The 72089-nt window shown below is 42.8% G+C and overlaps 1 protein-coding gene and 1 pseudogene across 1 annotated transcript; one reads left to right on the top strand and one right to left on the bottom strand.

Annotated features, from left to right (window-relative positions):
* Window positions 1–8733: 8733 nt before the first annotated feature.
* LOC147895300 (protein NRT1/ PTR FAMILY 8.3 pseudogene) lies at window positions 8734–10495 on the bottom strand (annotated as a pseudogene).
* A 30328-nt stretch (window positions 10496–40823) lies between these two features.
* Window positions 40824–71241, top strand: GCD1 (ribosomal protein L20). Its single transcript, XM_087384100.1, has 3 exons — window positions 40824–42478; window positions 70089–70299; window positions 70480–71241. Exons 1-3 carry the CDS (start codon window positions 41190–41192, stop codon window positions 70693–70695), a joined length of 1716 nt encoding a protein of 571 aa, XP_087240226.1. The 5' UTR covers window positions 40824–41189; the 3' UTR covers window positions 70696–71241.
* The last annotated feature ends 848 nt before the right edge of the window (window positions 71242–72089 follow it).

Genomic DNA, 72089 nt, shown 5'->3' with positions numbered 1-72089 from the left:
TTTGGTGCCATTCTTTAGATGTCAAGGATGTCACAAATGATGGATATAGAATGGCATTGGTGCCATTTTCTACAACACAATCTGATTTTATTGAGAATGGCACGAGTGCCATTAATCACATGGATTGAGGAGAATGGTAGTAGTGCCATTCTCCATTCTCCATGTGATGGATGGCATTGGTGTCATTCTCCAAATATTCATATAATATTGTGGTCCAAAACTTCCAATGATCTGGTGAAGAATATCCCAACAAAAAATTCAACAAAGGCTTCATGAGTAGGTAGAGAAAACACCCTCATGAGTAGGTAAAGAGGACACCCTCATGAGTAGGTAAAGAAGACACCTATGGTCAAAACCATAGGTATATTGTCAAAATATTGAGCCATAATGTCAAATCATAGACATATAGCCAAAAGATTGATCCATAAGGTCAAATCCCTTGCAAATGGTCAAAACTTTAGCCATATGGTGATAACTAGTGAAGAGCTTCCTGGCCAATCTTTTGCATATGGTAAAAACCAATTGCATATGGTCAAAAGATTGAGCCATGCAGTCAAATCTTTGGCAAATGGGGGAAAGATCATGCATATGGTCTTAATAGTAGGACAAATGCTCAAAACTTTAGCCATATGGTGATTAACAACACCATATGATTATATAGAGAATGGCACTGGTGCCATTGTTAACAACACCATATGATTATATTGAGAATGGCCAGCATTGATGCCATTTTCAAAAACACCATATCATTATATTGAGAATGGTAGCACTGCCATTAATCACATGGATTGAGGAGAATGGCATCAGTGCCATTCTCCATTCTGCATCTTATGAATGGCATTGGTGCCATTCTCCAAATATTTATATAATGTTCTCTCTCTCTCTCTCTCTCTCTCTCTCTCTCTCTCTCTCTCTCTCTCTCTCTCTCTCTCTCTCTCTCTCTCTCTCTCTCTCTCTCTCTATCTATCTATCTATCTATCTATCTATCTATCTATCTATCTATCTCTATCTCTATTTCTCTCAATTGCTCAAAATTCTAGCCATATGGTGATAGCCTATAAGAGTTTAATGGCCAAATCTTTTGCATATGGTGAAAATCAATTGCATGAGGTCAAAGGATTGAGCCATGGGGGCAAATGGTCAAAACAATAATGCCATATGGTTAAAGTATTTTGGCCCTATGGTTAAAATATTAGGTCATAAGGTCAAAATATCAAGCTAGATGGTGAAAACTTTAACAATATAGTGATTAATCTCCTGGATTGCACAAAATGGTTCTGGTGCCATTCTCTAGATGTCAATGTTGTCACAGATGATGGTGGTTAAAGAATGGCATTGGTGCCATTGTCCACAACACCATATGATTATATTGAGACTGGAACCTATGCCATTAATCACAAGGATTGAGGAGAATGGCACCAGCCATTCTCCATGTGATGAATGGCATTGGTACCATTCTTCAAATATTTATATGATGTTGTGCCATTCTCCAAACTTCAACTCGTCTTGTGAAAATTTTTAAATTTAGGCAGGAAATTTGAATTTAGAATTCAAAATTTTCTTCAAATTTTAAATTTAAGTTTAAAAAACGAACATTTCAAATTTGAATTTAAATTTGAAGTTGAGAGAGAGAGAGAGAGAGAGAGAGAGAGAGAGAGGGAGAGAGAGTAGGAGAAGGTTTGTGAGTGTGAGGAAGAGAGTTCATGAGAATGAGGGTAGGAGAAGATTTTGTGAGCGTGGGAGAAGAGCCGCACCTTGTGAGTGTAAGAGAAGAGCTGCAAGCACCCTCGGTTCGTGAGCTACAAGCACCCTTGATTCATGAGCGTAGGAGAAGAGCCGCACCCTCGTGAGCATAGGAGAAGAGATGCAAGCAAGAGAGAATTTGATTTGTGAGCTGACGAGACAATCCAATGGATGAGATGATTTGTGAGCACGATTTTGAGCAAGCTGTAGCAATTCGTGAGAGTAGGCCACATGTTCTGAGCACAGACGAGATGATTTGGAAGCAGGTCACACAGACGAAGCGATTCATGCAGTTGCGGTCCATTTGTGAGCAAGCCATGACTATTGCGACCTTAGAGGGCGAGAACTTAGAAGCAGCTAAGGCCTTTTCATTTTTTTAGGGTTTTTGGCTTTTTTTTAAAACAATGTTGCTTTTTTTTAATTGCTTTTGTTTTGTTTTTTAAAAACATTTCTTTTAGTCAAAATTGAAAATAAAAAATAAAATATTTTAACAATTTATATCTTAGATGTATACACTTGTGATACACCCTATGGTATCATTGTTAATATCCCTTAACAAAATTTGGAAAATTTTATGTAGATTGATTAAATTAGATTGGATGTCAAGAGGAGCCAAACATGTATACTTACACAAATTGGAAAACATGAGATGCATTCCCCGTAAGGTTTTTCTAGTGCCAATCTCCATCTGGTTTAGGGAGAATGGCACCGATTCCATGCTCCGCAATCCAACATGGAGATTGGCACTGGTGCCATTCTCCATAAACCCACATGGAGATCGGCACTAGTGCCATTGTCCATAGGAAAGCTAGACTTACAGCGAGAATGGCACCGATGCCATTCTCTAGAATCCCACATGAAGAATGGCAATGGTGACATTATCCCCCACTAACAGGACATCTTTGTTGGTCTTATGAAATTTTGGACAATCCCACATGGAGAATGGCACTGGTGCCATTCTCCATAGGAAAGCTAGACTCTCATGGAGAATGGAACCAATGCCATTCTCCACAATCCCACATGGAGAATGGCACTATTGCCATTCTTCCCCACTACAAGGACATCTTTGTTGGTCTTATGAAATTATTTGGTTGTAGTTTGTTCACAATTAATTTGGTTGTAGTTTGTTCATAATTAATTTTTCGTAATTGTAATGATAGGGGATGGCTATTAGAAGCAGGGACAAGGTCATGATGATGGTGGGGAATCAAGTGGTTGGAATTAGTGTAGTGTGTGCAATAGATCTATAGGCCTACTGTAGTGGTGTAAAGATTGGGGTAGAAAATGTATCGGTGATAGTAGAGAAATCTATCAATAGTGACATGCTCTTGCCATTTCCCCCTACGGATGCAATTCTTATTGGTGAGGCACTTTAGAGCATTATCAAGTGGCCTAAGGGCTCTCTGAAACATGCTCGAAACATGTTGGTGATTCTTTAGATGATTCGGTAACTCAAGAAGCCACACCAAGTGAGCCTGAGCAACCCTTATGTTGAGGCAATGCCACCTTCTTCACTGGAAACTGACAATTTCATTCATGAATCTTGGAAAGAGAAAAAGGTTGTCTTGTGGGATGAGAGAAAAACAAAGATTGTGGGGAAAGGTGTGATCTTGTATGTTTTCCTAAGTGACTCTATAAACTTTGACTTATTGGGTAATGATTAGTGTGGGTATTGAAAAGAAAGAACAAATTACAGTAAGTAACTTAGGATCTTCTAGGCAAGATAGGGGCAAGATGTTGGCTCTCTTAGCCTAGTTAAGTGGCCCATGAAGTAGATTGCCTTACTTGATGGAAGCCCATTGCAACAATATGTGCCCATAGACCACATTGCTAGCATAGATGAGGTGGTCAACGATCAAATGTTGAAAAGGGATGATCCAACTTCAAACAAAATAAGGTACACTTACATTATCAGAGTGCCTAAACAAAGAGAGCCTCCAATGCTAGTGTACAAAATGTCAGGTTTCTTCCAGCGATTGTTGTGGGAGTAGGTGTTGCCAGCATGCTGGGCGAGACCTCTTAAGTCATAAGGAAGAACTTTTGGGGTAGGTCCTTGGAGTCTCATACAAACTTTATACATGATGTGTTGTCAACGGTTTGGCATTGTGACTACACTGGGAGAATATGCTACAACTTTAGGGTATACGATCGAGATGTGTGTTGCAGAGCATGGTATGAGATGCATGGAATTTCAAGGACATCATTCGATTAATACACGAAGCAATTCGAGAGTGGTGTGCAATGATATGTGCATGGGAATTTAGGGATTGTGAGGAGGAAGAGAGCACACAAGTATGGGAAGGGATATCATTCAACAATTTGAGGATAATAGCACAGAGCATATGCCTCACAAGAGTAGAACCATGTAGGATGGTTCTAGAAAGACATAGCAAGTGATACTTGAAGTGTATAAGAAGGTAGACATCATACGTAAGGTTAACACTTTCAACGTGGTTATCAGAGCCTATCCACATCCACATTTGGCAAGATTTGGAAAGAAGATTTAAAAAATGTAGCCCTTGCTAAGACGAATGAATTCTCTAAATGTAGCTTGTGCAGTCGGGGATCAAGGCTCAATTGGTAGCCACAAAAAGTCAAGATGAGCACAATTTGATGATGGAGGAGAGAAAGATGCATATGATACAGCAATAAAGTTGTAGAAACTTATACTATGCATGGTGTAGGTACTCTAAGATGGATCCAAAAAACTATGTATGCATAATCCATTATAAGATGGACCAAAAAAAGATGGCAATTCCAAGACTTCGGGTGGGGTCCAAGGACATCGATTTTGCATGGCAATTACAAGTTTCACTCATTGGAATGATTACCCATGGGCATGGACATGGTCATTATGGACACTTCACCCTTAATGGTTTGTGGCCATCTGATCCCAACCTAATAATTGGATCGCTCTCAATTTGTTTCCACAACCTCAAGAGGAAATGCTTGGGATTCCAAGAAGCAATGCTCACCTTCTAAATCCTCTATGCTCAAGAAATGCTTGGGACTCCCATTATAATTTTGAAGGTTCATATTTCCATAAGTGAAGTTGGCTTGTCTGAAATTGTAGATGTCAAAATCACAAATGAAAAACTAGAAACTGTATCAGAGAATGACCCGAATTCTACCACAGATGCCATGACAACTTCCATTGTAAGGGCTACAGACACTTGTACAAATTTGTTGCCGTAAAATACACACACAAAAACTCACCCTCTTCATAGGGCAGTGTTACTGTTGAGCCACCATACCAAAAGCTTCCAAAGAACTTGCTACTCCAAGTAGATCATTGTGGGTCCGAGAACAAAAATAGATACTTCTTTGCATACCTTGCTCTTCTTGTAGCAAGGGGCATTTTCAAGACAGTTCAATTGGGCTTCTTGATGATAGGGAGCACACATGAGGACATTGATGCAATGTTCAGCAGGTTCTCTGAGAGCTCACGAGTGAGACACACATTCACTTTCCATCATCTGATGGATACATTCAAAAAATATACATCATCTTCACCTTCACCATTCCTTCTTACACGAGTTCCTAACTTCAAGGATTATGTGGATGGCTACCTATGTGATGGGCAAGAAATGCTAGTTGGTCATGCAAAGCCATTACAATTTTGATTTTACATGCAAGGTGACAGACCTATGATGCAGTGGTGCATCCAAAATCACTAAATTGGATGCCCATTGAAGGGGGAATTGATCTATGGAAGAAAGATAATGATGGTCGACCATTGTTGCCAACAGGTTGTCCGGAGATATGGCCAATGGTTGCATTTATGAGAGATCACTTGCAAGTAATATCAAGGATAAAGGATTACATTAAGTTTTGGGAGAGATGTGCAAGTGGAAAGAATGCATCATATGAGTCCTGCATTAGTCCAGTGATAGACTACTGGAAAACCATGATCAGTGAGCTCAAACAAGAAAACATCTCAGAGATAGGAGTGTACAGAGATTTTTGGCCAAGAACATAATTGCCTAATGAGGAGGATGATATAGATGCTTGCATTTATGAGTTCTAAGGCTATCAAGAATGGAATGATCACTATTACGGCCTCTAAAAGGTAAGCCAAGGGAATTGTTTAGACCAATTGTGAATGTTAAGCAAGGTGACTTCATCTTGGTGAGGCCATCAAACGCTATATACCCCATATGGCTTGGGGTTGCCGTATCAACTGCCGAGATGGATGATGCATCTCTTATTAATTCAATATTGAGCATCATCAATTAAGAGAAAGGGGCTCAGTGATGCAGATGTCTGTTGACTATTGGAACAAGTATTGGGCAGAGTATAGGTTGGATTCACAGGTATAGGAGTGTATTGATGCGGTCATCTGGTCGTGGATATCAAAAGCCATAAATAGACCCAAGAAGATTAAGATTCCACAGAGTGTGTGTATCAAAGCATAGGAGTGCTTGCTTGGTATCTGATCATAGAAAATGGTGATGATTTTCTCCCTCTTAATCTCCCAAACTTACATTGTAATATGTGTTCTCATGTGACGTTTCTCAATTATTGTTATCTTATCAATGGATATTTGCATATTATTAGTATGACAATTTTTAGAAGCTGTCTTTCACCACCAACTACTTTGTTTCTAGTGGTTCACTTTGCACGGTGTTTGTTAACACCACCAACTGGTGTTTATTAACACCTCAAGTAAAATATACATGTTGTGCCCAAACGTTGTTTACTAACACCACCAAATACATGATTCTGCCACAAATTCTTTGTTCTGGTTGTTATTCCCATTGAAATGTTTCACAATCAATGAAGTTTTTCATAATCATTGGAATTTCCACTGTATCCACATATTCCATATTGGCAAAAATCCTACAATCAATGAAAATTCTCCCAAATTTAATCAAACATTTCCCAATGTTAATGAAATCCACCCAATTTCAAAATTTCCAAAATGCAACTTTTGTCCCACTTTATCTAATACGGCGTTATATTGAGCAGAGGTGACCAGTTCAAAAATAAAGTCCAAATGAAGCGAGAAAGTCCAAATTATTTGAATAGTGTGTTTTTATTCAAAAGTGAAACAAATCTCCAAATTGATGAAATTTATGTGATATTATAGTTTGACACATTATAGCTAGGATTAACCTAAGGAGTAGAACAAATTACTTGCCACCATTAACTTCGAACAAATTATAGTTGGGATTAAGCTAAAGTTCATTAATGAAACACAATAGTTTAACAAAATTGATCATGCTCGCTTGCGTGTCCATATGTATTGGTATAGTTGCAACCTATAAGTGTGTCTAGACCTATGCCATGTTTGAAGATAGTGTAGTTTATGATGGATGCTATATCTTGGGAAGGTAGACTATTAGCTTATTTTTTGCATGTGGATTTTGGCCCATTAGATGATGTAGGCGATTTAGTGCAAGTGCCCACATGCATTTACTAATTCTATTTACAATGGGAAGGCTATATATGTGCCATACTTATGTCTTAGTATGAGTCAGGGAGCTTATAACATAAGAAGCATTAAGTTTTAAGGCATATGCTCTTTAAAGTACATCCAAAAATATGACAAAGGAAAAATTTGAAATCCAGGAATTCAATTCAATAGCCTAATAAATTCATAGTCCAGGAGTATTTATGGCAATTTACAACAATGATGAAACTAGTTGCTTGTATTTTCAAAATGTAGTTTCTAATGCACTAAGGTGTATTGTATATTAAATATTTTCAAGCTAAAACTAATATATAGGGATAGCATTAAAATATGTGCTGCATGATACATTTTTGAATAGTTCTCTTGTCATGTTTGCAAAAAATAATAACTTTCAAAAAAGGTCTTTATAGTAGCTACATACAATTGCACTATTATGATTTATTGTAGTAATTCTTGGACCTAAGTAATAATTTTATTGTTATTTCAACCAAATCATACATAATAATCAAGATCTTCTTCCATGTATACGTGTTTCCCTTATCAAATAATTATACAAGATCATTATTGAGTTTTTCATTTTAGCTTGTGAAAGCACTATTGTATTACTTCATTAATGGACTTTTCAATCTAATAAATGTTCTTATTTTTAGTAGGTGTTACTTCTTTTTTTAACAAAAGGATAATTGCAAGCTTGGCATACTATTGCTTGAAATCAATTATAAGGGCATGGCCACAAACATAAGTAGAGGCAAAGCGATGGGTCAAATGTTTTCAAAATATGATACCTAAGGGTACATGACGTAAAATGGAGAATAATCAAATTGATTGATCTCCTAATTTGCAAAAAAAATCATAGCCACTCAGACACACCTCACCCACACAACAAACCCTAACCGTAAACACAAACCCAATAAATAAATAAATATAAATATAAATATATATGTATCTCTCTCTCTCTCTCTCTCACACACACACACACACACACAATGAAATCTAACATAAACTACTCTAACTACCCATCGCTCTCTCTTTCTCTCTTATTGTTGTGAAAACCCAAGATAGACACACTTATAGCAAAACCCTCACACTAAAGAGAGAGAGAGACACACACTCACAAGAAATGGGAAATACAACAATAGGAAATAAAGGAGAGGGAGACGGGGAGAGAGAGAGAGAGATTCCAAGCCCACCCTCCCTTATTGTCACCATACCCACTATTAATGGAATGGAAAACTCTAAGACACTCTGGCCATCACATGGAAGAGGATGATAAAAGTAGATTGTCATCATACCTATCATGCCCTCTTCCTTTTCACGTGGAAGAGATAATAAAAAGGTGTTATTGGGCAATATCTGCCCTCTACTGAGTCTACTCTCTCTCTCTCTCTCTCTCACTCTCACTACCCGCACACACACATACACAATACTAATACCTATCTCATACGCACAATTAATACCTACTCAGTAATACCTACTCGCGCACACACAATATTATACTAGTAGGACACACTTTACACACACTCACACCAGAGATCCTCGTGACCTTTCTTACATGTGTTATTGTATCCTCATTCTCTCTACTGATTTTTGATCGTCTCAGTGGCCATGAGAAGGTCCACTGGTCTATCAATGCTGTTCTCATCAATGCCCACATTGTCTGTTGATTCGTCACCCTCGCTGATCAGCTGTTTTGTCTGCTTGGCGATCAAAGGATCCATTGTGATCAGAAGATCTACTGAACTACCTAAAAGGTTCTTCTCATCTCTGCCCACGTTCTGTATCACTAGTTCTTTAGCCTCGGTGACTGCATGTTTTATCTGCTTGGTGATGAGAGGAGGATCCACGCCTGTGCCCCCTTTGAGCGTCTGCTTGTACTTATACCAGTGTGCGCACAGCAGGAATAGCCCCAAGTTGAGTAGATTCAACACAGCCAGCAGCCAGTAGAAGTAATCCAGATGACTGCGATTCAAATTCTTAGGCAACCAGCCGCCCTCTCCATGGTGACTCTCCGTAATATTCTTCACTAGATTTACGAGCGCGCTGCTTAGAAAATAACCCGCTGCTAATGTGCTTTGCGAAATCCCCATGCCCAGACTCCTCATGCTCTCTGGAGCCTGGTTGTAGAAAAACTCCAGCACCCCCACATATGTGAACAGATCTGCGAATCCCAAGGCCATATACTGAGGTGCTAGCCACACAACGCTGATTGGTATGGATGCTTTCCCTTGGAGTACCTCCGCATTGTCTAGCAGCCCGTGTTCCTTGGCAACTTTGGTCCTTCCCGTCTCCACCGCCCCAGCGATCAGCATGGACGTGATTGCCATCGCTAGACCGACTCCTATGCGCTGCAAGTTCGTGATTCCTGTGGGGATTCCCGTGATTCTACGTGCCAACGGAACAAATAGAAGCTCGTACAAGGGGGAGAGGATGAGCAGCATCGCCACGGGGAAGCACAGCAATGACGCAGCAGGAATCTGGAATTTGTGCTTCGCGAGCTGCCTATTCAACGTGGTACCCTGCTCTATGGAGAAAGTTTGCAGTTGGGCGAGACATACGTTCAGCATGATCGTCGTAGCCCAAATGGGCATCATGCGAGTGAGGGCTTTTACTTCTTCCACTTGAGTAACGGGGCACAATTTCCAGGGACTCACCCTCGCGGGATCGACGTCTATCGAATCAAGAACAGCAGCCTTGTCCAGAAACCTGCCAGCACGATCACGTACGGGAATCATATACGATTTTCCATACAATAACTAACCTACAATCTCATCAAAATCGGCATACGAGCTCACATTTTATAAACGGTTTCCAAACTATTAAGCTTAGCTTTCCTTTCAAATACCTGAACTGGTTAGTGTGGGCGATATGAACTCTATACTGCCTTGTCCTGCTATCTTTCTCGTTAACCTCATACAGCTCGGACTCGAGAATTGGAAGAGTTACTTTGCGCTTCCGAATGGCTGCCATTACCACTTGTGCGATTCGCGTCAGAGGACTGCCCCTGGGCACCTCGTATCTATAGAAAGGCACACCCGCTACAGCCGACGCAAGACCAACGAAGAGAAGCCCAAGACTGACACCGTATCCCACGCCAAAGCTTACGAACTCTTGGAGATACACAAACAAGGTGCAACTAATTCCTGCTCCCAGTATTAAGAAGAAGAAAAACCAGTTGAAGAAGCTGGACATTTGTATACTTTCTTTAGAGTCGGTATCGTCGAACTGGTCAGCACCGTGTGCTGACACGTTCACTCTTACTCCACCTGATCCGATGGCGAGGAGATACATTCCAGCCATGAGCACCGAATACTGTCTTCCTCGCATTGGAGGGCAATAACCAGAAAAGAAACAGGGGGGTGTCGTCTCAAGTGCAGGAACGGATGCCGAGAGCATCATCAGCGCGAAGCCCTGTAAAATAATTTCATAAATCCAGTCCAACCATAAACGATCTTCCCTAAGTTTCTAATGGATTGTTCACATCAACACTAAGTTTCTAATGGATTGTTCACATCAACACTCACAAAACATACCCAGATTTCGATCACCCCAAAAAATACAATTGTGCGAAAACGCCCAAGGTAAGCATCTGCGAGAAATCCAGCGATCAAAGGAACCATAAAAGAGGTGCCCACAAAGTTGGTGGTCATGACCGCCGCATCCGAATATGAGAAGTGACCTCTTTCAATCAGATATGACACGAGATTGAGCGACATGGAAGTAAAAGCCGCCACTTCACAAACTTCGAGCACTGCATCCGATTGCCAAATTAACGAAAACTGGTTGAATCATATAATTGAGAAACATGCAAAGGCTTCTTACTAGTTAGTATTCCATTTACATTAATAGGCGAAGCAAACTTAAGCTTGAGAGTTTCCTAACACTCGAAATTTAGGAGGAAAAATCTTATGGAGACAGTTTTGTTCACGTTTGTTTTGAAAGTTCCAGGAAATTTCTTGAACTTTGCCGTGAATAAAGGGTACGTAGCTACATACCGAGAAGGAAGGGAACGGCTTTCCACCTGCCTGTCCTGCTTTTAAGAGCCAGCCGACCTCTGTAGTCAACAGCACCAATCTGCGCGGTGCTCTCCATTCTGTTTTGGCTGAAAATATCACCAGAATTTAATGATGAATGCCCTACTGCCTAAGCAAACATCACATAGAGGAAAACTTACAAAAACTTACAGAGACGACCACACTGCTGCGTTCTCGTGTACTGTGTGTGTATGTGTGTGTGTGTGCTTGGCTATGTACAGGGCCGCACCAGAAGGGAGTAGTAGAATAATTGTCTTTTGGTAGGTGGAGGGTTGCAGCCTGCAGCAGATACAGATGCTGCAAGCACCTCGGGAAGGAGAGAAATAGCTTGAGGCCGGGAGGATTGGGCTAAAAGTTAGCTCATTTCCAACACGACATTTGTTTCTTTCGTATTAACAATCGTTCCTATAGTACGGAAGTCCTGGTTGACAAAGTTACTCATGTTTCAGTGCTTACAAACCCCCCATTGAATGTGTTTTTGACAAATACTCGATTGGAATTTTGCTTTACGTTGCTATATTTCGTTTTAAAAACCAACAACTTGCAGATTTTATGCATCGAATACAGACCTGTTTCAAGGGTCATCTTGACTCTCTTTGGTTAGACAGATAGTTATTTTCTAGCATTGCTCATGTGTTTCTTGTCTTCTTCTTTTTTGTATTCTGGTGCTACAAGGGCGTAGCTAGGGTTTGAACTCACGCATCGCCTTACCCGCCGCCAAGCTAGGACTCCATTGGCATGTGTTTCTTTTCTTGCTTCGAAGTTTTAAAACTGTCATATGATGACAAGCTTCAAAGCTATGCAATGAGGACAAGCTTGGTAGGTTTTAGTCGGCCTTTCTAAATCATGAGCGCAAGCTCTCTAGAAGACATTGAACCAATAAGAAGTTCACTTTTTATTCGTTTCTATGTATGATTGATCCTGCTTCCCTCTTCCTGCTTCTCTTCTTCATCAATATAAATATAATATAAAAAGAGGACCAAGGAATAAGAGATCCTTTCATGCAATGATTTTCTAAATTCCTAATGACTTGTGCTTTGTTTGTTGGATATGGCCCATATCAGGCACTTCTATAAGAGTAGGGATAGAATTCTGGTGGATTTAGCCAAGGTCAAATTCATAAGGGAGTGGCCATAGCCACAGAATCCCACCCAACTGAGAGGCCCACTAGTGGATTCATGGGATCAAGGAACAATATATGCATAATTCAAAGGCAGCTCCCATATTGTTGGAGTTACAAGAGCCTTCAAGCCAAGGGCATGCTGAATTTAAGCTGTAGAATGGGCCATTGTACTGCAAGGACAGAATCTTGTGCCGGACTCCAAGTATAGATTGCTGGTTTTGCACAAAATGCACTCATCTCCTATGGCAGGGCATGTGGATATCACTAAGACATATGAAAAGCTCTAACAGAGCTTCATCTGGGATGGCATGTGGTGGGATGTGGTTCAATATGTCATTGAATGCTTGCCTTGCCAACAGAACAAGGTGGACAGCCAGTTACCCATAGGTCTTTTACAACCACTACCTATTCTAGAGGGCAAATGGACTTCACATAGGTATGGCTTTCATCACAGGGTTGCCTTCTACAAAGAGGGGATGGGATAGCATTTATGTGGTGGTGGAAAGAATGACAATACAGGCTCAATTCATAGTTCTTGTTTGCTATCTCTTACTTTATTGAGTTCCTGTTTCTGCTCCTACTTTTGAATAGCAATCTCTTCTTTCTCACTCTGTGTCAATGGTTCTCATTCTCTCTTTCACTCGTCTTGATGTTTAGTTCTAAGCATCCAATCTAAATTACTACTTATTGCTTGCTTCACTTGAGATATTATTGTGAAAAGATCCATCTATTATTGGCAGAAAACATGAGAAGACAAAGCGCACAATTATAAGGCAAGAGGGAAGTAGGAGAGGAGAAGAGAAAGAATTGCTTTCGAGGAGATGTGAAAGATTTGAAATAAAGTTATGTGGTTAGGATTGATATAAGTATTATATTCTGATGATGACACATTTAATATGATTTGAAATAAAGTTCTTGGAGATAGGATTGATATAATGACTATATTCTCATCATGAGACTTTTTAACTGGTGTAGTAGCAATTGAAGAAGAAGGAAGGCCTCTAGAGCTATGTCCTTCATTGGTGCAGTAGTGAACAAAGTAGCAAGGATTGATTTTGGAGCTATGGCCTTCATTCGTATAAAAGTGATGGAAGAAATAAATTGGATTCCTTCTAGAGCTAAAGGTGAATCATTTGATTCAGAACCTGTAATAGGGTCTAAAGTAACTGCATGAGGTTTGATGTAATGCTCCAAATGGTGGATCTCCTAAGATAAGAAAATTACATGAGCATAGTTATTTTTCTATTAGATCTAAGTAGGGTATTACAAGGAGAAAAAATCATAGCATAAGTGAAGTCAAAACAATTTTGAACCTATGTTAGTGTCTATACAAAGGCATTGCTTAGTACTTCAATGTTAACCACTTTATTTTGGTGCTTTGGAAGTAGCACGAAATTCAGCATAGATCCAGATTGAATGTAACCTTGGATCTTGTTATAATTAAGTGACAAATAAGTATGTACCAGTTGTAATCAACCAGTTTGAGATGGAAATCTCTTTTTTGCACTTGTTCAGTGTAATCGTTTCCGCCTCCTCTTATAAACGAATAGGGAAGATTATGACATATAAAAATTTTTATCAATTCTCTTTAAATAAAATTCTTTATTAGTGAAATAGTAGAATTAAAGCGAGAATTTCATATCGGTAGTTTTTATGAGGGTCCTCATCTTAATCCTCACTCTCCTTCACCTCCTCAAATGTGGCCATCTCACTACAAGGCACAGGCCCTTTTCCGATGGAAATACTGATCTTTTTTACATCAAAAAGTTTTTTTTGTTAGGTGCAAAGGTCGGTATTTATGTTGCTATTAGCGTCGAAAAGAAACGGTCGCTATATAAGTGTTGCTATATAGTGACATTAGTAATCGTCGCTATATAGTGACACTGGTAAACGTTGCTATATAGTGACGATTAACAGAAGCTTTAAAAAAACATTAGTGGGGCTAAATAGGGCCATAGCAAGCCCTGTTTTGCCCCACCAATGTTTTTTTTTAGTAATTACAAAAAAATGTTTTTTGTTACAAAATTTCCCTTATGAAAAGGGTGATACAAAATCGCTCAAACGAGCCGAGCGACAGAAGCATATACATGTTGCAGATATACAACATTGTTTGTTACAAAATTACACTTTCGAAAAGGGTGATACAAAATCGCTCAAACGAGCCGACATACAGAAGCATATACATGGCAAAGGATATGCAAACTACTACTACTACTACTCATCCAAATTGTCATCCTCGTCCTCGTTGCGCTGGCTTGATCTCTGGCCCTCGTGAGCTGCGCCTGATCCCTGGCCCTAGTGAGTTGTGCTTGATCCCTGGCCCTCGTCAAAGCCGTGTAAGCCTAATCCCTTGTCATCACTACTCACGTCCGCTGATGGGACATTCGAGCTTTGATTCTAAGAGTGAAACCATATTAATTGGAAATTAGATTGGAACTTAAAGAATAAATTAGTTTAAAAAGTGAGACTACAAGTAGGAGTAGACTTATACCATGCGAGCAGCCACCTCAACCCAATCGACCGTTGCTCTCAGTGCCACCTGCTCAATAAACCACAACTCTGTTCTTATGTAAAACCCGCATCTCATCTCTATGTCTGTGGGAAGGCGACCCATCGTAGCTTATTGTGGGCCCAATTTATGAGAGTTAAATAAAGTGCATGCAATATGTAGTAAAACAAAATAGAACAATACATTAAATGAGAAGAAGTAGACTTACCATGGTTGCCTCGAATGCCAACCATCCGCCTGTACCAAAGGCTTAAGTACCTACAGAGTCTAGCCCTCCTTTGACCCTCGAACAGTCTGGGATGGTCCCTGTATTGCTTCTTAAAAAACTTTCAGTCAGCTTTGTCTACCCAGCTAGGTTTGCCCTTCCCCTTTGTGATGAAAGTACGCAAGGTTGACCTACGATGCTTCAAGAGGATCCCCATGTGCTCTTTCATGTAATCCGAATTGAACTCCCAATTTGGGGGGTTAGGATATTGTCTTTTCAATTCATCAATGACTGGATGCTTCTTTTGGTCATCTTGGTAGCGCTAATCAGTAGAGCTATGCCACTCCTGAAGTGGTAGGTCATTAACTACCTCATGGTGGCCATCACTACTGAGCCTTTTTTATTTTCTATTATCTCTCCAGCAACTGTGATTTCATAGGACAGGTCCTCGATCGAGTAAGGAGGACTCATGGTAGTGGTAGAGTCAGATTGAGTGGTGTTACTGTTGCGAGCGCTTACGGAGCGAGGAGTAGCAGTGGGAGTAAGAGAGGGCAAGGGACCTGATCGGTACTGGGTCTCGAGACCAAGTGGAGACCTGTAGGGATGTGAGTGTGCTGACTCGTCTACATCTCCCGAGTCAGCACAACATAAGCGACCCTTCCTACTCTTCCTTTCCTTACGATGGGCACGCCCAGGTGATGACCCCTCAGTCGAAGGGGCTAGAGGGGACGGCTGGACAATAGGTCCAGCTGTCGGTGTAGGAGATGGATTTGCTAAGGTCCTCCGGGATAGCAGAGAGAAGAATCTCACTGCCTCCACATTGGTCATCTGTGCGACAAACTCGTCGGGCATTCCAACAAAGCCATGGGCTGCTAGCAAAGGAGTTCTCCGAGGGGTAGTCATAGTGCTATGTCCGAGAGGAGTTGGGCCAGGGGTAGTCGCAGGGGTAGGCCCCCGAGGTGTCACCTGAGTGGAATCAAAGTCATCTAGAGAGTAGAGATCATGATGGTTTCCGTACTCATCGGACGTGCGACGTGATCCCATGTCTAATTTGGGGGGATTGGAAAGAGGGAAAAAGAAGAGAAGGAAGAGGGGAAAAGAGATCGAAAGAGGGGAATAGTATGAGAGGAAAATAGCATAAGCATAAGAGAAGGAAGAGGGAAAAAGAGCATAAGCGTAAGAGAAGCTAGAGGGGAAAAGAGATTGAAAGAGGGGAAAAAGAGATTGAAAAGAAGGAAAAAAGACGAGCAGAAAAGAGCATAAGAGAAAAAGAAAGAAAGCATATACTTATGCTTATGCATGAGAATATGAGCATAAGAGAAAAAGAGAGAAAGCATATGCTTATGCTTATGCATGAGCATATGAGCTAGAGGGGAAAAGAGATTGAAAGAGGGGAAAAAGAGATTGAAAAGAGGGGAAAAAGAAGAGCGAAAAAGAGCATAAGAGAAAAAGAAAGAAAGCATATACTTATGCTTATGCATGAGAATATGAGCATAAGAGAAAAAGAGAGAAAGCATATGCTTGTGCTTATGCATGAGCATATGAGCATATGCTCATGCATAAGCATAGACAAATACATATTTTTATGAAAGGAGGAGAAAAAGAGATTGAAGGAGAGGGGAAAAGAAGAGAAAGAAAGGAGCAGGAGAAGGAGAAGGAGAATAAGAGCATAAGAGAAAAAGAAAGAAAGCATATACTTATGCTTATGCATGAGAATATGAGCATAAGAGAAAAAGAGAGAAAGCATATACTTATGCTTATGCATGAGAATATGAGCATAAGAGAAAAAGAGAGAAAGCATATGCTTATGCTTATGCATGAGCATATGAGCTAGAGGGGAAAAGAGATTGAAAGAGGGGAAAAAGAGATTGAAAAGAGGGGAAAAAGAAGAGCGGAAAAGAGCATGAGAGAAAAAGAAAGAAAGCATATACTTATGCTTATGCATGAGAATATGAGCATAAGAGAAAAAGAGAGAAAGCATATGCTTGTGCTTATGCATGAGCATATGAGCATATGCTCATGCATAAGCATAGACAAATACATATTTTTATGAAAGGAGGAGAAAAAGAGATTGAAGGAGAGGGGAAAAGAAGAGAAAGAAAGGAGCAGGAGAAGGAGAAGGAGACATATGCTTATGCATAAGCATAGGAATAGGCATATGCTTATGGAAAGAAGATAAGAAAGAGGGGAAAAGAGAAGAGAGGGAAGAAAAAGAAAGGGGAAAAGAGCATAAGCATAAGAGAAGGAAAAGCATATGCATAAGAGAAAAAGAGAGAAAGTATATGCTTATGCTTATGCATGAGCATATGAGGGAAAGAGGGAGGAAAAGAGGGAGGAAAAGAGGAAAAGAGGGGAAGAAGAGGGAATAAGAGAAGAGAGGGAATAAGAGAAGAGAGGGAAAGAGAGGATTCCTATGCCCATCATTGTAGCTAGCACTTAAGGCATTAGCTGCAGGCCAATGCAAATAACGAAAATAACAAAAGGAAAAAAGAGGAAGCACTTTCTTACCTGGAAAAGTCTTGCTCGATGTTTCATGGACTGGCCCTATAAAAAAGAGGAAACATACCATTTTTTCAGATAACTAGTTAGAGGAAGGAGGAGTTTGGAGAAGCAACTTTTTAAAGGGATTGGATTGAGGAGACAAGCATAAGCCTACAAACAAGGAGAAAGCATAAGCCTACAAATAAGGAGAAAGAGGAGGAAGAGAAATACCAAAAAGAGAAGAGGTGATTCTTCTTTCTTTCACCAAATCTCGTTTTTTGTCCTTAACCTCTGAAAATCAAGCATGAAAATTAGCACATAGGCTTATCAATACAAGGAGAAACATGCTTCAACACTCACAAAATCAAATCTCACAAAAAATGAACCTATATTGCTGAAAGAGCCACACCTTCTTGAAAAACTCCCTTTTACACAAGCAGAGAGGGAGAAGGGTGGAGAGGGAGCACAAGTGTTGGGAGAGGGGCTGGGTAGGAGTGAGGAGTGTAGGGAATAGAGAGGAGGAAAGTGAGATCATCGAATATAAGGTGGAAGGAGAGATTTCTTCTTTTCCCACAATAGAGATGTGAAAGACGACATCGTGCGAGGTTTCGGGTTTTAGCCTCCCAACATCGCTATATAGCGACGGTGGTCAGTCGCTATATAGCGACGTTTATATTCTGAAAGCATCGCTATATAGTGACAAAACATGATAAAGCGTCGCTATATAGTGATGGTTCAGGGCATTTATTGTTAAAAGAGAGGAAAGGAGCTCATGGGTGGCTATTTTTTCGATCTTAATATATTTCCTTGCAGCTCATGTTGTGATTTTGGAGTTGTGCAAATGGAAGGGATGAGTGGAAGCTCGTCAAATGATGCGCCAACACCCGGGAGCATAGAGTGGCTTACGGAGAAGTTATATTGTCATTGCACTCATTGCAAACGAGAAGTACGACATCAACGTTGTATTGTCATGTGCCACTTGCGGATGTATGGGGAGGGGCTTGAACCAGTACCCATCATTGGTGTTGCACATGGTGATGGATCATTAGTAAGTCAATGCTATTTGAGTTCGTGATTAATATTGCATACCATTATGACACGAAACCTTGAGACAAGATCCTATATTTACACGAAATCTTAAGGTAGGATGAGAAGGATGGCGAGGGTGCACATATACCTTCACACTTTGAGCAAGACTATAGTCTCTCGGATGTGCCAGATGATGACGAGGGTATGGTGGACATGATGGATTCTATTTTTAGGGGCACTATATCACATGTACACATGATGTCTGAGTTTGAGGTCAATATGCGAGAGTTGCAATCAACACAGTTGTACGAGGGTGCTAGGATGTCTAAACTACGGGCTTGTTTCTCAATCTTAAATCTGCAAGCAAAGTATGGGTGGTCAGATACAAGTGTCTAGGCCTTAATGAGGTTGCTCCAGAAGATGTTGCCTACACCAAATACCATGCCCGCATCAAGAGATGAAGCAAAGAAGATGCTAACAATGGTGGGTATGAATTATGATACCATCCATGCTTGCCGTAATGACTGTATTCTCTTTCATCATGAGCATGGAGATTTGGCTAGTTGTCCAAAGTGTGGGAAACAATGATATAGAGATGACTTGCAAGGTGAGCGGATACCAGTAAAGGTCTTCAAACACTTTCCCATCATTGCAAGAGTATAGTTCATGTTTCGATGCAAATCCATAGCAGAGTTGATGACTTGGCATGCATCTCATCAGTCCAGTGATGACACATTGAGGATTCCCATAGATTGTGTGACTTGGAAGCACATAGACAATCAGTGGCCAAACTTTGCGAGGGAGCCATGCAACTTGGAAGCACATAGACAATCAGTGGCCGGACTTTGCAAGGGAGCCATGCAACTTACATCTTAGTCTCTCACCATGGACAGCGTGAATCCTTTCAGGTTACGCTCGACATGGCCCAAAGTCTTGGTGAAAAACAATATCCCACCATGGCTAACAATAAAGAAGGGACACCTCATGCTTGCACTACTTGTGCTAGGGAAGTAGAAGGCCAAAAAAATGGATATGTACATGGCACTTTTGATAGAGGAGTTATAGATCTTATGGAGAGGAGTGCGGGTCTTTGATATTTCTAGAGCTCGTAGACATACCAATGATATTTTGGTCAGGGGTATCTTGATGTGGACCATGGATGACTACCTAGGATATGGAGAGTGCGCAGGTACGTGGTTGTGTCTTTACATGTATAATATAGGATTATGCTTTATGACTCTCTTTCGCATGCATATCCTATACTAACACATTCATGCACGCTTGCAGGACTTGTTACAAGTGGGTACTATGCTTGTCCTATTTGTGGACTGGGTTTGAAACCACTTGCATGATACTCCAAACGTATGGGAAAAAATGTTTATGAAGGTCATGCTCGATAGCTTCCGCTAGACCATCTCGCGCGTGGAGGTCAGCTTGATCCACCATCACCATATTTGAAGGCAAGTGACTGGATTTAGGCTTGGAAGGTGAATGGAGAGGAACCTCCTCATGGTATGAAGAGGCTATCCATCTTTCATGAGCTTCCTTATTGGGGTCAGTTACAAATCAATCATCTCTTGGATCCCATGCATATCTTCAAGAATGTTGGGGCTACTATTTAGGCACACTTGGTTGGTTCCAAAGACTCGAGAGGAGTGTATTCCAATGTTTTATAGAAGATAGCACTTAAGCGAAGGAAGCAATCAATGTTGCCGTGCATTATTTGCTCATGCTGTTGAAGTGCTCGGATCATTATTCCTTGGATAGTCCATTCTACACCAGAGTATGGTTTGATCATTGGCAAATTAATGGTGCGATCTTCACCCAAAGTATGTATGTTGGCTTCCCATCTGTGACGTCGTGGAACTGCATAGAACTTGGGATGGGTTCTAAGACATGGAGGTGCATGTAGGTACTCTTTCAAGAAGATTACATCAAAGAACCTAGGACAGCGCCAACAGGTTGTGGATCCAACTTGTTTATCTAATCTTCACTAATTTGACACTGACGAAGGTTGGTAGGGAAGTTGCCATTCACCTTGAGTTTTCATATCAGGATATTTGCTCCAAAATTCCTTGATGGGGTTATTGGGAAGTGGTATCTCATCAAAATCATACCCATCATGGGAATTTGGATGGGAGTATGAATTAAATTATCTGGATCTTGATATTCAAAATCAAAGACTGTGCCATTTTTTGCTAATGGCAGCACAAGTAGTGTTAGAGGTGATGACAGGGCAAATGCTCTTTTGAATGTTTGAAACCTTTTTGTACAAAAACGAAAGGATAGATACACATGTTGTTGTATTCAACATATTCAAATGCTATACTTGAAGGAAGCTATCACCCAATGTGACAAGTCAATATTGGGTTTCACGGGAAAACCTTTTATTGCACATGCGATACATGCAAAAGTAATGGTGAACAGCCTGGTTGCTTTGTGTCACAAAAACTAAAACTAAGTGTTTCAACATTATGTGAATCTATGTTATGTGAGAAGCATAGGTGAACCACATACAATAATTTGAAATGCATCTTTGGACAGTGCCACAATTGTGGACTAGACAGAGTGCAATGCTTTCCACATGAAGTGGTAGAAGAAGGTCATTATCTTACAAGAAAGGTATTTGAAGACATTCTAGTGGAGTTGAAGGGAAAATTCCAAAAGAAGACTACCCAAGAAAAGAGATTCCCAAAGTAGAAACAAAGAAAAGGAATCAAGAAGATGAGCTACAGCACATTGTTACAGTTATTGACTATCCATCTTTGGAAATTCATACGACACAATTTCATTTACACATGGCAGGCTAATCATTTTAAAGAGTGTGTGTTACGATTCCCTGAGGGCATGGTTGTATCAGTGGTCGACTTTGTAGAGAACTATACATTCAAAGAGCAGAATGAAATTCGATCCATGCATTGGCAATCACACCAAGTTACTATTTTTGTTTACATCACATATACTCGGCATGGAGTAGATGTGTAGAAGACCTTGCGTTTCTTCATCTGACATGATAGAGTGCATGATACTCTTTTTGTTCAACATTACTTTGTGTTGCATTATGGATGGCTACAAGAGCAAGAACTCTCATTATCAGAGCACTCCCAGTTTGGTGTGATGGTGTTGCCTCTCAGTTCGAGGCTTAAATTCCATTCTACTTTGTTGCTAGATACGCATGACTCACGGACATGAAGATGACCTGGAATTTCTTTGGATCCAAATATGGCAAGCGTGAGCATGATGGGGAAGGTGTAGTAGTGAAGAGAGCTTTAACATATGAGCAACTAAATATAAATGGGAAAAAATTACAATATGCTACTAATGTTGAGGACTTCTTGAGAGCTAACTTGTCCCATGGTGCAAAATCTAGCCATATCTCAAAAGGGAGGGATGTGGCAAGGGTGTTTTGGGAGATCAAGGATGGCAAGATTTGTAGAGATGATAAATGGGACTATAAACCCATTCAAAAGACTCACTCCTTGCACAATTAAAATTAAGAATCATGTCATGTTATTGCAATGCTTGCATGCAAGGTAACCACAACACATGCATCGACAAATCATATGTGAAGCCATGGATCTATCACAAATCATACGCATTCTAGATGAAAGCGAGGATGGTGAAGTAGAGGAGATCATTGTATATGACAAACCCTCTGACAGCTTGAGCAATGCTTTTTGCATGGATGACAATTTCGCTATGAATGCAAAGCTAAAAAATAAAGAAGGTGTTGACTTCTATGTTATTAAATGCACTGGAATAAAGAGTCAAATCATTAACAAAACTAAAGATGGATGGAGTAGCACTATTGCAACAAATTCCCATGTGGTCAAGGGATTGTACTATGAAAAAATTGGTGACTATAGTTATTGCCTTTTCATACATAATCATGATGTCCTAATGTACTCACATCTAGTGCGAAGCATCAAAATTCACATGTAGATTATTGGAGGGGGAAATCTTTTGGCGAGCTTTTTAATGTGAGCTTTTTTACCATTTCCTTTGTTTTTGTGAGCTTTTTTTAGAAATCCATACATGTTTTTGTTATAAGAAAGATGGGGAGGTTAGAAAGAGGGGGAGAGAATATAGGATATGTTCATTTTCATAGCATGTGGGAGGGGTGGAAGAGTGTATACTATGCATAAGGGGGGGGCCGGATATGAGTGGAAGCAGGAGGCAAAAAATTATGTAAGATATGTCCATATTCAAAGTAGAAGGGAGGAACTATGGGAGATATGTACACTTTAAAACTGTATAATTTGAAACTTTTGACCTCATATTTGGATTCCTCGTCGAATTCCGGTCATTTTGAGTACCAACATGACCAAAATATGTACTCAAAATGACCGGAATTCGACGAGGAATCCAAATATGAGGTCAAATCTGTCAAAATGACAAAATGTCATTTTGACAGATTTGACCTCATATTTGGATTCCTCGTCGAATTCCGGTCATTTTGAGTACATATTTTGGTCATGTTGGTACATTTTGACAGATTTGACCTCATATTTGGATTCCTCGTCGAATTCCGGTCATTTTGAGTACATATTTTGGTCATGTTGGTACTCAAAATGACCGGAATTCGACGAGGAATCCAAATATGAGGTCAAATCTGTCAAATTATACACTTTGAAAATAAACAAATTTCCCACATGCTCTCCCTTCCCCTTTACATTTAGTAGATGAACATAACTTTCACATTCCTCATCCTCTCTCTCCTCCTTGCACTCCTCTTTGCGTACCTTATAAGTTCCCCCTCTACGTTCTCCACTATGATAATGAATATATGTTCCAACTCCCCTCCCCTCCCTTCTCCATGCCACCTTACCCATGCGCCCGTCCCTCCCCCTTTCCTTTATCTCCCCTCCCCCCCCTCTCTCCTCTTAACTGCAACCACAACCCAAACTTTCAACCCACCCGACTCCATGAACTCCCCCCCCCTCTCTCTCTCTCTCAGGTGAATGAAAAGCTCGCAATATTCATGAAAATTGAAAAAAAGCTCATGACAAAAAGCTCACCAAAAAATCACACCCATTATTGGACAGGGACGCACAAATATACAAAATGTCTTCAGAAATGCACGAGGATGTCATGGATAGAATGCTATTTGAGATGTAAACTAAACTTTTAAAACTTTTCTACATGGCCACTTGTTGCCCCTCTCCCATCCCTCTCTCCACATCACCCCATAGTTCTCACAAGGGATTTCTTACAAAGGATATCATTTCATATTTAAAAAACTTAAATCATGATGTCACTTTTAAATCTTTTATACTCTATACATTGTCATGCTATATGTCATGCCTTGTGTCTGGAATCTTGAAGTAATATTAGAATCCAGAAGTTTCCATACTTTAAGATGCAAGAACTGATAAAAATCTTACTTTGATAAGATTAATTACATATTCTAAAAAACCATATACTAAAAAAACTATATTCTAACAAGACAAAAATGGTTTCCTTTTAGAAGGAGTGCTTACACAAAAAAATTTCTTAAATACAACATACTTTTTACAACCCTTATGGGTATGAGGACTGCACTTTTTAGAACTACAAATAAATACATGAAAGTGCTTAAACGCCCACTAAAGAAATAACCTTACATCATGATGCATGAAAACTGAAGCTCTAGGAGTGCAAAACCCAATACAAACACTAACAACATGTAGGGATTGTATGTCTTGCATGAATGCTATGAGCCAAGACACCATCCACATCTAAAATCAGTGCCCGGTCCTCATCTGACAGTGCCCGGTCCCTGACAGTGGTGGGGGGTTGTATTCAAGGTCCACAAAAGCCGAGCCGGTTGATTTAGAATTTTCTCAAGATATTCTCCTACTACCTTATTCCCTTAGTCTATTCATCTTGCTGCCCAATTTCCTCAATCTATTCCTCCATCTGGCCACACTTTTGTTCCTCCTATTGCCCACCTTTTTGTTCCTCTTGCTGACCACATGTCTACCTCAAATGTGCTGATTCTGCGAGTCCCACCTGTGGAAAAATTGCACAATTGTAGTAAAAAGACTTCAATTTTTTAAAATTCTTGAAAGTTTAATTACAAACAAGCAAGGCCTAGATGAGGAAGTTTACATGCAACAACCAGCAGGTTATGTTGAACCAAGAAAAGAGAATCAGGTTTGCCATCTCAAGAAAAGTCTCTACGGCTTAAAACAAGCACCCAGAAATTGGTACAATAGAATCGACAAGTATTTTACTAATCTGGGATACATGAAATCTAATGCATATCATACTCTCTCACATGGCCAGATATTTATTATGCATTAAGCTCAGTAGCACAGTTTATGGCAAATCCAACAGTCTCACTGAAATGCAACCAAAAAAGTCTTGAGATACAGCAGAGGTACAAGACAGTTTGGGATGGGATATAGAGGAAGTCATCCAAGGTTGCATGGATATTGTGACAGTGACTATGCTGGAGATCATGAGACCAGGAGATCCACATAGAGATATGCATTTTTCCTTGGTCAAGGTGCTATATCATGGTTGTCAAACAAATAGCCAACTCTTTCTTTGTCTTTGACTGAAGCAAAATATAGGGCACTCACTATAGGTGCATGTGAGGCTATATGGCTCATAAGACTATTATTAGAAATAGATTATTTTGATGAATCAAAGCAAACAACAATATACTGTGATAAACAATCAACTAAAGCATTGGCCAAGAATCCAATATATCACTCCAAGACAAAGCACATTGATGTCAGAGAGCACTTCATTAGAGAAAGAGTCTTACTTGATGACATCCACTGCAACATTGTGATAGCAAAGAAAATGTTGCAGACATCTTTACCAAACCACTTGGTAAAGAGCTTTTCGTGAAGCAACGACAAGCTCTTGGTTTGATGCAGAGGAAGGACATTCCCATGAAAGGGTGTGATGGAATGCAATGCTCAGTCCTTCTTCGATTCCCCAAAATCATCATCTTGAGGGAGGCCCACCTCATGATGTTGATCTTGAGGGAAGGTGGAGAGACCAACTCAACATCATGTGATCATATGCGCATAGCACTAACGCATGTAGAGTGCTATAAAGGAAAGGTTTAGATGCCCTAACCCTAACCCTAAAAGGGTTTGCATATGTTCTACATTTTCAACTAAATCTAGTGTATAGTTAGTCATTTGTGGTGTGCTCTCTAGCTGTGCCGTCTCTCCTCATCTCCACTCTTCTCCTCTCCTCTCTTCATATTTTGTCATGTGAGAGTTAGTGAAATGTCGAAAGGAAGATTCTAAATGTTACCAAATTGACTTCATTTGTGGAAAATCCCCATAGTGTGGTGTGAAGGATGATGCGAGAAGAAACAATTTCTCTGCCCAAATGAATTCAAGAAAGACATCTTTGTCATTCTAAAATGAAGCAGATTCAAAATGGTGATGTTGTAGGATCATGGAAGTAGAGATGGCTATTGTCATACAAGACCACTCTACCATAGGAGCTTATTGACCACATAGTAAAATCTATCCCAGAAGATGTGCTTCACGATTTCACTGCATGTTGGTAAGACATAGTAAAATCTATCCCAAAATGTGTACTTCACAATTTCAATGCGTGCCAATTTCCCCAAGGACACAATTTTTTTGTGATTGAGTTTGGTTCTTTAAGAACATGATGAAATACAAAATGCACACACTAGTACAACAAGTAGATAGCAACTTTGGTGTGTATCACCTATAGCCACCTACTGGATTTGATGACTGATACTAGTTTCCTACTAGATTGCAACAAGGAGTTCAGGGAAATGTAGTGCACATATCATTTATATATTTTAGATGACAAAGAACATGACACCTTGTTTGTCTAGTATGATTCTCTATTACACTACGATTGGTTAACCAAGATGATTTTCAAGTAAAGGAAACAATAGAACAACATTGGTTGTAGCCAGATGGTTCTTTCTCTCAATTTAAATCAAGTTGTGAATTCTACTTTGTTGCAAGGATTTAAATCATTACTACAGCTAAGGTAAGAGTAATCATGATGGATGTGGTGCCATTATCGAGTGACCTCTTTATAGAAGAAGCAAAACTGCATCATCATAGCACTATTAGTAGCTTCCTTCTTCTCAACACTAGGTGCCAATGCATCAACCACCACAGAAGCTTGGGTTCTTCCTCTCCTCCCCGTCATCAATATGCTGCTTGCATTCCTTGATGTAATGATTTTGTCTGCAAAAGTAGTTACACTTTCCCTTCTTCTTGGGTTTCTCATTGTCACTTTTATTTGCATCTTTGCTAGAAGAGGTGAGTGGCCCACCTTTTGGCTTATCACCACCACGAGCATTAGAACATTTGACTTTGTCTTTGCAATAGGTTGCAAAAGCCTAATCATCAATCCACATTCTAAGCTTATTGGTCCTAGATTGCTCCTCTAGCAAGAGTAAAGAGATAAGATCCTCAAAGGAGAAGGCATTTGCATTGCCTTTCATGAGCAACATGAGTGTGGTTTTGCAAAGCATCGATACGAGTCAAGCAATGCATTGAGGATGGTTGTAAAACAAGAGAATTATCTTGAATTATCTCATCAATGTTGACAAAGTGCTCACATATGTATTTCACCTTTGTCAGTACTCATTCATAGATTCACCCTCATCCAAATGCCGCATCTTTTCAGTAGGTAACTCATGCCTCATTGTGCACTTAATAAAATGTTGCAAGGGCATCCCATGCTAACTTAGTAGTGACACAAGAGCATATATGAGGAATGATGCTCCGCAATAAGTGCATGCACCTAAGCATCTCTGGCATCCCAACATCGTAGTTAGCACAATAGGAGGAATAACCTTTCCATGTTGTGCCCACTAACACATAAAATTTGTGTCTGGCATATCAAGGCCACCCACTTCCATCGCTAAATAAAAAATTTCGTGCAAGGTCATTGTCTCTGTGCCAACATGGACTTAGGTAGAATAAAATGTGTGTGTAGAGTAGCGGCAAAGCTCCGCTTGTACTTGCATAAGGCTAGAAATAATCCCTCTTAGAAATCCAAGTTGCATGTTCTACATGCAAGTTCTACATATGATTCCTGTTGGGATATCTCAAGGTGTATGCCTCAGGCACACCTTATGTTTCTATGTGTGAGTGCTAGAGGCACAGTTAGGTGCCCACAAGCACAGTTAGGTGGTGGAAAAGCCACATAGGATGATTGAGTGAATCTAGGAGCAGATTGAGGAGATGATTGTGGAGCTTTGAGGTCATCAGTGATGTCAGTGACCTTGTATGAGGTGCCTACTTAAGGACCTCACTCTTCTTCATTCTATAAGCAAGTATTCTGATTTTGTGTCAACTCTACTCTTTCCTTTCAGTATTCCAACATGGTATCAGAGCCCTTTGATCCCCCTTGAGCCCATTTCTGCCACATCATCATCTTCTTCTTCATCTTCTTCTTCTCCATTTTCCTCTTTCTTCCCAAAATCTTTGAGAGCTTGGTTCTCCATCTACAAACAGCCATTGCCCAAACCCTCTGAGCTGGAAACTCCTCTAGTATGGGCAAACTTCCACCTGCAAGCAATTGAAGAAAAAACGTCTGTGGTGGCTGCCATTCTCCAAAGAGCGAATTTCTTCTGTTGCTCAATACTCCCTGCATACTCCGCCATTGCCTGAGCCCTCTTAGGAGTAGATGGGCGACCTCAAGACGAAGATTTTGAGCCATTTTTCAGGTCATTTGGTTCAGTAACGAGGGAGAAATCGTCAAAACTCAGTTTCAGCCTGTAGCAACTCTCCCGGGCAAAAGTGCGCACCATTTCGTCCAACCTCTGTGCTGGACCTTCTCTGGTATATGAGCTTTCTTTTGCTTCAGAAAGCCCTCTTTTCCTTGCTTTGAAGAGTGAGCTACAAGCCCTCCAAGTTCAGCTTTTCAGTTTTGACAGTTTTGGACAAGTTTTTGAAGATGATGCTACATAAAATGCTACTCTAGCATTTCTGGTTTTTTGAAGCTTTCAATAACTTCAGTACAAGTGTGGATTCAGTTTTGTTTTGACTTGCTAGACCTGGTTTTGATTGGAAAGTGTTTATTTCATCCACTTCTATGAAGCATGTAAAAGGAAGCATCATTGTTTGAAATCTAGTCACTACTATTTGCTACATTAAATGCTTATATTTTGAAGCATTTCAGTTGTTATTCTAAGCCCTGTAAGAGAGAAGACACTACCCAATACTTGGGTTAGAGCCTCTCATGGCTTGCTTATGCAAAATATGTGAAAAGCCAAAACATAAAGCAATGTCTTGTTATGCTACAAAGGATGAAAATGCCAACCTGACTTCCTTATTGAAGATTGCCAAAACAATGGTTGCCAAAAAGGAAGCAAATACAGAGATCTACACTCTCATGGCACTTTTATTTGACTCCAAGTACAAGAAAAAGATGAAGGTCAGATATGCTTCTCTACACAACTATGGAGATGACAAGATAATTGTTCTCTTGAAGGATATGACTTTCAAATCCACTTGTTCTATCATAGCACCATCTTATAAGGCATTAGACACTGCCCATGTGGTAAGACCTTGCCTTGACATGGATATTTTGCCTCCACAAGATGAGGCATCCCATGAAGATTATGCATTTTAAATCATCTCTATGTATGCTCCAGATCACTCTTTTTATGTCAAGGTACTCAGCCTGGATAGTCCTCCAAAATGAATGAAAATAAACTATTGTGTTTTGTGTGTTTTGTAAACACCTCTGGTCACCTTATGATGTAGGCCATGTGTATGTTTTGTTCCATGGTACCTCCTACAGACATTGTGTGCATGTACATGCAGGAGAGATAACCATTGGAAGGTCTTTTTGTATCCCTTTTTGTTTACCTTACACCCAAGGAAACCCTTGCTAGCATGAGAACCTAGCCATAGATTAATCCTTGACCACCATGAGATGGCATGAGAAACTATGAGACTAGATGTATCCATGACATAGCCTGAGGCATTTCCTTGAGGGGGGGTTTGTTGGGATATCTCAAGGTGTATGCCTCAGGCACACCTTATGTTTCTATGTGTGAGTGCTAGAGGCACAGTTAGGTGCCCACAAGCACAGTTAGGTGGTGGAAAAGCCACATAGGATGATTGAGTGAATCTAGGAGCAGATTGAGGAGATGATTGTGGAGCTTTGAGGTCATCAGTGATGTCAGTGACCTTGTATGAGGTGCCTACTTAAGGACCTCACTCTTCTTCATTCTATAAGCAAGTATTCTGATTTTGTGTCAACTCTACTCTTTCCTTTCAGTATTCCAACAATTCCTACATGCAACTCCTACATGCGACTTCTACATGCGAGTTCTACATGCAACTCCTACATGCGAGTTCTACATGCAACTCCTACATGCAACTTCTACATGCAAGTTCTACATATGATTCCTACATGCAACTTCTACAGGCAACTCCTACATGCAAGTTCTACATGCGAGTTCTACATGCAACTCCTACATGCAACTCCTACATGCGAGTTCTACATGCAACTACTACATGCAACTTCTATATGCAAGTTCTACATGTAGAGAGAGAATGTCTTACAATTCCTACATGTAGAGAGAGAAGCCCTCCAACTTGTATAAATACCCCATAATGGAATAAAGCCCAGACTCTTTGGGGCATTGTGTTGAGTTCTACTTTGGTATTCCAAGCTATTGTCTCAAGTGTCCATGCTTCCTTGCACTCCATGTCCAAAAGCATGTCCTAACCTTGCAACTCCTCCTCCCCTCTCCTCCAACCTTGTAACCCATCCTCTCCCTCTGCAACCTTGCAACCCATCCTCTCCCCCTCCCCCTCCCTCCTCCTTTCTTCTCCTCCTCCCTCTTCCTCCTCCTCCTCCCCCTCCTCCTCCCTCCTCCTCCTCCTCCTTCCTCCTCCTCCTCCCTCCTCCTCCCTCCTCCTCCTCCTCCTTCCTCTTGCTCCTCCCTCCTCCTCCTCCTTCCTCCTTCTCCCTCCTCCTCCTCCTCCTCCTCCCTCCTCTCTCTTCTTTCCCCCATGCTCTTACACCTTCTTCCTCTCCCACTCCTATGCTCCCCTTAAACCCTTAGTTCCCTTAACCTCCATGATCTACAAGGGAGATGAGTTCTCCACCATGTACTCTACCCTTAACCTTGAAACCTCTTCTAAACTCTGGAACCTCTCTCTAAACCTTGGAGCCTCTCTCTAAACCTTAGACCTCCTTCTAACCCTAGAACCTCTTCTAAACCTTAGAACCCCTCTCTAAACCTTAGACTCTCCTTCTAACCCTTAAACTCCTCCTAAACCCTACAACCCCCAATGAAGGCGAAAGCCTTCATTACCTCAACCATGATGATACACATGCATGCACTATGTTTGCTTACCACACTTAAGCCTACATCTCTCACCGGAATATGACTCGAGGTCCTAAGCTACATGTACACTACAAACGATAGTCCTGATATATCTGTAGGTGACAAAAAGCCTCGGAACCCTGCATACTGAGAATACCTTGCTCTTCCTGCAGAAGCTGTGGGAAAGAGCCAACATTTGGCGCTGTTGTCGGGGAGACTAGTGTCTCAAGTAACGATGAGTAAACATACACAGATATGTGTAAAAAACAAACTACTTCGAACTTTCATGAACATATCACTCAAGAGCTAGGAGAGCTAAAAATTTTCCAACTGAAGTAAAAAATAATAATAATTTCCTAGCTAAAACTCTTCGTTATCGGTTTAGGAAAATGCATTTTTTCTGGAAAAACAACACCTTAAGGAATAAATCAGACCATATGATGGTTGCAGAGTGTAGAGCTTGAAATTCTGAACATTTCTCCTTTTTATGGAAGCACATTTTGACACAACCACCAAAAGTTATGGGCAATCAATTATTAAAGGTTCTAAATGCCATAACCCAAAAGAAAAATTAAAACCGCCTCCCTAGTCAAACTTGGACAAATTCAAAGGTGCACATGTGTTTGACTAAATCCACAGCTCCCGCTCCTTCCCTATAAAAGGGCACCCATCCCTCTCATACTTTTTCTTTCACATCTTCCCCATTCCAAGCCCTACGCAAGACACTCCTCCCTCTCCATCGACCACCACCCTACTTCCATCCTCACATGGTAAGTTACTTCGAGCCCATCTCGTAGCGATAACCTAGCCATCCACCCACCGTCCATTGGTCCTCAACAATCCCGTTACATCGAGAAAGACTTGGAGAGCGTTCACGTGACCATCTCTTCCTCCCTTTGGATTTCTGTCAAAGTTTTTCGTTTTCCATCAAAGTTTTCCGTCCGTCAAGTTTCTTCTTTTTTCTTTTTTCCCCCTCCCCCTCCTCCATCTCCCCCTCCACCCTCCCCTCCATCTCCACCACCCCTTTTCCACCCTCCCTCCCTCCATTCCCCCCCCACCCCCCCTCCCATCTCCTCCACCCCCACTCCACCCTCCACCCCCCCTTCCATCTCGTCCACCCCCCTCCACCACCACCTCTCTCCTCCATCTTCCCCTCCACCCCCCTCCATCTCCACCACCGACCCCCCCTCCTCCATCTCCCCCTCCGCCACCACCCCCTTCCCCCCCCCTCCTCCATCTCCACCTCCCCCACTCACCACCACCCTTTCCCCCCCCCTCCTCCATTTCCACCACCCCCCTCCCATCTCCAACCCCACCCTTTCCCCCCCCTTCCTCCACCACCACCCCCTTCAACCCCCCCCGCCCCCCCCCCCCTCTCTCTCTCTCTCTCTCTCTCTCTCTCTCTCTCTCTCTCTCTCTCTTCCCCCCCTTCTCTCTCTCTCTCTCTCTCTCTCTCTCTCTCTACCCCCCTCGCTGGCCACTTCTCCCCTAAAACTACCTAATCTCTTGTAATAGCAAGGGCCTAAGCCCTTGCTGTAACTACTACGGGCAATGGCGCCTGCCTCGCCATCGACGACGCTCGCTTGCCTCGTGTCCACCATCCACCCCCCGCTACCCGGCATCTCCACCACCTCACCAGCCCCCCTCCCCTCCACCCTCCCCTCCCCTCTACCCTCCCTTCCACGCACCCCTCCAGCCGCCACCCCCTGCCACCGTGTGAACCCCCCCCCCAAAATGAATTCAATTAATATAACCTATCCTCAATCTAAGCCTAGGTTAGTTTAACTTAGGTTAGGTTAGTCTAACTTAGTTAGGTTTAACCCAGGTTAGTTACTAACAGCTAGGTTAGTTTAACTAACCTTCAGTTAGTAATAACTAACTGTAGTTAATGAAAGTAGTTAAGTTAACCACGAAGGATATAGGCTAGTTAATCTAACTAGAATTAACTTGGTTCAAACCCATCAGTTGGACTTAAAGTCCATTCACACCAACCGTAAGACCAAGCCCCCCCCCAAAAAGGCCAATTTTACCCCTACTTCAACACTTCGTATCGCGCCCGTTTGGGACCCAAACTGGACCCTATTTGAACCAAAATTTCACAAACAAAAACACCACGCCACAGGGCATTTTTTCAGCCCATTGCACACCATTTTGGCATCCCTAGCACTCGCTCATTTGCGCCCCCGTGTGGGCCTCGTATCGCACAAATTCGCTCATATCTTTATGCTGTGACCTGTGATTGACGACCTGTCTGCACCAACACATTTCCCTACACACGTAGGACAATCTTAGGCACATTATTAACACGACGGTCCCTACAAAACGAACACCACTCTAACCCTCTAAACAAAACTACATCAACACCCGCACTTGTGGGGCAGAGACACCCTTTGCAAATCTCGCCCAATCTGCATGCAACTACATTATGGCCAACGCCTTCAACTCCAACACTCGCCAAATCTGCATACAACTCCACTGCAACCACCACCCCCAACAATCCTCTACCCTGAATCCCCCCCCTGAAATTCAAGCAATCCCTTTAACTCCTCCATGCGACAACATGGCTCAACACCGTCGCGACAATGATGGGGATATTGACCTCGATGCAGAGGCTGATAATTTCTTTAATCCAAGAAATAATAACACTCAAGGCAAGCGTCCCTTGGAAAAATTGGAACTTCCCAAATATAATGGTAGGGGAGATCCAGCCCAATTCCTCTAACATTTTAATGCCGCATGCCAAGCAAGTGGAGATCAATCCCATGAAACCAAGGTGGCTTGGTTTCCCATGGCCTTAACTGATGAAGCGTCTGAATGGTACCTAGACCTTCTAGTGGAAGAGCGAGCCACATGGGACCTACTTCAAATAGAATTTAAAAGACGCTTTCAAGTAGAGAGGCTACAAGATTATCCCGCTCTCCAACTAAGCAAGATCGAACAAGGCTGTCGAGAAGATGTATGCACGTACCTGGGTAGGATGAAAAGATTAATCACCAAATGTGACCCGCGCCCTGATGCAAAGTACCTCACGGCCTGGTTCATTGCAAGACTAAGAAAGAAAATTTGAAAGGATATGAAAAAGATTAGCGGCTATGAAACATTCAGTGCTACTCATGCGTGCTACTCATGCGGTAGCCATTGACATTGAGGATGGCATGATCGACTCTGACACTAGCAAAGATGATGGCAGATCTAGTGCACAAGATAAGCACTCTAAAAAGGGCAAATCTAAGTCCACTGCAGAAACATCAAATGAAGATCACCTAGAGGCCATGACCATGAAGTTGAAAGAAGACATGATGCAGGCCATGGAACAAAAGCTTCACTTGAGCGGATAGGTGAGAGAGATAACATATGCAACATTATTGTGCCTTTGATCCACAAGGCATATAATGAAGTCCAAGCCATAGTGGATGGTGGAGCAGGTGTAAATGTCCTATCAAAGGAGCTCTACGATGAATGGGGTCTCCCACCAATGCAAAAGGCTAATTTCAACATACGCCTTGTCCATGATTCGCGGGTTAAACCCTTTGGAATAGTAAATGGTGTGTCCACAAAGATCGTAGGAGTCCGCTTTTCCCTTCAATTCACAATCTTGGATCTCCCCAAAAAATCCTATCAAATCTTACTAGGACGTCCTTGGTTATGGGAAGCATCAATCCTCCATGACTGGGGAACTAATAGACTGACAATCCAGAATTGCGACACCGCAGCCAAGGTGAATGTGGGGACAGGAGCTATAAAACCAATTGTGCCTAGAGCATTGGATGACACATCTTCAACGACAATCTCAAGCAAATCAGCTCCCTTGCAATAGCATGCCATAGCAGGCGATTCACAAAGCAATGTAAATAACTGGATAGAAACATTGGCAACCATCGACAACTACCATTCATTAGACCCCATCTTCTCACAGATAGATGCTAAGGTGCTACAAGTAGATCCTACACTCACACATGAAGAACCAATCGATCTAGAGTTGCCATTCTTTATGGCTGACCTTGAGTGGACCTGAAGAAGGTACTCATACCAATGATGACTCAAATTTTCCTTGGGACCTTGAAACAGAGGTTGAGAATGCTAAAATTGAAGATCAAATCTACCAAGACCACTAAGAGAATCTGAAGTTCAAGAAACTGATAGCATTGGAGAAACTCCAATCTATGAGAATTCGGCAAAAACATGCATAAGAAGCCTCGCCCTTGAAGGGGAGGAAGAAGAACTAGTTTTCATTGGGAAACTGTTTTGACAGGAAGATGAAACCAAACTCAAAGCACTCCTAATGGAATACCGTGACTGCCTAGCATGGTCATACAAGAGATGAAAGGAATTTCACTAGAAGTGGTAGTACACACGATACCTATAAGGGAAGGTGCTCACCCTAAGGTATGTGGACCTTATCACACAAATCCTAAATATGGCACCATGGTTTATGACGAGCTGGAAAAACTCCTAGATGCCGGATTCATCTACGAGATAGAGCACACTGATTGGGTTTCACCCATCGTCATTGTGCCTAAACGCAACAAGAAGCTCAAAATATGTGTAAACTTAAAGAATGTGAATGCCGCCACAATTAGGGATCGCTATCCCTTACCCTTAATAGAAACAGTGTTGGAAAAGGTGGCAGCAGGCTCCGAAATATATGGCTTCTTGGATGGCTTTAGTGGCTATAACCAAGTGCAAATTGCTCCTAAAGACTAATCAAAAATAGCATTTGCTACAGAATGGAGTATTTTTGCATATAGAGTCATGTCATGTGGCCTTTGTAATGCCCCAACCATTTTCCAGCGAGTCATGTTCACAGATTTCAAGCCATTTTTGAATAAGTTTTTACAGGTGTTCTTGGATGATTTATGCATCCATTCAAACAAAAAAGACCACTTCAAATGTCTTGAAGCAGTACTAATCAAATGCAGGGAGTACGACATCTCCCTAAATCCAACAAAATGCCAATTCATGGTCACCCACAGAGTTGTTTTGGGACACATCATCTCTCAACATGGGATTGCAACTGACATGGAAAAAATCAAAATCATCATGGAATTGCCTCCTCCTACAAATTCCAAAGGTGTACAGGTCTTTATGGGACATGCCGACTATTATAGAAGATTTATATTGTGGTATGCCATGATAGCTAGACCACTTTACAAATTATTAGTGGAATTCTTATGGACTGAAGAGTGTGACCAAGCCTTTGAGCTTTTAAAGTGGCACCTAATCACAACACCCATCCTTATATCTCCCAATTGGAATATTGATTTTCATGTTCATACAGATGGATCCTACGTCTTCACACATATAGGTAGCATCAATCAATTTTAACCTAGGGCTTAGAAGTGATGCCTGAGTTCTAGCTACCCTATGAAAATCCCAGCAACAAAAAAAGCATATAGTTAGTCCCTACATAGCTAACTATTAGGTCACGTGCACTCACACACTTTCACTTAGACACATAGATGATTGCATGAATAATTGTACCACACACTTTGATTCCACACTCTCAAAGCATGTATAAAAATAAGATCTCTCACAAACACACAAAAAGGTCATACTTGCATGCCAACCAATCTAATAATCAATAGTACACCACATGCACATGAATGCAAGTTCAGAAAAGATGCTGCCACTAAAGAGGATGCACAAAAAGAGTCCACCGCCTCAACCACGAGACCCCCTCCAAAGTTCGTAGCCATCTACATCCTCTCAAACCACAATGACCACAGGCATTTGTGGTCCAAAGCAATAGCTCCGAAGAGGATTCAGTGCATGACCAAGAAGAACAAATGCCACCCCAATCACCACCAGCCTACACAACCATTGACGGGGCCCAGTCACTGGAACTTGTTTGGCCACCCACATCGACTTATGCTCTTTCCCAGGAAGCAACATCTTACTTGGAGCAAAGGGGTCTAGGTAGTTTGTATGAGAGCCTAAAAACCTTGGAGGACAATCCTACAATGACCACATACATAAGGGAATTTCTCCATTCTTACCACTCCAGCAATGCAAATGTTGGCAAGTACGGTACAATCACTATACATCAGAGCCCACTAAACATTATCCTCGACAGTACAGTCATTCAAAGGGCTTTCTCATTGCTAACACATGGTGCCAAATACCCTACACGGCCTACCAATGCAAAGTTTCTCGAAGTACAGTCTCTCCTCACCAAGGGCACACTGTTCCATAGGGATGACATATTGCATTGTACAATCCTTAACCATCGCCTCAAGGAAGCAACACAATTCCTATCCACAATCCTAGGGGTTAAGTGTGGCAAGAATCGATCCCTTCCACTCCGCACATTTGTTTTGCTAAGTAGGAAGCTAAAACAAGACTGGGTCTAGCACTTAGTCATCTTCTTTACAAAGAAACTAGATGGTTCATCAAGCCAAAAATGTAAAATTCCACACTTATTGGCTATAATCATCAAAAAACAACTACAAGAAAGAGAAATGACTCTGCCCAAGTAACCAAAACCAATTGAGGAGTTGGACATACCCTTCTCACCCCAGTATGGGAGCCATCACTAACTTCTCCTACTATCACATTGATAAGTGCAGATGCCTTAGAAGAAATACCTATTCTGGAGGTCGGGGAGATGCTACAACTCGGTGCACAACTACAACCAATATATCTCCAACAATAGCCCAACAACCAGAGCTCGAGGCAAGGTCAGCACCAGAACCTAAGGAAAGATCGGCACCAGTTTTTGAGGCTACATCACCACTAGAACCACCCATCGATGCCATGCTAGTCGATGAGCCACAAGGGGAGCTAGTACCAGATCAACAGTATGACTATTGTACACAAGGGACTGAAATACGATTGGAACAACCTCCCCCAAGTACTACAGAATCATCAGGATGGCTACATGGGCACCACTTGTATCAGTAGTATTGCCAGACCTCATCACCGTCTATCATTCTCCAACATCAAGCTAACCAAATGATCCAAATGTCAAAACTATTCACTAGCTTGGCCAAGGAAGAATATGCAAGAGAATTGGATAGATAGATTGCAACAGAAATCGAAGAACAATTCCAGGCAATCGCCATAGAGGTCAAGGCACTTTGGGCGCAGATAGATGAGAAGGAGGTAGAAGAAGTGCACATGAACCAAGCTCTCCAAGCTCAAGAGAAGGCAGTGAGGGATGTGACCTCCAACCTCCACCAAAGTCAAACACAATTGTGACAGCAGCAATACAAGCAACGTCAATCCTACAGACGTATAACTCCTTGACATCCGCACATGCTCAACAGATGGAGGTAGTGGCACAAGCTCGAGTCACTCTAATTCACAAAGAAGAAGAGCTCCAAGATTGCAAAGACAAGCTTGAAGACATGAAAGAATCTTTGGCAGTACGTGCCTTCAGGATTGACGAGCTTACAAGGGAATGCAGAATCTTAAAGGACCAACTTGCTACTGCTCAAGAGGCCAGCACTTCACAAGCACAAGTCTTGGACCAATGGTCCAATACCACTAAAGACATTCCTCAACAAGCAAAGGTCACCTTGCAAATGAGAAAGCTTAAGGAGGCATATACAACCATCTACTAGCAATACAAAGAAAAAATGAATGAGATGCACTCCCAAAAGATAATCATCGACGAGTCCAAGCTGGAACTTCAATTGCTCATGCACAACAATGAGGCATTGGAACACAACACCAATGAAGCCCCACTACAATGCACAATGGTGGTGTACCAAGAGCTTGTGGCTGCTCTAGAAGTGGAAGATCACCTCAACGCACACGTGCTTATCCAATGGAAGCAACTCCAAATTAAGATCATATCTGCTCATCCAACAATCAAATGGGAATGTTCCATAGGGACCAAAACTCTGCGCATAATTTGCCAAGACTTTGTCCGAAGATGAGAAAAACATCTTCTGCCTGTCTACACATGCCGGGTTTATATGTATGCCTCATGGGTAGTCCTCCCCTTGGGGTTATTGCATGTTTGTTGCCATTTCTACAAAGGCCATCACTATTATTTGCAAGGCATGACATAACCGACATCCCACCCATGCAGCTAATGATCCCATTGCACCAGCAAAAAGAAGTGTCGGAAGATGACAAAGCATATCTCACATCCAACTTCCCATATCTAACCACTCTTTCTGCCAACCTCATAACCTCATTTACCCTTGCTACTACCACCCTCTTAACCTTCCCCGAGCTCCATCCTAACATCTATTCCCTCCATCGTCTCTTTGCTCATGCGTCTCACCATTTTTAACTAACCCAATAGTCACAAACTTACGAGCCCCCCACACCTAGCTTCTTTCCCTCTCTTGCTAATCGTACCCTTGAGGATTACCAAGCTGCTCTAACCATTTGCCCAGTTCTTCCCCCCCTCCCCTCTGCTCCCCCTTTCGCAAATAACACTCTTCCATATTTCTCTCCCATGTCCCTAGATTCTCTCCCTACCTCATCATCACCTCCAACACTACTTGTGCTTCCATCAGCAGAAAATGACACAGTATTTGATTTTGAATATCAGGATCCGAATAATCCAATTCGTACTCCCATGCCAAGTTCCAATGATGGCTATGATTTTGATGAGATACCACTTCCCACTAACCCCATCAAGGAATTTTGGAGCAAATATCTTGATATGAAAACTCGAGGTGGATTGGACCCTAGACAACTTTCCTACCAACCTTCGTTAACATCAAATCACTGAAGATCAGATAAGCAAGTTGGATCCACAACTTGAATGGCACCATCCCTAGCTCTTTGATGTATTCTTCTTGAAGGAGTACCTATGTGCACCTCGATGTCTCAGAACCCATCCCAAGTTCTATGCAGTTCCACGACGTAAAAAATGGGAAGCCAACATACACACTTTGGATGAAGAACGAACCATTAATTGGCCAATGATCGAACCATACTCTAGTGTAGAATGGAATATCCAAGGCACGATGATCCGAGCACTTCAGCAACATGACCAAATAATGCGCGACAACATTGATCACTTCCTTCACCTAAGTGCTATATTTTGTAAAACATTGGAATTCATTCTGGAGGTTCCATGTTACCTCGATACCCATTTGCCTCCACTCAGTTTCAATCCCAATGAATGGGTCGATGATCAGATTACAAGCCGACTCTATCAAAGAGTGATCTTCTTAGAAGCATGCCACATATCTCTATTTGAATAGATTATGGATACAGGCTACTTGGAAACTGAGCAAAAATTGTATGGTGCCAAGGCTTTACACCAGGATCGACTGGCACGACAGAAGCTCCACAGCCACTGGACTAAAGGCATGGCAATCCAGGTCCGTGCTCGCAATAAGCCGTAACCTGAGGACGCGTAATAAAATGGATTCAGAAGTATGTTGTCTCTGTGTCAACATGGACTTAGGTAGAATAGAATGTGTGTGTAGAGTAGCGGCAAAGCTCCGCTTGTACTTGCATAAGGCTAGAAATAATCTCTTCCCCGTGGCCCTTTCCGTCAATGGCTGGGGTTGACGAAGCGTTGATCCCAGCTGTTGGATCAAAGCACATTAATAATGGGAATGAGTGGGAGTCTCTCTAACCAGATAGAAATGGTAAACTGACTGCCTCATAAAACTCGATCAACGAACCACAATCAGCGTCGAATGACCACCGTTCGATCCATGTCCCTTATGTAAGTCACCCACATGCATGCCGCTTTTGAATTGTCAGATCCAACGACAATCTAACGATGCTGTAGAGAATTGCGACTCACGCCTCTTTGAAGCCATTAGATCCAAGCAAGATCTAACGGTGAACACATGCCAAATCTACCAATGAGCCATGCGTCTCACGATCACTCGAGTCACTACAAGATACTCCAATGAAACTCTGATGCGTGCATGCCTCCGCCTCTCCTGACAACGACCGGGAATCTGGCCCGGTTGCCGATCCTGGTCGAAAACCGGGGCAACGGGCTCCGGCCGGTCACGGGGTGGCCCTTGAGCCGATTCCCTACTCCTTTCTCCTTCAAGACTTGGAACATCCTTAAACCCTTCCTCCCTAATGGTTTAAGACCTGTGTCCTCTGTTGCTGTTTCTGGCGAGATGGAGCGCCTCCACAACACACGAGTAGCTCTTGGCAAGCAAGCAGAGGAACTCTTCGTGACAATGCTTGCCGAAGCTGAATACATCTCATGAACTCTGCTTGACTTTGGAGGCTTTATTGCAGTGAGAATTCTTCTTTCAGACTCAAAGACTCTGCCGAGAGCAATGCAGAGACCAATTGGCGAGAGTTGAGACCTAGGAGAAGCCGACGAGATTGCAGGAGGTTTGTCTGCGCACTTACAGAGCCAGAGCGGCAAGAATCCGCGCTGCATTTGCACAATTCATGACAAGCATATACAGAAACCGCCACCATGCTGCGCCTCAAACTCATCCCTAAGTTTGCTCGCCTTCTCTCAGATCCTTCCCGCTCTCCGAAACCTTCGACCTCGGATTGCTTGCAGTTTAGATGGCTTGCGACTTCCTCCTCTGGAACTCGAGGTCGTGGGAGGGGTGGAGGTGGGGCGAATCGAGGAGGTAGAAGTGAAGGAGAGATCGCAGGCTCCGAAAAGGGGAAGACCGCGGACGACGATTTTTTGACGAAATATTTACAAGAAGGGGCCGCCAGTGACGCTCAATTTATCGACCATTTCTTCAATGACCGAAGTGAGCAGCGGGATTCAAACCGGCAGCCCCGTTATGGAAGAGGTATAGGTCGCATTGGGCGACCTGGCCGAGGTCGTGGTGGCTCAGCTGGACGCGGTGCCCGTGCTGGTCCTGGTTCTGTCGGACGTCCTGGATGGTCAGACGACGGAGATCTAACAGGACGGGATGATTCTAAACAGTTGGCAGGGGGCGTCGTAGATGAAGAGGATTCGAAGATCAAGAACGCTCTGGAGAAGGCTTTAGAGGACGCTGCTGAAGACGACAAAGTCGAGGAGGACGAGGAGGAAGAAGAAGAGGAGGAAGAAGAAGTGAAGAGCATATATACGGGTTTTATCGATCCTAGATACGACGATCTCCTAAAGGAGCATAAGACGCAGCTTAAGCGCCTCAGGTACAAGGATAAGGCCTACATGCCAACAAAGTTTGATGATGAAGATGAAGACGAGAACCTTGATGATCTTGACAAGGATAGCGATGATGAAAAAGCTAAAAAGAGGAGGGGTCGTCAAGGTGCCATTGATGTGAAAGGCCGGGCAGTTCTGGCATCGTCAGATGAAGAAGGCTCTGAAGCTGAGGACGAGGTAGATGAAGAGGAGTGGGAGACCATAAGCGGCATGGACAATGAGGAATTTGAGAAGCACTTGAAACACAGAGAGAATGCCAAGGTTTTGTGTAGAGAGTACATGGCTCGGATAGATGCTCTGGGAGACAAAGTTTCAGACAAGGAAGAAGTTCGGAAAGTGCAGGACACTATTTTGAAGAAATGGAGGTCACACTACAATATTCCTAGGCTTGTTACACCCTTGGAGAAGGAGGAGATGTGGCAGAGGCACAAGACAGATCCTCAGACGTGGACTGTGGACAAGCTGGCAGAAGAATACAATGTTTGCAAGGCTCGAGTGCATGCTATCTTATGGTTATGGGATCTGCGCAAAGATGGAGGGGAGACAAAATCTGCAGAGGAGGAGAACAAAGAATACTTGGACAGCTTAGCCTTGTAAGTTTACTTTCTTTTGTTTGCAAGGTTGGATAAGTGCATTTTGTGGAGAGAGAGAGAGAGAAAGAAAGAAAGAAATTTTATTAGAGTCTTCGGAAGACCGATGGGTCTATGAGACTGAAAGAAAACCTGATACAAATCACAGTAAGGGTGGAGCTACTGAAACGAGCATCATCACCCGTGCTGAACCCTAAGTCTGATCATACATAATCAAATACATCTGGATGTAACAATGAAAAGAAAACTGGAGCGGAGTGAAATCCTCCGTATGTCATGTTGCCTTGGCTAGTGGATAGTCGGTGATGGGACGTTGGCACCCGTCAAGGTGTGCCGTGCGTCTCAGTCTCTTGGACGAGGCTCGACACAAGACCAGAGCCACCGTGACTCCCATGGGCGTATCCCGGGTCTAAACAATGATGGGAGGTCCCCAGAGTGATCTGTGCCTCCCCTCGATGTCTCGTGTGTCATGTTGCGGTCGTCGGGTCGGGGTCTCTGTCATGTCTACAGCTAGAGACTAGACGATCAATGTCACTCGATGGGAAGAACTTTGTGATCCTGCTCTGAGAGGTGTTTGATGATGTGGCCAAGCCTCGTCGCGTGAGTAAGTACTCTCTGTGTCGGACCCCCTCATGAATGAAGGCCACGAGGCATCTGTGATCTGGGTAGGCAAGGAATCTAGAAAGGACCTCGGAGCCGTCTTTGAAGAGGCAGTGGTAGCCACCTCGGATCTCGTAGTACACTGGGCACCTGAAAATAAAATGCTCCTCCGACTCAACCTCTTGATAGTCGCACAATATGCATAAGCGATGCTCCCTAGGAATCCCCTCTGCTCTGCCGCTCTCTATGCGGAGGCGGTGTTATGATACCCGAAACTGTCAGATGGAGATCCATAGTGAGTGAGGCATATGAAGCTCAAAGAGAGAGAGAGAGAGAAGGGGGGGGGGGGTCTATTAAAGTCTGCAAAAAACCGCAAAAGCCTTTGAGACCAAATGAAGTCAATAGATCAAAAATCTTGCGTCGAGCTTCTCCAAAGTTATGATTAAAAGCTTACATGCTTTTTACTGCATACATACTACATAGTGTGGCCAAAACAGCATGAACTAAAACATAGTTACATCTCTGCCATCCAAACCTTCATGCCCTGTGAGTATGTGAGTTTCTCTCCTTGATGAACTCTAGTGACCAGTTGCAACTGTTGCCTTTGCAATCCCTTATCTATGGCTTTCCTTCCCTGTAGATTGGATTCTATGCTTCTTTAACCTTGGCTAACTCAGATGTTCTCTGTTGCACCATGGTTAGCTCCTACTTCCAATTTGTATGACTCCTTGACGTTGAAATATCAATTTAGTCAGAAACAGCATCACATTTAATATTTGCTGTGACTTCAGTCTTCAGAAAACCCCTTCCTAATTGCTGAAAACTCATATTCGAAGTACCCTCCCTTGGATAGTCCACCCATCCTGATGCTTTAGCCTCCCTTTCCTTCTGTTCTTCTATCTCATACCTGTGTGTTAGAAGTGAAGGCTTCATTGGGAGGCCTGGAGTGGGAGGGTCGGAAAGAGAAGAGGAGAGAGAGAGAGAGAGAGAGAGGGGGGGGGGGGATCGATGTCTTCTGCAATGAGAAATATATTTTTTTTCAACTCTGTTAATTCTTTTTGTGGTGGAGGATCTGATGGTTACCTCTTTGCAGAGGGTGCTAGGTTTTGAGAGACTGCCTTGGGTGTGCTGTAGGCTGCTTAAAATAGACTCCACCATGATGGTTGCTAGAGTTATTGCTATGCATAGGTAGGGGTTTAAGGCCACCCTAGGGTTCACAGTGAACTGCATGTCTGGGCTTCTGTGGCTATCCAAGCATGACCTGAACTAACTGATTATGCTAGGATTTCCTAATGAGAGGTGGGTAAAGCTTGGACTGCTATGCATGATGGAGTTTATGGTTTCAACCTTATGAGTGACTATCATGAGTTTGAAACTGCACACTGTGTTGCGTTTTTATGGGATGAGTTTGGGCATGTTCCTGGATTCATCTAGATATAGAACTTGGACTTCTCTCAAATGACAGTTTTTCCTCTTTTTTTTTTTCCAACTTTCCCACAATTCTCTTCATACTTTGCTCGACATCATTTCATGCGCATGTGAAACAGCCTATGTTTGATGATTTGGACCAGGCTATTTACCTGCAAGAGGAAATTTCCTATGTTTGATGATTTGGATCAGGCTATTTACATTAGGTCTATCAGTTCTCACCCTTGACAAATGATGGCTCCCCATTTCCCTTGTTGTTTTTCACTTCTTCTATGAATTTCCTGCAAGGGGAAAGGTTTTACATCATCTTTGCGTGGCTTTATAGCAATTTTACAATGATTCCTGTGTTTTCCAGCGAGTATTCAACTTTTTTGTCTTGTCCAAGGTGTCTTGTGCTGTAAATGGGAATCTTGGAAGGACCTCACCATTGGCAGTCCCTTTTCATCCTCTCCATCAGTTATATGTTTGGGATTGCCCTTGCATTCTGCCAGAAAGATACCGGTACTTCGGGCACTCGGGAGTCAAGTTTTTCACCTGTACCACGTTAGTAACTGCTTCTTCTCCACTTCTTTCAGGGAAGTGGTAGCCTTCAAAGCCCTTATTCACATTCCAACTGATCCTTTTGAGGCCGTCATGAGTTTGTCTATATAGATGCATGTCAGGGTTGTGCTGTAATGGGAGTGTGTTTCCAGATACTTATTCAATTAGCATAGCCATAAACAGAAAATCAATAACAATAAACTTTCCTCAACCATGTATGGTTTAAAAATAAAATAAAGAGAGATTTGGAACACAGAAAAAGCGGTGCTGCGCGGGGTGCAAATGAGGATTGCTCCATGTCAGACCTATAACCTCAACGCATTTTCTGTATTCCAATAATACTTTGTTTTGAATACACTAATATTCCAGAATTCTTGATGGAACCGAACAGCAAACCCTAGGAGAATGTTGACTACTGTCACTCCTTTATAAGTAGGACGAAATTACATTGAACATATGAATAGAACTCTGCCAAACATCCAGGTTAAGAGACCCAACACGCAAAGAGTAGACTGATCCCCCCTCCGTCGCAATACTGCAAAGAGCAAGTCCAACTATCCAACACCTCCCATGTGATAGTGACTTCTCAACCAGCTTGCGACCGGCAAGGGAAAATCATCACTTGTCATCCCCCCTTACTCTGAATTGGGTGGTTAATACCATCAACCAAAGTAAAAGACAATGCATTCATGTTTGGGGGACAACCCAGGGCAGAGTTCCTCTTATTGACTCCAAATACATTCAATTTAGAGGGACAACTCAAGGCTGAGAACCTTTATTTGACTCAACACAAACACACATAGCATAGGGGCCTAGAAAGTCCAGCCCTAGTCAAATGGATCCTCGTCGTCAAGAGAGAGGCCATGTACCTCTGATGTAGCTGCATGTATCTCCTCTGGGGGCTCTTTCGGTTCTCAGCCAGAAGATTGGCAAAACCTGCAAATAATGTTCTTGTTGGTCTTCCATTTGCTTGTGGAAGCAAATGCATGATCAATAGGAGAGGCAAGAGCGGCTTCCTTATTGCGACGATCCTTCTCAATGAGGGCAATGCCCTTAGCATTCTGTTGCTTCCAAATCTTTTGGTGTTGTTGATCAAGAAACTCAACCTGGTCATCCTCAACATCCCAAACTCCTTCATGCATAAGGAGAAGCTGCATTTTGGTTTGCCATGTGGGAAAACCTTCCCCTTTAAACTTCTCCACGAGGACAGAACTTGAAGACAAAGAGGTCATGATTGAAAATAGCTTTGTGAGAGTGGACAGGAGCCTGAAATGGATAACCATCAACTGAGTTGGCTGTTCTAGGTCTTCAAGACACAATAGTAGACTCTACGTATGCAAGAAGGGCAAAGATAGGTGGCTGGCGATGCTCCAACTACCAATCCTAATCAAAACACAGCAAGAATATGGTCTGAAATGTAGAACTGAACCACGAAAGGGGCCCTTGTGGCCGAGAAAACTGCCTGAAGTGCTGTAGCAGGTCCGAAATCTGCAAAATGGCTCACTAGGGCACCCCGAAGTGAAAAGGCTGGTCACCAATGTGCAGGGAGGCTCCTTAGAACAGCTCCGAAATGTGTAGCAGAACACTAGCCTGAAAATCGGCTGTAGTAGATGTGTTGGAAGCCAAGAGACTGCTTGAAAAGGACCTCAAATGACTCGAAATGCTGCAGAGAGTGCTGTTAGGTGGCCGACTACACAGCAGGAGTAATGAAAGCCTGTTCTTGGCATTGAAAACCTCCAAAAATGCTCTGTTGAAGCGCTCTCCTCATATGGGGGCTTACAGATGGGGAGGTGACCTTTCCAACACCCCCTCTCATTGACACATCTCGGCCCAATGCCAACTTGTTGATGACAATGTTCCAGTAACTCCCTGGTGGTAGTCCTTTGAAACATTTCGATGTCAAAATCTTTTCCTGGTTTTTAATCTAGTGGCTCATGCTCCACCAGGTCTGGTTCCGCTTCCGCACACCATCCTGGTACATAGGTCCATCTCTGGTAGCACCTCCTGGCACCACCACCTTCAGTCGCGTTCCCACCTTTGAACTCGAGCAATTTAACCGCCACGAGCTTCAAGTCGTCCCCCTCATAATGAGTGAACAATTGTCCATGATATGCCTACGAGGAACAAAGCCATATCCAGGCACCATGCTGTGAGGATCTGACTCAACTTGTCCTTCCTTTGGTAAGGTTCGTAACAAAAAAATATCTCCAGATAAACTTAACCACGAACTCTCGCTGAGCTCTCAAGCAGGTACTCTTCTAGCTTCAATACACCTAGTCCATCACCTTCTAGCAATTTGTGTTTGAGATTTGAAGAAGCACCCACACATCCCCTTCTGCCTTCGAAGAAGGCCAATTCCTTCCAATCTCGCATTATGTGAGAGAAATGAAGAGCAAAGTCTCTCCACAACATGCTATAAAGACTTAAATTGAGACATTAAGTACATATGAGATCGTTGTAGTGCCTGTGTGCTTGCTCTGAAAGCAAACCATGCACCTTGTCGAGGGACATATCCTAAAAGCTTGTGTAATCCTGTACTGTCCCCTTCTGAAGTACAGCATCTATCTGAACATGAGACCCAAGGGCACTCCATGGAATCCACCCTCGTGTTAGTATCAATAGCCACAAACCTGGAAGATACCAAGCACTCCATGCTATCCTTCACCTTCACAAAGGTATCTAACTCCTCGTCGATCCACATCTCAATGTCAAACATCATCATTGTGGTTTCTAAGTCGGCATATCTGACCTCAGTAACACACTGAGATGTCACCAAGAACAACTCTTTGATCACCACATTTGCTTTGGCTTTCATGCCACCCTCTGAATCTGAGTCGGACTCCTTCCTCTTGTTTTTATGATCCACCTTCTTCTTTTTGCAGTCCTTCGCAAAATGACCTGGCGTTGGATGGACAAAAGTAGTAGAGCCTAACCTGCCTTCACAGCCACACTCATCCACGTTCAAAACACCCGAACAACACAATCACAAGACAAGAGGCATTCATTCAACATCCTTATCTCTACACTTCCGGACACAACTCAGACTCTGGTTACATTTCTTCGGGAAGCCACACAACTCTTTAAAAAAAACCAGAGGAATACACAGCCCAACACAAACTCCTACTGATTGAGTTCAAGCTCACAAAGCATACAAAGACATAATGCATCCAATCCCACAACTCATCGGACAACCATCCACAAGTTCCTTATGGACTAAAGGAAATCTGACATGCACTACGCTCCCGTATCACAGCTCGCCACCCTTGGAGATCTTGATATTCTGCCTGGCAATGCCTCTCTGCCTTCAACCCACAACTAATGCAAGCCCATGCTCTCTTTACAACTCTCCTGGCACCTTCTTCATGCAATTCCATCAAGAAAAAGACGACCTCTTCCAAAATCCTACTAAGGTGTTCTTATAGTAGTCCTCTTCTTCTCTCAAAATTCAAAATCATGATCGAGGCTATGGCTTCTCTTGCTCTGACTGGTCCTTTTGCTTCTCAGAAACCCAAAGAGCTCATGCGTAGCTTCCTCCATTTAGAAACTTCATGGTACGCAATAGACACACTGGCTGAGTAACTCCCTGCCCATATACTTTGCATGCGCCATCACCTTGCCACCGATAGTTGGCTCCTCCATCAGCTCACGGTTCTCCACTTCAAACCCAAGCTTGTGTGCTCGTCCTCTCTCCCTCTAGCGTATCGTTCTCTTAGTTATGTGTGTTCCCCAGCCAAGTCCGGAACCTCCACGTCAATGCAATCGTCAACCTCTTAATCCACCAAGATACTCTGTCCTTCGTAGTTGAGACGCCCATCTACAACCAGCAACTCACGGTCTCCTTGCGCCATCCTTCCCATGTTCTCAGCCAGCCAAGAAGCTTATGTGCCCACCATCGTCTTCTTCCTTCCAGCAGCTTTCTCTATCAATCACGGTACTCCAGCGCCTTCTTCTGAGCTCGCAAAGTCCTCCTGCTTATACATGACCTCCGCTATCCTCCATGAATCACTAGACCTGCGTAGTCGTCAAGCTCCTTCGATTCCAAAAGCTCCCAGCCTGCGCTATCAACTACTCTTCCCGTAGGATCGACGAGCCATTGATGCTGCTCTTCTACACACAGAACACACAGAGCTCATGACCTCTCGTCGTTTTAGATTCCCTCAGCAAGAGCCACGGCCCCCTTAGCCAAAACACTTCCCGATCCATGCAGTTGCTATTCCCCCGCTTCCATTGTAGAGACCCCCCCTATCTCAGAAGCTCCCTGCTTCTCCTGTTCTCCAGCATGTATATTGGCGACGCTTCTCCTCCAAGAATCTCCCACCTTGCAATTGCGACTCCCTTCAACAAGCAGCAGCTCCTCCTTTCAAAGCTCACACAGTCCTCACTTTAACTCGAGGTCCGTGCCTACCACCCTGCTAGTCCTTCACCGTTCTTCTTCTCCTCGTAGCAATGCTACTTGCAGTCGCCACCTCGCCCTCCAGAACCTCCTCGCCTCGTCGTCACGTAGCCACCTGCATGGATACCTTTTTTACTATAGCCACGTCATTCCATGCTTTTTACCACTCTCCCAATCCTTCTAACTATACCAAAGCTCTTAATGCCCATATGGTTCTAGTTAGGCACTCACTCACTCGCATGCCACCAACACTTAGCATTTAGTTCATGCCCTCATATAGAGAGAACTCGGGACAACCATGAAAGGCGTATGTCATCCCACAACAAAACCCCATCACACTCTGGCCATGCTTGGTGCCCCTTCACTGCACTTCATTATCTCCCAGAGTCCCTGTAGAAGCGTCTTCCATCTCAAAAGTATATCATTAATGTGGAGTCCGTCATGAGGGTGTCCACTGCTCATTTCCACAACCAACTAGCTATGTACATAGCTATACACTCACCCAGCAACATGCTACAAGTGAAAAATATTTTTCCTTTTTTATCCACACATCTCTAGCAACCCCTACTCTTCTGCTGTGACATTCATGTCCAGCAGCTAAAGAAAAAAGATTAACAAACCACGTGGATCAAAAACAAAACAAGCTTGTGCTCTATGCCTCTGCTTTCCTCCTGGATCAAAAGGATAACTTTGAACCCTCCACTGCCAGATATGCATAATCCACCATCCTCCTGGATCAAAAGGAATCAACAACACACCAATTTGATGTAGCCACCAGCTCCTTCCATGTATCCACTTCCTCACTAAGCCTCCAGGATCCCATATCTTATCCCGCCAAGATATTACACAACTCCACTGGCTATCAGCCGTCACACTTATATCATGAGTCTTGCTCATCTTCACATGAGCTACATCTTTTGAGGTCACAACCTCACACACAGATCTCACAGGCACAACCAGCTCATAATCTATGATTAGGGACTTCTCAGCATACCCTATTGCCTCAACCTTCAAAGCTGCAAAACTCAACCCATCACATGAATTATCAAGATCACTCAGGAGCAAACAAACATCTCTTCCACCTGAAGAATGCTCAAACATACCAGCATACTCTTTCTTGTCATTGCCAACCACACATGCAAAATCCATGAGGGTATCATCAAGTAAAGCATCCAGCTGATCATCAACCACACTATCACTGCCATCTAACTCAACATGCATACTGGTGTTTTCATTCTCTTTCGAAGAGATCAATGCTAACATATCATCCAGTGCATCATCAAGAACACAATCCATCTCATCCTCTGAATCACCATCATCTTGTAAACACTGAATCTTAACCTCATCATACTCATCACAGTTTGCATGCACACAATCAACACTTGCTGACTGTAGGTCTTTTACTTTATCAGTAATAGCCACATCAGCTTCATCACTGTCACACATGATTGAGCTCTCATCTTCACTACTAATTTCACACCTCTCTTCCTCATTTGCTGAACCTGAAATCTCATCTTCTTCGGTATGCACAATCACAGTGTCAACCACAAACTGATTGCATTCAGCCATCATAGGCATATCATCACCACTCAACACTGGAGCATGATCATCATCATCTACACACATAGACTTATCCTTAGCTGCCTTTAATGGGCTCTCAACATTTCTGCCATCTATGGTAGCAACCCCTTCTCTCGGGCTCTCTTCTACCACCTCGCACAGATCTAGCTGAGCAACACCCTCTTCCATAGCAAGTGACAAGCCTCCACTCATAAGTGTAATGATATCCAGCTCCCTTTCATCATCAGATTCCTTTAACAGTGGAGACAACTGACTCTCTTCCTCTGATGAGATGCTCTCTTCCTCTGTCTCACTCAAAAAATCTATCTCTTCATCTGTGACTGTCTCCTCAAGTTCCTCTTCCAATTCCAGTCTACAGCTCATCACATAATCTGGTACTCTCTTTGCATCAGCTGAACTTCCTTCTCCTCCATCCATAGCGTCTCCGCTGTTATTTTGACCTCTGCTTCTTCCTGCAATCTCTATCCAATTTAGGCTGAGTGTTTTCATCAGCTCCACAGCTTCATGCAAATCCTTTCTCAGGGAATCATCCTGCACAGTAACAGACACCGGCTCTTTCTCTACATATGCCTTGATCATTTCTGGCCTACTGACCAGGGTTTTAGGCTCCTCTTGCATACCAAGCTGCCTCAGTCTCTTAACCTTCCATTCTTTCTCTCTAGCCACTCTTACTGCATCCTCAAAACTATCAATATTCTTCATCTCCACCTTCAGACGGAGGGTAGACTCCAGACCAGCCACAAACCGGTCTCTCTTTATCATTTGCGGGGGTACTTCAGGAATCAAAGCCTCACACCATAGACTCCACAGTCTACCAAACTCTATCAGATACTGATCCACATCCTGACCATCCCTTTGCTGAATTTTGCACAACTCCTTCCATACTTCATTAGGGCTCCTGAATTGTGCAAACCGTGCAAGAAAAGCTGCTCTCACCACTGTATACTCCGGATTTTGCTGCTGAGGATGAGTAGTCCTGAAGGTAGCCATCTGAGTCTGCAACCATGCCTTTGCATCTCCCTGCAAACAATAATTCATGATCTGAAACAAAATCTGAGGGGTTGCCCTATCCTTCATAAGTGCTGTGAATTCCATCTTTTCCAAGAATCTCACTGCATTCTCATATGGCATCCCCCAAAACTCTGGAAAGTCCTCTGCCATCCTCACAATCTTTCAACTGTCACACACCCTGGCTTTCTCAACCACAACAAAACTCGAAGGCAACAAAACAAATACACTACTGAAGAAGCTCACTCTACATCTGAAGAGCATTTTTTTTCCTACGGGCAAGCACTTTCAAAGCTCTCTGCACTCTAGCTCGGAGTTGGATCACACGTAGCTGGACTTCTATACATCTGTCCTTCCTGTGACCACATTTTCCACACCACTCACACTGTATCACTCTCATGTGTGGATTTCTCCCCATTGCTTGCAACACATCTCAGAACACCTGCTCCTCCAATCTTGTAAACTGAAGTGAACTTCCTCCGTGGAGGCACCAAAACGTGGATGGACAAAAGTAGTAGAGCCTAACCTGCCTTCACAGCCACACTCATCCACGTTCAAAACACCCGAACAACACAATCACAAGACAAGAGGCATTCATTCAACATCCTTATCTCTACACTTCCGGACACAACTCAGACTCTGGTTACATTTCTTCGGGAAGCCACACAACTCTTTAAAAAAAACCAGAGGAATACACAGCCCAACACAAACTCCTACTGATTGAGTTCAAGCTCACAAAGCATACAAAGACATAATGCATCCAATCCCACAACTCATCGGACAACCATCCACAAGTTCCTTATGGACTAAAGGAAATCTGACATGCACTACGCTCCCGTATCACAGCTCGCCACCCTTGGAGATCTTGATATTCTGCCTGGCAATGCCTCTCTGCCTTCAACCCACAACTAATGCAAGCCCATGCTCTCTTTACAACTCTCCTGGCACCTTCTTCATGCAATTCCATCAAGAAAAAGACGACCTCTTCCAAAATCCTACTAAGGTGTTCTTATAGTAGTCCTCTTCTTCTCTCAAAATTCAAAATCATGATCGAGGCTATGGCTTCTCTTGCTCTGACTGGTCCTTTTGCTTCTCAGAAACCCAAAGAGCTCATGCGTAGCTTCCTCCATTTAGAAACTTCATGGTACGCAATAGACACACTGGCTGAGTAACTCCCTGCCCATATACTTTGCATGCGCCATCACCTTGCCACCGATAGTTGGCTCCTCCATCAGCTCACGGTTCTCCACTTCAAACCCAAGCTTGTGTGCTCGTCCTCTCTCCCTCTAGCGTATCGTTCTCTTAGTTATGTGTGTTCCCCAGCCAAGTCCGGAACCTCCACGTCAATGCAATCGTCAACCTCTTAATCCACCAAGATACTCTGTCCTTCGTAGTTGAGACGCCCATCTACAACCAGCAACTCACGGTCTCCTTGCGCCATCCTTCCCATGTTCTCAGCCAGCCAAGAAGCTTATGTGCCCACCATCGTCTTCTTCCTTCCAGCAGCTTTCTCTATCAATCACGGTACTCCAGCGCCTTCTTCTGAGCTCGCAAAGTCCTCCTGCTTATACATGACCTCCGCTATCCTCCATGAATCACTAGACCTGCGTAGTCGTCAAGCTCCTTCGATTCCAAAAGCTCCCAGCCTGCGCTATCAACTACTCTTCCCGTAGGATCGACGAGCCATTGATGCTGCTCTTCTACACACAGAACACACAGAGCTCATGACCTCTCGTCGTTTTAGATTCCCTCAGCAAGAGCCACGGCCCCCTTAGCCAAAACACTTCCCGATCCATGCAGTTGCTATTCCCCCGCTTCCATTGTAGAGACCCCCCCTATCTCAGAAGCTCCCTGCTTCTCCTGTTCTCCAGCATGTATATTGGCGACGCTTCTCCTCCAAGAATCTCCCACCTTGCAATTGCGACTCCCTTCAACAAGCAGCAGCTCCTCCTTTCAAAGCTCACACAGTCCTCACTTTAACTCGAGGTCCGTGCCTACCACCCTGCTAGTCCTTCACCGTTCTTCTTCTCCTCGTAGCAATGCTACTTGCAGTCGCCACCTCGCCCTCCAGAACCTCCTCGCCTCGTCGTCACGTAGCCACCTGCATGGATACCTTTTTTACTATAGCCACGTCATTCCATGCTTTTTACCACTCTCCCAATCCTTCTAACTATACCAAAGCTCTTAATGCCCATATGGTTCTAGTTAGGCACTCACTCACTCGCATGCCACCAACACTTAGCATTTAGTTCATGCCCTCATATAGAGAGAACTCGGGACAACCATGAAAGGCGTATGTCATCCCACAACAAAACCCCATCACACTCTGGCCATGCTTGGTGCCCCTTCACTGCACTTCATTATCTCCCAGAGTCCCTGTAGAAGCGTCTTCCATCTCAAAAGTATATCATTAATGTGGAGTCCGTCATGAGGGTGTCCACTGCTCATTTCCACAACCAACTAGCTATGTACATAGCTATACACTCACCCAGCAACATGCTACAAGTGAAAAATATTTTTCCTTTTTTATCCACACAGCGTGTCACAATAGAAGCACTTCCTTCTTCTTCTTCCTCTTGAAAGTGTCCTCGTCATCAGAGTCGTCTTTCTTGGGCTTGCCACCGTTAGGCTTTCCCTTTCCTTTGCCAGCAATGCCTTGTCGTCTTTGTCGTTGTTGTAGAGCTTCTCCCTAGCTTCCTCCTGTAGCAGTAATGGACCCAACTCCTCAAAAGTCAGAGGTTGGGTCCCTTGTCTTGCTGTCACAGTCGTAACAAAGCTTTTGAAACTCCAAGGTAGCCTCCTCAGTACCATCAAGGCCAAATGGCATGAGTCCACCTTCTGACCAACTGATGCCAGTTGATCCCTCACCACCTTGGTTATGTACCGAATCTCCCTCATCCATATCAAGATTGTAGAGCTGATGCTGAAGAAGCAAGATCCGGGATATGTTGTCTGTCTCGTATAGATCCTTCAGAGTGACCCACGTCTGTACTGACGCATTGGCCATCTGGATGTGAGGAAGCACGGAGTCCGTCGTAGTCCCTATGATCAATGCTAGGACATGGGCATCTCTGTTTTCCCAAGCTTCGAGCTCCTCTCTATCTACTGCCATGAATATATTCCTTTATCTGTCCACCATGTCCTCCGGCTTCACCTCCACTCCCGTTGTCAATTTCCATAGCTTTTGAGCCACTAAATGACTCCGGATCTTCACCTTCTAGATCGGGTAATTTGACCCAGCCAATTTCCCAGGCTCTCCAAAGTTAGGGATAGTGAAAGAAAGAAATATGGGGGAGGAGGAAGGGAGAGCAAGGGCTGAAGAGGTCGACATTTCTGCTGCTAAACCACACAACAAAGTCGATCAAAGTCAATCTTCAGTAGACTAGAACTCTTAATGCCTGATTGAACCTGAGTCACCCTCCTTCTCGGAAGGGCACATTCCTTCAGTCGTGGAAGTCGATTCCCAAGAGTGGGCTCTGATACCATGTTAGAAATCACCTAACAGAGGGTACGCACAGCGGAAGAGGGATAGAATAGCCCAGGAGCTCACACAGTGTGGTGTGGGGTGTGGAATCACAAACTTCTTAAACTTATGTGCATAGAATAGATGTGCAGACTCATCAATAGACAATGAACCAGCCAGATAGAGAAACCACCAAAATAATATATTTCCGTCCAAAGCTATGGACACAATACAGAAGAGATAGATCCAGAGTCCCACCAATGGTGTGGTCCTCTGATCTTACCACAAGGTACTCCTCCTATCTGCTGACTATCTCTAGACTCGAGCCCTCGTGCTCCACCTCGAGCGTAAGTAGACTTTCCGTCCAGATCTCTTCCACCTTGCTGTCTGCAAACCAGCCTAGGTGCGCAGCCCTCTGAGTGAGCTAAGTCTGCAGGTCTCCATCCAGGTTCATCTCCAGGATGAGGCCCAACTGCTGCTGCTGGTGCTGCTCCTTTCTGCTCCTCAAAAGCTGCTTCAAGTGATAATGAATGAGGGCACAAGGCCCTCCCTTTTATAGGCCTTGAGGGCCCTTTGAAGTGACCCACTGGCCTGCCCTAATATGGCCGACCAGTCTGCCATAAAACCGACCCCACATGCCCTTATTTATTGGGCTGTGGGCGCATCTCTAGGGCTGTGTGCTCCCCGCCTTGAAGTGGGGGCCCAGCCCCCCCTTGCTTTGTGTGCCAGCCCCCTCCACTCCCCCCTATGCATGGGGATGTGGGCTGGCCAGCTTCCTGGCCCAGGGTGCTGCCCACTGCAGCCCTTCTCTGCTGCTCCACCTGGCCTCCATGCAAGTGCCTCCAAGACCTTCTAGCTCTGCCTTCTGCTAGGCCATGTCCATACATCCAAGGATCTGCACCAGTCCCGTACAACCATGCATAATCATCCGTACTAGAGACGCTGCTGTTCCGTACTGTTCCTTCAGGGATCCTCCACCTCAGTGATTTGATCTTTGTGCTGCCCACATGACAGCCTGTTTGCTGTCCGTGTGGCAGCCCCCTTCTTCTCTCTTGGCTGTGAGGTGCTGCCCATGTGGCAGCCCCCTGCCTCTCTCTTCTCTGGGCATCTTCTGCCCTAGGTCTCCCTCCCCCCCCACTCTCCTCATATGGGGGCTTATAGATGGGGTGGTGACCTTTCCAACAGTCACAACTTTGTTAACCACAAAAGTTGTGCAGAATCTACAGCTAACCTAGTGATCACACCTACGAGGTGCAGCTTCCAGCTGGGAAGCAGTTTTGGGATCGCAAGGTGGATCGATTTCACATCCGGATTCAGGCCTACGAGGCTATTTTGGAGTGCTATGTTATGCACTTGGATCATGTAGACTTGTTGTTGGGAATTGAATAAAAACCCATCATGTCCAATTTGATTGGGAAGCTCATACCCTTTCTCTTTTGTACGGGGACACCCGACTTTTGATACAGTGTGATGACATACATTCCTCTGGGGGACCTCTTGTAAATGCGATTGAAGTTCGAAATATATTACAAACAACTTCTTATGATGTGTTTCAATGTGTTTTGACTCCATTTTTTTCATTTGTTGTCTCCTTGTCTGATGCAAATGAATTAAGTGTGGTTGAACATATTGAAATAAAGAAGTTGTTGAATGATTTTAGTGATGTATTTCCCGATCAACTAATATGTGTGGATTATAAAAGATTGAATAAAATCACGGTTAAGAATATGTATCCTCTCCCTCGTGCTGATGACTGAATGGACAGATTGGCTGGAGCAATGTATTTCACTAGGATTGACTTACGGACTGTTTACCACCAGAGTCGTATTTATGTTAAACATATAGAAAGGATAGCCTTTCGGATTAGGTATGGTCATTACGAGTTTCTTGTATTACCTTTTGGACTGACTAATGCTCTCGCAACATATGATAAATGTTATTCCAAGAGTTCTTGGGCAAGTTTGTTGTTGTGTTCTTGGATGATATCTTAGTTTACAGCAAGACTTTAGAGGATCATATTGGTCATCTTAGGATCGTCTAAATTATTAAGACAGAATAAGCTATATGCCAAGATTAGTACATGATTTCTTCAGGAAACAGATCATTTACATAGGACACAAGATTACTTGTGAAGGTGTTAGCATTGATGAAGATCATAGGCAAAAGGTTTTGGCTTGGCCTATACCTCAAACAGTGAAACAACTTCGTTCTATCCTAGGATTTACTGTCTTTTTGAGAAAACTAGTTCGTGATTATTCCAAAATCACGGTCCGCTTGACCAATGTATTGAAGGGTCGTGGCCGGAGGTCTACATAACCTATTACTTGGAATGAAGCATTGAACAAGGCTTTCGATACCTACTTTCAAAATTTGTATCAAGAGTGTGCTTGTTCTAGCATTGCTCGATCCTACCCGGCCTTATGCATTGGAGAATCGATGCGAGTGACTAGGCCATTGGGGCAGCATTATTCCAAGAAGGTCGACCTATAGCTTTTGAGATTAAAAAGCTCGATGATACTTAATATCGTGGGCCTACCATGGAAAAAGAACTTTATGCAGTCGTATATGCTCTCAAGGTTTGGAGGCATTACTTGTATGGTTCTAGATTTGTCTTATTGATGACTGATCATCAATCAATCCGATATGTGTGTGAAGGGGATGATTTGTGGGGCTCTCCACTTGCCCGTTTCGTTGCGGGTAGCAAGCAGTAATCTGCGTGGTCTTTAATGCCGCCTTCTGAATCGTATGTGATTTGTTCTCCGTGCACATTTTTTAGATTGGTAGAACTCCATGCACCTAGACTGGCATTCTGGACAGCAAGGTGGAAGGGATCCTTTGCACAGAGAGTCTACATAAGCTCACTGGAGCGTGCGGGCTTGGAGATCTAGAGGTGCTAGGCATTTAGTAGAACATTTTGGTATTGTTGGTAGAACTCCATGCACCTAGGCTGGCTTTCTGGACAGCAAGGTGGAAGGGATCCTTTGCACAGAGAGTCTACATAAGCTCAGTGGAGCATGCGGGCTTAGAGATCTAGAGGTGCTAGGCATTTAGTAGAACATTTTGGTATTGTATTGTGTCTAGATTGTGGACAGACGGAAACGTAATATGTATATGTGTTGCTTCTATATTTGTCTTGATGCACAGTCTATTTGCTGGCCTACACACACATGAATTGTTGTGAAGTACACACATGTTGATGAAGCTTGATTCCATAGTGAAACATGTCCTTGTGTAATGTAATTCTTGGGCCCATTACACACATGTTGATGAAGCTTGATCCCATAGTGAAACACTTCCTTGTGTAATGTAATTCTTGGGCCCATCTATTAGTCTTCCGTTGTCCTCTGTAGGGATGTCATTTTCTAACATTTTGAGGGGTCCCTAGAACTGCTTTTGGTTCATAGGGAATATATATTGATAGATCTTCTAATTGGACTCCTCTGCTGAAACCAAGCTGCCTAATGTATCCTTTTGGCGACTTGTATGATATATGTTCACATAGGCTGCGTTGTTAATCATGCAGACAACCCGACAATTTATAAACTTCCTGAGTTTGTAAAGCTCTATAATCTTTTGGGATTTTAAGATAAACAAACTGGCCCTCTGCAAATACATGAGGTGAGCACTTTGGTTTTGCATAAAGTGAGCTTTATTCTTATTGTAGCGTGCCTTGCTGCAATTGTAGAAAATCAGCAGCCGCTTGTACCTTTATGTTTTGTAGACCAATAGTCCATGGAGCCTTAGGTTGGAATTTATACATAAAGACAAATGGACTCACCTTAGTGACCGTGTGTTTTAGCTCTATTATATGCAAACTCATCCATGGGAAGGTACGCTTCCCAGCCAGAGAGACATAGGTGCGAAGCATATCCTCAAGAATCTAATTCACTCGCTTTGTCTATCAATCTAACTTAGGATGTTTAGAATGAACTTATGCTGAGCTTAGTGTCCAACTTTTGAACACTTGTTTCTAGAAATAGGGTTAGGATTGTTGACAATCTCAGTTGGAAGCCGATAGAGACTAAATAACTTCTCCACAAATACTTGTGCTAGTTGTGGATCAGAGGAGATAGTAGATAGTAGTGTTTGTTGGAGAAAACCTGGCCATCTTGATCAGTCTATTTGCAAGCACCCATATGGCACCATGCCCATGGTTTATTCGTGGCGATCCAATAATGAAAACCATGGAAATGCTTTCCCATTTTGTATTTGGGACCTCCAATGGAGGCAAGAAGCCACCTTGTCTTAGGTGTTCAACCTTATTGGTTTGGCATTGCGACATCTCAAACATTTCATTCGATATCTATTTGCAGCTTGGGCCAATAGAAATTTTGCCTGACCAAAGCCAACGTTTATTAGATACGAGGATGTCAAGCACAAGGGTTGTCATGACGCTCGAAGAGGCCTTTTCCCTCTGCGTCTTGGGCATCTAGTATGTAGGCATTACCCTTTTGGAACAATAGAGGATTTCTAATGGAATACTAATCTTAGATTCCTCTCCTCCTTAAACTTAAAACCACCTGGTTCAACTGGGCGTGCCCCTACCTAGACTTGCTGCCAATCATGGTTGAAACAATGATCATGCTCAACCAGGCCTTTAAGGCAGAGAAAGAGATCAGGTTGGATTTTAGTGAAACTCATAAAGCTCACAAAACCACATGCGACTTATGCATTTGATGCAACTCATTAATGGACGCTCTTCTGTATCGGATTTTAAAGTCGAAATTTTACATAACCTCAAACCATCTAGGTTTACAGCAAGTGGATCTTTGAGACGATGTACACGTCCAATGGCACTTTGGACAAGTACAGTAGGCAGTTTGCTTCAATATTCTGGAAGGGATTTGTGTAGTGGACCTCAATTCTGAGGAAGGGAATTACAGCCGGCATGAAAACATTTAGACAATATTTTAGGAGCCCATCATGGTTGGCCACTATTGCAGATGGACGTGATGTCCGCATTCCTCAATGTTGAGCAGCCTCCAAGCTTTGAGGTTAAGGGGAAGAATGATGGAGTTTATGGCTTTCAATCTTATGACTGACTCTCGTGAGATTGAAATTGCGCTATGTGTTGTATTTTTAGAGGATGAGTTTGGGCCACAGTTACGCTGAAACGCGTTTCAGAGCCCAGCCAGGCCTGAAACGCCGTTTCAGAGATGAGGCGTTTCTTGAAACGTGTTTCAGGGCCCGAAACATTTCGGGACCCTGAAACGGCTGGCTGAAACGTTTCAGCCAGCCTGAAACGCGTTTCAGAGACCTGAAACGTCGCGTTTCAGACAACAGATGCTGCCAGGTCTCCAATATCCTGCGAGATGCGCCGCCAGCCCCGTTTTTTGCCTTTCTGCCTCCGATTTTTGCCTCCTTCCACTCCTTCAGCCTCATAGTTCATACTCTCTCCAGAGTCCATCCATCCTCAAGGTTTAGGGGCCCTCCTTCAGCCCCATTCACTCCTTTCCTCTCCTTTCTCTCTTGCAGCCTGCTTCAGCCCTCCATCATCATCTTCTCCCCTCCAGCCCTCCTTCAGCCCTCCTTCAGCCCCCTCTTTCAGCCCTCTCTTTCAGCCTTCTGTTCCCTCCTCTTTCAGGCCCCACTTTCAAGTTTCAGCCCTCTCTTTCAACTTTGGGCATTTCCCTTGGATTCATCTAGAAGCGGACATGCAAATTTCACCATGTGAAGTTTTCATCCATGTTGCGGCCTACTGATATTGCGATATATTGTTTCTATCTTAAATGGTGCGTTGCCCTATCAGCTAGATGGTTTAAGGATTTTTTTTTGCTTGGATGCTCATTTGGGAGAGACTAACATGAAAGCATATAGTCTTCACAAGTAGTTGCAGCTTGAATGAAGAGAATGTGGGCTACTTTTTTATTAGCCTTTGTCACGGTTGAGTTTGCCGTTCACCTTTGGAGTGCATACATAAATTAAGTGCGAAGACCTTTGTATAAATCGATGCTCAAGTATGTGTGGGTGTGTGGATTGGTATGTGTGAGAGCATATGTTTATACTATGGTCTACACCCACTGTTGGAGGTTGATGACGTCAGTGGGGATGTCTTAGTAGCTAGTCCTTGCTAGGCGTGTGACTATACTGAGATTGAAACTGCACTATGGAAGATATATCATGATTCATGATTCATGTCAAAAGGATTGAAGATATATCATTACAAATAGTAGCGAGTCGTAACTCGTGACATAAGGTAGTGAGTACAAAAAAGGGGACCAAGGTTCAATATAGATGCAAAGAATTTTACAAAAAGCTTTACTACTATAGGCAAGAGCCTAGGGCCTAGGTCATGGCCTCTAGGTTCTCCCATCAGTGGCAACTCCAAAACTATGATCACTCTCCTAGAGGATGATGAGGATCCATGAGACCCCTCACCATAGCCACCCTCACTAAGAACATTGCCCTCCTCATCATATGTCAAAACCAGAAAACTATAAGCCGAGCCAAGACCACGAATTTGACGAATACAAAATAACAGGTGATGGCACGATGAATAACCGCCCATCCATTTCTCTGGTTCAGCAAGCTCATCCAAAAATCTAACACGTGAGAAGTACCTGCATGCTGAATACCAAAGCCCACAATTATCTAGTATGCCACGTGAGAAGTACCTGCATGCTGAATACCAAAGCCCACGAATTTGACGAATACAAAATAACAGGTGATGGCACGATGAATAACCGCCCATCCATTTCTCTGGTTCAGCAAGCTCATCCAAAAATCTAACACGTGAGAAGTACCTGCATGCTGAATACCAAAGCCCACAATTATCTAGTATGCCACATTTCTACATTTGAGGGCATCTCCTCAATGCATCATTTACCCCTTTCTTGGGATATCATTGAAATCATTTGGCCCTTGGCATATTTAGTGCATTTATACCCCTTAACCTTAGATCCACCTAGTCTTGTGCCATGTCACCCTAACCAAGGACCTTGACCTTGATTCCTTTTTAATCATTTACGTGAAGCCCAAGCAAATATAATACAAACATTGATCTTTTCAAGGAAATGTCGACTGACCCTTCCAAGGTCATGTTGCCTCAACTTGAGCGTAACATTCCTTTCCTCTTCAAGCATCAACGTCCTCGATAAAGTCTGGGAACACTCTCCGTAATTGGTATACGGATTCCCAGGTAGCTTCTGATAGAGGTAAACCATGCCATGCAATCAACACCGTAGGTATGTTCCGATTGCGTACTTGCATTGTTCCTCTGTCCAGGATTCTTGTTGGTTTGCGTCCTGTATTATGCTCTATCTCCTGAAACAAAACAACACTCTCGATTAGTGAGTCACCTGTATGCAAAAATTTATTTAAACGAGAAACATGAAACACTGGGTGCACCTTACAACCCTGTGGTAATTCTAATTTATAGGCCACCTTGCCTATTCTTTTTAGAATTTACCACGGCCCACAATATCGGGGTGATAACTTAGCACACTCTCCTGCAGTCAAAGACTTAGAGTGCGAAGGAACTCTGAAAAAAACATTTTCTCCTTCCTTAAATTCTCTAACGGATCTGTTTTCATCGGCATACGCCTTAGCTCTATCCATAGCTTCACGGATGTTAGCTCTCGCAAGTGCTAGCATCTCCCGTATCTGAACCACAAAGTTCGCGGCACTAAGCACTTTCTAAGGTACTCCAACTGTAATTGGATTCGTTGGTCTATAACCATAGTTCAACTCAAACGGACTGAACCCTGTAGAGGAATGTTTTCTATCATTGTAGGCAAATTCTAAGAGTGGCAACCACTTGTCCCATGTATGTTACCTCAATGACACATATGCTCTAAGCATATCCTCTAAAATTTGGTTGATTCTTTCTGTATGACCATCCGTTTCTGGATGATTCCGACTACTCATTCCCAACTTAGTCCTTAGTGTCTCAAACACTGCAGTCCAAAAATGACTGGTAAATTTGACATCCTTGTCTAACACTATGAATTTGGGTAATCCATGCAAACGAAATATATGTTTAATAAACAAATCCGCCACTTGCGGGGCACTAACAGACTCTCTAGTCGGAATGAAGTGAGCCATCTTGATAAGACGATCAACTATCACAAGGATAGAATCATATCCATCTTGTGGCGTAGGCAGACCTACAATAAAGTCCATGGAAATACTTTCCCACCTACCTAGTGGTATTTTCAAAGGTTGTAAAAGTCCGGGTGGCTTCACCCACTCTGCCTTACTTACCTGACACGAAAAACGTGTCACATATTCATCACATGGGCTATCATGGCATTGTTCAATGACTCTCTGCCTGAGATCATTCTGATTAGGTACCACTACCTTGCCATTTCTTTTCAGCATACCATCTCTTATGGTATATCTTGCATAAGTTTGGCCTTTTCTGGATGCCAGGTCACCCTTTTCCGTGGGTTTAAATACATGAGCCTTAGGCCAAAGGCTCTGGACAACTCGTCCACCTTTTGAGTTTCTCTTATCTCGGTCATTAAAGCACTTTCTAATACCGTGAAACTCATATTATGCATAATGTGTGACAACACATCAACAACTTTATTATCCTTCCCTCTTCGGTACCGAATCGTCAAGTTAAACTCTTGCATGAGTTCTGCCCACCTAGCTTGGCGGCCTCTCAAGTCAGGTGGTTTACAATAATGTTTCAGAGTATCATGATCAACATTAACATAAAACTCTAACCCATACAAATAATGTCTCCATGTTTTCAGAGCATGGACAACATCAAACAACTCTAATTCATGAGTTGGCCAATTTCGTTGAGAAAGAGAAAGCTTCCTTCTTTCAAAGGCTACTGGCCTTCCCTCTTGGAGGAGAACTGCTCCTACCGCAATGCCACTTGCATCGGTTTCAAGGAAAAACGGTTTCTGGGGATCAACTATTTTTAACACCGGTCCTGAGACCACAACTTGTTTTATGGTGTTAAAACTCTCCTGTTGATTCTGTCCCCATGTAAAAGATACTTTATCTGAGGTCAGATCAATCAATGGCGATACTATTTTGGAATATCCTTTGATATGCCTTCGATAAAATTGGACAAATCCCAAGAATGATCGCAAAGTGGTCAAACTCTGAGGGATAGGCCAAGTCAGTATTGCAGCCACTTTCTTTGGATCCATTTCTACGCCCTCAGGAGTAATAATGAATCCTAAATATTCAAGTCTTACCATACACAGTACAGTTTTCTTTTTATTTACATAAAGACTGGCTTTCCTCAAAGTATTGAACACTATTCTTAAGTGTTCATGATGCTCATCAATACTTTTATTGAACACAAGAATATCGTCAATAAAATGTACTACAAACTTCCCGATATTTGAAAAGTGCGCCTGATGATGAAGATAAGATGGCTGTCCTTATAAAGAATATGCACGGGATATCACACTTTAAGCAAACTATTGAAGTACTACGCCTTGCCACTACCACGTTTGATGATATGGTGGCTCTACTCACTAAGAAGGACCGTAACAAAGAAGCCATTCTTGCCTCTCCTGGTGATCAAGCATTTGCTTCCACAAGAAAAGGAAAGACCAACAAGAATATTTTTTGCAGGTTTTGCAATAGGAAAATACATATTGAGGCTCATTGCTTCAAGAAGAAGGAACATGAACAAGAGAAGCACCATGCCAATCTTCTTGCTGAAGAAGATGCCGAACCTGACGAGCCCCTTGAGGAGATATATGCAGCCACAATTGTGGTTCACGGCCTCTCTCTTGGGGATTCATATGACTCGGATTGGGCTTTCTAGGCCTTACATGCTATGTGTTTTTGTGTTGAGTCAATAAAGGTTATCAGCCTTGAGTTCTCTCTCTAAAATGAATGTATTTGGAGTCAATAAGAGGTACTCTACCTTGGGTTGTTCCCCAAAAATGAATGTATTGTTTTTTACTTTGGTATGATAGTATTGACCACCCAGTTCAGAGTAAGGGGGGGTGACGAGTGAATGGTTTACCCTTGCAGGTCGCAAGCTGAGTGAGAAGTCATTATCACACAGGAGGCATTGGATAGTTGGACTTGCTCTTTGTAGTATTGCGGTGGCGGGGGGATCAGTCTACTCCTTGGGTGTTGGGTCTCACACTCTTTGCTTTGAAGGGGGTGTTGGAGATATCATAGCCAAAGGTGGCACTCTCATCAATAGAAGTTGAGTACTGCGTTGCGAGATTGGCATAGCATAATCTCGAGATGATGGTCTCCCACACCTATAATTTCCCCTTCATCGCCACTTCAACTCCCGATACTCCCTTCACAATTGCAATTCCCTTACCTGCTGCCATGTTGCTCCTCTTATGTGTGCACCTCCTCCTTAATCCTATCCATTGCTACTTTCCAGCCCCACCTGATCGCTGATTTGCTCGATTCCACCACCACCACCATCATCTTCTTTTGCATACCTAGTGCGCAGAAATCGCTGGCAGCTTCCTATCTCTTGTTCGGCATTCCTATAGAAGGCCATCATAGCAATCAAACTCCATCATTGGATTATTGCTTTATCGAGATGGAGCAGAAGGCTACATCTTAAATCATTCCTCGAGATGGATTCCTTGAAGGATGAACTTTGGGAAGCTCTTCACTATTACCAAAACCCACAATACCATAAATATATTATAGAAGGCTCGTATTGTTCTAAATGTTACAAGCATGTTTTAGACTTGTATAATCGGGAAACCATGATGTGTTTGGGCCCTGGGGTCCTCAGATTTTTTTAACCGTCACGTGCATACTTTAGGCTCGACTAAAGTTTCAAACCGTTTTCGGTTCTGCAGTTCCCAATTCTTAATAGGAGTTGATTGTCTTTGTTATGAATTAACTGGATTTTTGGTTGGTTTGGTTTCTACATTGTAACTCAGTTTTGATAAGTTTCTTCCAATTATAATTTTCCATATATGAGTCATTGGATGTATGGTTAATTGATGATGCATGAATGTTGTTGACATATCTTTTGCAAAACACGAATTAATACAGACAGTCGATTATCCCTTCCTACAATCCTGGTGGTGTTGGATAGATTCATGTTTGTTTCCTATTTGAAATTTAATCTTGATGTGGTTGTGTGCTATGATACTTTTTGGATTTACCCTTTCGACATACGAAGATTCTCATTGATTAGACTAGGAAGAGTCTTATTTTGGGCACCTTCTTTGAGTCTTGTCAAAAGGGGGTTTATTTCAGATTCTCAATTTTCTAGACCGAGGTCATAGAGAGACAGGATTCAAGAGTCTTAAAGTCTTTAAGGGATAGTACATACTTGTTTTTTATCATAGACCCATTGGTATGGGTATTGTGACACAAGAGGTGATATCATCACATTAAGATAAGGGTTGAGAATGGATTTGCCAACCTGACTCCATTTGGGATGGTCTGAGTTGAAGAGGGATTGGCTACCCAGATTCACTCTTATTGTCCACTGATATTTTTACTTGTGGTATACCTTGGTGTTATGGGACACTAATGTATGTCACATATAAGATTCTGTGATGTGGTAGTATTAACCAACATGAAGCAGTACCCAAGGGCCAGTAGGGTGTGAATTGAATTGGGGGAAAGATCAATAGACACTTTACAAGAACCGACTAAGTTTTCTTTACCCTGAGAGAAGCCATGTATCATTGGGTTCAAGCAGGGAGCTCCATTAGGTACAATCTCGATGATGGTCTGTCAGTGCCTTGATTGGGACATGGTGTTCCAAGATTACAGATCCTAAGTACGGGATGGTCCTGTGACAGGAGCAGTTTTTTTGTGCACAAGATATCCAATAGTGGATCTTACTCTTGAGAGATCTCGGATTGAATATTTCCGTAATCTCTGGATCACGTAAGCTGTTATTCGTATGATAGTTGGTTATATGTACGTCCAGAACAGTACCATTGACTGAAGATAGCCAACTGAATTTTTATTGATTATCTTCAAGTATGGGCAATCAGAGGATGGATCATGGGACCATATCTTTGGTCAAGATTTTGCCCATTGATAGTTACATGAAGATTCTTCCATCATGAATCAAAAACTTATGGTATTCCAGTTTCTCCTGCTTGTTCTCTCTTGGTGTTCAAGATTGGACACAACTTGTTTTCATAGAATGAGAGAATGCTTCCTTTGAAGCAAGATACTTGGAAAGATCGATACTTGATAGTTCTCAGATTTTGATGGAAAGTATAGCATGAATTTCAACCCAAGACTATGAATCAAAAGGGTATTCAGTTGCTGGATTTTCTTTATGAATACCAAGTAATTGAATAATTAGGGTTGACATAAATATTATGTCTCAAGTACATTAGCAACCCAAGATTTTTGGCCTCAAGGGGTTCAATCGATGGGGTTGCCAGAACAATTATTCCTTAATATCAACCAAGACTTTGAGTTCAAGGGTATTTAGCATGATGAATATTTTTCAGCAAATACCAAGGCAGAATTTAACAGATGGGGTTGACAGAATCATTATCCTCCATATCCAAAAACTAACTATGTGGATTTAAGAGTTACTTGATTTCTCAAGAAGAACACTCGAGGGTATCTAACCTTGTTCAGATTGTGAGATTTTTCGTTACTTTCCATGAATTAGTTATCGAAGATTACGGCTTTGGTATGAACTTCTCTTTGATTGCAGTCTCATGGAAAGGATACCTCATTCAATCTGATTTTGTTGGCGACATTGACTACCCTTACAAGGGTTTCTTTCCTGAGTTTTACAGTTTCAGACTTCCATTTCTTGCATGCCAGCTCTGGTGTCCTTTCGTGTCTCAAAGCTGCTGTATCTCCTCCCCCATAGCTTGCATCCTGTCTTTTATATTGTTTTTTAAATTCCCACTGCGCCTTCTCTTTCTCCCACACTTCACTTGTTTTTCTCCTTCTTCCATTCCTCATGTATCCGTCCCCCTCGTTTCTTCACTTCAGCCAGTATTTTCTCTACATGTGTTTTTTCATTCGGTAGTGCCAAGTTGGCAGCTTCCTGTCTGTCAATTTTCTCAATCGAAGCCAAACAAATCTTATTGGGGGAGCAATGACATCAGAAGTAGCCTTACGTGCGTGTTTGCCATGCTAACGGTCATAGCATTTTCTAGGGCCTGCTTTCCCCATGTATCTTCCACACAACACCGTGTTGGCATAGCACACTTAGTCTTGCACTTCCCTGCTATCTCAAAAGACTTTTGATCCATTACATAACACATTACTTTGCTGTAATTGGATTGCTTGCTGAAAGACTTGTTTATGGGTGTTGCCGCAGCCAATAGCCTTGCACAATGGTAAAGATATACAGGTCGGTGTTTTACTGTTTACAGTAGGGAAGGTTCAGTTAGCAGCTTGACCACAGTCCTGATAGCCTCTGCACAGAGAGAGAGAGAGAGAGAGAGAGAGAGAGAGAGATTATTAAAAGTCGTTAAAAGATCGAAGGGTCTATGAGACTTAAAGAACCTAATACAATGAGCTGATTGGGTGGATCCTCTAAGTGGGCCTGCTAGTCTGTGCTGACTGGTTGGAAAAACGCAGTGATCATGCTTTGAGCAGAGTCTAGCTGTACACCTTGCCCTCGCCTATGTGTCCTGAGAGATGCTCCTTGTGTCAGACAGCCTCATGATTGAATCAGGCATCTTTGATCTTGGTAAGACAAGAAACTGGATAGGGCTTCGAAACCATCCCTGAAGAGACAATGATAGCGACCTCAGATCTCATAGTATACAGGGCATTTGAAATTGAAGGTGGGGGGGGGGGGGGGGAGGAGGGTTGTGAGCTCAAATAGTTTCAGGAGGATAGGTGTTTTATCATAAGCTATGCACTCATGTCAATTGTCTTGCATGGCATTTCAATAGTCGTAGGCCTTTATGGGATGCGGATTCTAGATGTCTGGTTGTGGTATCCATTGACATGTACCTTTTAGTGTCTTGTCTTTGCAATGCCCTCACCGTTCAGTGATGTTTAAGTCTTACTCTCCATTGGCGACTTCACCACCGTAGACAAGTTGAACTCACCCTAGAGTCTGATGAAGTATGGCCTATCATGGCCTTTGCAGTCATCTCTGTACTAGAGAACGGCCATTCAGGACTCTGGAGGGCAGGCAATGGAACACATTGTATTGTTCAATATGCTCCTTTATCATCAGGTAAGATGAAGATTGAGTCATAAAAGAAAGTCCCACTTTTCTTCAACTTTGATGGTGTGCAACATTCACATTGAAAACTCCTTAGCTCCACATGGACCTCTCCTAGGGATAGAGTTATTTTCAGGCTTTTTAATGTTTATAGAAACGCCACCTGCTAAACACAGCCCTGTCTTAGAGTTTAGGTTGCAAGTGTATCCTTCCTTTCACGATTTATCCTTAACTCTGTTTTCGCAGTTAGCTTCCCTAGATGGTTTTAGAGTGATCTTTGCTGACGGGAGGGGTTGTCAATGCTTGGAAATACTTATTAGCACATATTTTGCTTTAGGATGTTTCACTATGTGGAGAGAAGGAAATGGATGATTAGTGTTGAAATCTACACATTTGTGGTAAAAATATGCAGAAATGAGTTATTTATGACAAGGCCGATTTCGAGTGCAAATTATAGCTGTTGTTATGGTCTAGCGGCTGTCCTTTTGCACCTCACATTGTAAAGCTGCGATTCGGATGTCATGTGCAGTGACGAAAGTGGAAAGCCTTGTCCTCCTCCACATATGGGAGAGGACAAGTGGGTTACTGCTTGGGTAACAAAGCCAAACTACAAAATTATGCCAGAAGATTGGGAAGGCTCTGTCCGGCCAGAGGAGGAAGCCATTGAGGAAGCATCTGCCAAAGAGGAGACAATGATGTTAGATGAGTTTGTCAGGCGTATGGAGTTCAACAAACTACAGGTAAATTTTCCTTCAAAGTTTTGGCTGGGCTTATGAGTTAAAAAGCCAAGTCCCGCTGAAACTATTTTCTGTAGAGGTTCTCTTTGTTCTCAACACCAGCACTTTTTTGTAACTTTTGTTATAGCAATTTTTTTTTGTGCTGCTTTGCCAAAAGGTAATTGTTGCCTTTGTGGTGTTCAGATGGCTGGTCTTGTTAAACAACACCCACATTCGCGGCGCAGACCTCCAGGAGGATGGACTTACCTGGTGGAGAAATTGGGTCCGGAAGGAAAGAGAGGAAAGCGTGGTGGTTTCAAGTTTGTTGCGACTGCTGATGGTAAACATAGAAAGTTGAATGACTTGGAGAAGCTGTTTTTGAAAAGAGAGGCTGTTCGACCACGCAGGTGCATTTTGTAGTGACAAAAGTGTGGAACTATCTTTTTATCTCTTAACTTGTGTCAGACAGCAATCCCAGTGGAACTTCTGGCCATATGTCAGTTTGCATGCCTTAGAGGGCATCGTGCTTACACATATGCATGTCCATGTGACAGCAGCAGAAGGGATTCTTCTCTATAAAGGTCTGGAATAATTGTTCCAACTCATTGGTCGAGGGTTTTAGGGGATAGTTCAGTGTCCCAATTTATATTATGTTCGTATGAGAGAGAGTGAATAACTTTTTATCAAGTGTCCAGAGTTCTTAAACTTGTCCAATCAAGTGTTTATGTCTTGCACGTGAAAGTTCTGGTCTTGTAGTAAGTAATTATCACGACATATTTTTAAACAAAATTCTCACTAGGGTTGAAAGATATCAAAATTCATGCTTGTCTTTCCTCTCTTCTGTGGTAAGTTATTGCAAGTGATGTTGATGTTCATGGGGAAGAGAATTTCCACTAGAAGGGAAATAAACTTCTTTTGTCAAAAGGTCTGACAAATTTCTTAACTCCGTTCCTTTGGAGAATTGTATATTGAATTTCAATGTATCATGGGGAACAACTTTTCAGATTTGTCATAAAAGTGCAGGGTCCTTGAGTTAAATAAGTGTCCTGTTCAATTATCCTGTATTTAATGCATTGGAGCAGACTTGCATGGTGCGCCATATTTTTACTTGGTGCATTCTTTTGAATTTGAAATTTCTTAGCCATCTTAGTGGAGCCAATATACCTTTGCAGTGTTGACTGAAACTCAGTATAGACCTTTGTGACGCATGCATAAGACATGGTGCATATGATACCAAGTAAGACAAAAAACTGAATTTCTAAATATCATAGTATGTGTCTTAGCAAAGTGATTGCAACAGAGGTCTATACATTGAGTACATCTTGTACAACTTTGCCTTCTTTTGTTGAAGACCAAGCTATTGCATAATAAATAAGAACTCATCGAGGGAAAGTGATATAGGCTCTGTCACTTTTTGAAGTTATTTGCTACCCGTTCTTGTGTTCGACAATGTGAACAAGGTCTATTTCTTCACTGAGGACTTTTTGTTGGATGAAGTGGTAATGCAACTCAATGTGTTTTTTTTCTAGCATGAACATCTTTGCCAATTGCATGTTGCTCATATTGCCAGAATAGAGCATTGTAGTTTTTCCTGCAAGGATTTGACCAAGGGTCCTATAGTCACCTCTCTTTGTGCTTTATGTGATCAAGGTGACAAGAGGCCTTGCATATACTCTAATCAGTAACTTGTGGTTATCTATTGTCATTTAGATTTGTGGTCACACTTTAGTTCACCATTCACTCTAGGTCATGGTTTGACACTAGACAACCCTTAGTGACAAATGTCATCCTTGATTAAATGACCTCTTCAATAC

The sequence above is a fragment of the Dipteris shenzhenensis genome, chromosome 13 (assembly GCF_047967505.1).
Source record: "Dipteris shenzhenensis isolate YYH24624 ecotype China chromosome 13, Dip_SZ_1.0, whole genome shotgun sequence".
NCBI lineage: Eukaryota > Viridiplantae > Streptophyta > Polypodiopsida > Gleicheniales > Dipteridaceae > Dipteris > Dipteris shenzhenensis.
This window is presented reverse-complemented; position numbering and strand designations above follow the sequence as displayed.

What these genes read in the sequence shown, in the direction of transcription:
- GCD1 (XM_087384100.1), top strand. Translation starts at nt 41,190, where the DNA reads ATGCTGCGCCTCAAACTCATCCCTAAGTTTGCTCGCCTTCTCTCAGAT. An exon ending in TACTTGGACAGCTTAGCCTT is followed by an intron (nt 42,479 to 70,088) that starts GTAAGTTTACTT and finishes TGTCATGTGCAG; the next exon opens with TGACGAAAGTGGAAAGCCTT. An exon ending in TGGAGTTCAACAAACTACAG is followed by an intron (nt 70,300 to 70,479) that starts GTAAATTTTCCT and finishes TGTGGTGTTCAG; the next exon opens with ATGGCTGGTCTTGTTAAACA.